This window comes from Zootoca vivipara, chromosome 1 (assembly GCF_965207765.1).
Source record: "Zootoca vivipara chromosome 1, rZooViv2.hap1.1, whole genome shotgun sequence".
NCBI classification, from domain to species: Eukaryota; Metazoa; Chordata; class Lepidosauria; order Squamata; family Lacertidae; genus Zootoca; species Zootoca vivipara.
In genome coordinates this window covers 106,102,361-106,173,754 of record NC_142582.1, presented here as the reverse complement: position 1 = coordinate 106,173,754, position 71,394 = coordinate 106,102,361, and the positions used below count along the sequence as shown (strand labels likewise).

The window sequence follows — 71,394 nt, the reverse complement described above, 5'->3', positions numbered from 1 at the left end:
ATTCGAACCGCCGACCTTCTGGTCAGCAAGCCCTAGGCTCAGTGGTTTAACCACAGCGCCAGCCATAATTCCTGCTGTTACCGGTATTAAAATGCTATTGGGGTACAGATAGGAAAAGGGACAGTGGCACATCTACTGTAGAAACCTTTGCTTTTGGAACCCCTTAGGATAGTAGTTCAAGGTTAGTGCAACATCTCACAGGTTGTAGTTTTACATGCTGGGCTGTGTGAATTTTGCTCCAAGGAACCATGATGCATGCTTCCGTCATGCCCCCATTGGTGTTTTCTTGTCCACATAGTTAAACTATGGAATTAGTTGCTGCAAGACATGGTGATTCGAGGAGTGAAAGCCACCAACTTAGATGGCTTTAGATTAGACAAATTCATGGAGGATAAAGCTGTCAATAGCTACTATTTGCTATGGCTCTATACCACTACCAGGATCAAGAGATAGCACACCTTTGAACACGTTACTGGGGAACATAGTAAGCGGGAGAGGGCCCATGTGTCCTGCTTGTGGGCATCTTATACACATCTGGTTGGCCATTGTGGAAAATAGGATGCTTCCTAGATAGTACTTTAGCCTGATCTAGCAAGGTTCTGATCTCCGAGAGTCCATTGTAGACTGCTTGCTATTGTTCTCTAGTCCCACTATACAGTATTGCAAACACCAGTCTCTTACACACCCATAGCCTTCAGCTTGCCACCAACATGGGCATAAACTTCACCCATCATTTTCCTTCTGGGGTGACCAGATGCTCTACTTTTAATCATAGCAGGCATCAGTATTCAGCATATTTGGGCAGTTGCCAGCGCCCATTGGTGCTGCCTTGGCGCCCCACCAGAGTGGATCTTTGGCTGCTTGCATATCTGATGGTAGCAACTGAGAAGCTGCCCTCCATTCAGAATGTTGCTGACAGTTGTGATTATGATTGAATGCTGTCAACATTATGCACTTAACACTGTAAAGCTGAAAGAATGAGGCAGATACAGCTGCACACAATATGAACATGAAATACTTCTTTCATAACAGGCTTGAAGAGGCATTGTCATTTTTCATTTAACTTAGGCCGCAGATGTCCTGTTCAGTGAAACAGCTCTAAACACCGGTTTTGTCTGGTGACTGTCATCTGATGATGTATCCAAATTGGATTCCTGGCTGTCTTTATTTTTCCAATCTTCTGATAGAAGATCAAAAGTAATATTTAAGAATTTGTATAACCACATCCGACTACAAAGTGATTCATGGCAAGCTCTTGTAAATCTTTTGCCACTGAAATGGGAATGAAAGAACAGATTGTTGCCAATCTGGAACGAGACTGACCTCTAACAATGCAGCTGTTGGCCAGCCCCAGATTAAGAAAGCCAAACCGAGGGCTGCCCCAAAGCAAAGGACAAGACGGTGCCCTCCCCTTCTTGCATGCCCCTCAAAATCTGCTCCGGAGAATCTCCCACCCCTCCAGTGCTGATAGGGCCTTGGGGTGGGGTGGCTGGAAGAGATAGGAGGAGAAAAGGAAGCTCCGTCACATACACTGAAATCTTCTGGTCCCTGCAGAGCTACAGTGTTGGCCACTGGGAGCAGGTGGTGCTGTGGTCTAAACCACTGAGCCTCTTGGGCTTGCCAATTGGAAGGTTGTTGGTTCAAATCCGCATGATGGGGTGAGCTCTCATTGCTCTGCTTAGCTTCTGCCAACCTAGCAGTTTGAAAGCATACCAGTGCAGGTAGGTAAATATATAGGTGCCGCTGCAGCAGGAAGGTAAACAGCATTTTTGTGCACTCTGGCTTTCATCACAGGGTTCCATTGCACCAGAAGCGCTGGCCACGTGACCCAGAAAGCTGTCTGTGGACAAACGCCGGCTCCCTAGTCCTGGAAAGCGAGGTGAGTGCCGCACCCCATAGTTGCCTTTGACTAGACTTAACCGTCCAGGGATCCTTTACCTACCTTTACCTTTACCACAAAGTTGGCCCTTTGTTTCCTGTGAACAAATAAGTTGATGTTTCAGGAAGGTGAGTTTTCTATCTGCATTGACCGAGGCTCACAAAACTGGATCACCCGCTCTTTTCATCCTTAAGCCATAAAAGGATATGAAGCGCACTCATTATTCTGGAACAGCTGACACCTCCCCTGACATTAAGCACAAAGGTTCTTCCTACTCCCAACAAATCAAAGACATCAGGGATTTCACCCCCTCTCCCTGCAGCAGCTTTTCTTCTCACATCTGCTTTGTCTGCTAAGTTTCTGACTCTTTTCTCCACGCACACACGCCACATGTGTCATTCCTTTGCCTCCTGCACCAGGGTTATTTTTGCTATAACAACTCAGGAATAAGGCAGGACAGAATGACCAATAGGACTTGATTGAATGGGGGTGGGCAAAGGGCGACCAACCCCCCTTAAATTTTGTGTTGAAGCTCTGTATCCCACAAGACCTTGGAGGGATACCACATCAGTGGCATTGTGGGAAATTGTGCTTGCTGCATTATTGTTGTCATCCTTGTTTTAGCTGATTGGTTGCATTGATCGTTTTATTTATTATCTTATTATTGTTTCAATATGAATATGGCAAACCACCCTGTGATCCTGATGGATGAAGAGCAATCTACTGATATAGTAAATACAGTAAATGACTTCATTTGGGGATAAACATGCATTTCCCCCTGCTCTCTACCTCCTCCTGCTGCTGCTGCTGCTGCTGTGTTACCCTGCATACCAGCCGTTAGCATACCTGCCAAGTCCTGGACGAAAAAATCTGGGATCAGTGCTTTGCCCTTCTATGGGCACCGGAAAATGGCGGCGTCAGCGCCGGAAGTCGCTTCTACGCATGACCGGAAACGTGAAAAAGCGACTTCCGGCGCCGCCATTTTCCGGTGCTCATAGAAGGGCAAAGCGGCACCAGAAAAATGGCTGCCGGCAGAAGCGGATTTAAGGGAGAATAACGGGATAAAAACCTATAGGGGAGACCGCTGGGAAACGGTAGGAAAAAAGGCGGTTTCCCGGCGAAAACGGGATACTTGTCAGCTATGGCTGTTAGGCAGGGAGGCTGAGCAGCCTAAACAAAGCCCTGCTGTGCTTCCAATCTCTTTGCCCATACTGACATCCTCTTCATGCTCTGAGGAGGGTCTCCTCATGAGCCATAAGGACTCTCCAGCTCTTTCTCTCCATTTCCTAGTATGATTCTATTTATTTTCTGGTGCTGCAAGTACACACAGTTGTGCACAAGTCAATCGCACATGGGGGGGGGGGGTGCGCCTCTACCACAAATCCAGGAAGGAGGATCCATATGTAGAAGGAAGCTTGCACATGCACAGATGATGCAGATATGCAACTGAATCAGCCGGACGATGCATCTTCCAGATGCCAGTGAATATAAGCATCACAATCCAGGGTTACTGGTTGCTGCATGAGACTAATTGCATGTGACTAGGGCTGGATCGGGGTCAGAGACTTTAACATGCAAAATACATCAATTCAGTAGCATGGCTAGGTAATTTTAGACCCTGGATTTAAGGGTCTTATGGGGGGGGAGGGGAATGCTCTAGGCAGCCATGTGTATTATTTCATTTGTAAAGCATACAAAATATATCTCTTCCCCACTTCCCACTGTGATTCCATGCTTTATACTACTGCTTCTGTATTCTTGATACGTTAGACAACAAACAAACAAACAAACAAGCAGTTTGCCAGCCTTGATTTCGATAAAAGGAATGAGCACGTGCAATTTTGCATGTTAAACTCACTTCAATCATAGCATCACCGGGACTGCACGGATAAGATGGAGTTTACTTCTGCTGCCCTGATGCTGAACACATTTACGTGGGGATAAGCACTGCTTGGTTGTAGAAGAGGAAAATCTATCCTTAGAGTGAAAATAATCATTAAAAAATGAGCATCTTTAACCCAGTGCATGTGTGGACAGCTGCCCCCTGGCTATATACGGTAACATGACTTTAAAAATAAGAGGAAAGAAAGGATGCTGTGGCATCCCAGTAGAAACCTGGAATGCCTGTTTGACACTGTAGTCCGTCACCAGTTGCTCTCTGGGTGATCCTGGGGTGGGTGAGGGGCCTCCCAAAGTCCATCTCTAGTTGCAGCACCATGTTCCTTTTTAAAATATGTGTGGAGCTCGAGGGGAGGGGACTTCTCTTTCTAGTTGGTCATTATGTTGATTTTGCTGGGTGACATATTTTACTGCTGAAGCCTTTTTGGGCTGCCATTTTATGGAGTCTGTTCTACAGATTTTTGCACATATTTATTATTGTTATAGATCTGGGGAGACCCCTCCCCCAAACCGTAGAAATTAATAAATGGTAGGATGTTGATGATTTGGAATATGAAGGGAGAAATACAAGCTGCAGAGGAATTCATGAGCTCGCCTGTGCAAAACAACCTGGCCAAGCAAGGGCCATTAAGAAAAAATACAGGGCCATTGAGAGCCATTGGCAATGCAAGAGAATTGTCCTTCCCCCTCACCCAGAGGTTTGAACAGAGACTGGGGAGTTGGAAGGTTGGGTGTAAGACGACAGGGAGACAGAGTTGTAGCAGTGCTTTGGGAAGGAGGAAGAATGAAGACTGGGATCCATTTTGGGCAGGCTGGCTGAAGGCTGGCTGGGAGAGATGCCTTGGACTGCAGGGCTGCACTGCTGTGGGGGACAAGCCCCACTTGAAACAACCATGCTGTAAGATCTGGACGCCCTCCATGCGGACTGAAGGGGTAAATAGGTCAATAAACCGTATTTCTTAAAGCTATGGTAGTCTCCGCCATGTCTCAGTTCTCTAAAGGAACATAGACCTTGGGTGAGTGACCGGAAGCCTCTGGGATCTTGCTAATACTTGGCAGAGAGTGGGGGTGGCACCAAACATTTGTAACATTATAGTGCATAGCTGTCAAGTTCTCCCTTTTTTAAAGGGAAATTCCCTTATGCTGAATAGGCTTCCTCGCGAGAAAAGGGAAAACTTGACAGCTATGTTATAGTGTAATATTTATTTATTTATTTATACCCCGCCCATCTGGCTGGGATTCCCAAGCCACTCTGGGCGGCTTCCAACAAAATATTAAAATACAATAATTAATCAAATATTAAAAGCTTCCCTAAACAGGGCTGCCCTCAGGTGTCTTCTAAAAGTCAGATAGTTGTTTATTTCTTTGACATTTACGGTTTTATGTTATGTGTTATGTTTTCAAGGTTTACAAGTCACTTAGATTCCTTACGTTTCAAGCGATTAATAAAGTATTATTATAATAAAGATAATAATAATTGTTGTTGTCACTGTTGTTATTACATTATTGAAGATGTTTCCTCTCGCTTGCTTCTTTGCCGATCTTCCAATGGTTTTTTCTGTTTTTGTTTTGCTTCTTTTGGCCTGGAATTTTGGAAGAACAGACAGCAAAATGAACTAGACGAGGTTATGTGCAGGGTCTCATTCAAGGATATGTTGGCACGATGCCCAGCCATCTTCCATGGCTTGGCAAGTGTCTCTGCTTTCACCGCATTGTTAAAAAGAGGCATTTGCAGCATAGGTAGGGGCGCTTCAGCTGCACAACTACATTTGCCTTGACCCAAATAATAAATTGCTTCCAAACAGGTCAGAGCTAATCAAAGGAAGGCTGCCGTGACATGTTAACATGCTCATTTAGTAGAGAGAAACTGTCGGCTGTTTAATGGTTTTATGCTTCTAACAGAGATCAGGAAATAGAATTTGTTACACTCCTAATTTTATCCATTTTCATTAGCCAGGTAGCGATTTTTCTCCCTTCTCCCCTTATACATTTCTCCCACCCAGTGTCTTTAAGTGGACCAGCATGCGACTCACCCCCTTGCTGTGTTTTCCCAGCATTATTCTCTGTGTAAGCCTAGAAATATGTTTCAAATAAAACATAAGCAATAGGCACACAAGCTCAGCTCTGGAAAGGGAACTGTATTTTTATGTGGGGCTTGGTTGCCCTTCTTTCTGTAGCTGTACTAGTGCTTCACCAGAGCAGCAACTGGGAGAAAGAATTCATGTCTTGTGGAAATAATAATGGTGTTGCATAGGAGAGGGCCTCTTACCACAGCATTCTTCTCTGAGGCAGAAACCCCTCGCCTGCCGGTCTGGACACCACAGCCACATGGATGCCATAGAGATTCCTTGGAGCCACCCTTTCCTTGCTGCTGCTATTAGCACGTTATTGAAATGTTTCTTTGTTTTATCAATGCACCGACTATCCCTTGTCACTCCTCCCTGTTCCTGTCTGTTTACCTCCCCTCTTTCCCACTCTCCATTTACATATACATAGGAGCACACGTGCATTTTTTTATATAAAAAAGAGGGGGGAGAAAAGAGAGCAAAAAACCCCCAATGCATATAAATGAATTGTGTGTTGTATGGCAGGCTCCTGAACATAGCTGTCAAGTTCTCCCTTTTTAAAGGGAAATGCCCTTACGCTGAATAGGCTTCCTCGCGAGAAAAGGGAAAACTTGACAGCTATGCTCCTGAAATGCACACCATTTGCTTCCTCCTCTGACGTGGGGTAATTGTGGAGAGATCCAAGAGCCCACCTATTAAAATATTCCAAATCTGAGCTTTTGTGATATGGACACCCTACCTGAAAATACGCTTCCAGATGGGGGTTTTATATCACAAACAGGCATTCTGTTTTATCAGTCCTGGATGTTGTCATTTCGCCATTTGCTGCTCATCATCAGCGGGCACAGCTTGAATGAACCCAGGCTGTGTTTTATTTTGCTCCTCCCCTTCATCACACACACACACACACACACACACACACACACCCTCCACTACCTTTTTACCATTCTGGGCATACACACAAGTATTTAAAACATGCGCTCACATTTTCGAAAACACCAGAAATACACAATAAGGCACAATAATGCACCAGAAATACACAATAAGGCAGAACCAACCATTACCAGTACTTAGGTATTACATTTCACAATATGCAAAAAATAAATAAATGGAGGTTTGTGCCTGGGGTGGGTGGGAGCAAGAGATGTTTTCATTTTGTTTTTTTAGTACTGGGGTTTTGCACAAAAGGGACATTGAGCTATGTAGACACACTTTAATTTTACGTGGGTGGGAGTGGGAGGAGTGTGGCAATACATATATATAAAAACCTTAAGGGTACTCCCTAGCACCCCCATGCCCATTAGCTGCACAACCATGCATTATTCCCCCTGCCCCAAATGCTGCTGCAATGACATGCGAACATGAGGCTAAGAAGGTGCAACTACATAAATGTTGTTGCGTCCCCTGTGCTGCCAGCGCCCAGTGCAGCCGAACCAGTCATGCTACCCTAAAACTGCCTCTGATGGCTGGATGCATGGAAAAAGTAGCTTCCTTTCCATGCTGGATGCCCCTTCGCTCAAAGTAGAAAGTCAAATGTGTACAGGCAAAGCTGATCACATAATGATCTTTGTTAACCATGTGGACTGGCAAGGAGCAATATAGGCTTGTATGTTCTGTAGACATCTGAAGGCAGCCCTGTATTGGGAAGCTTTTAATGTCTGGTGTTTTGTTGTGTTCTTTTATATTCTCTTGGAAACTGCCCAGAGTGGCTGGGGCAACCCAGTCAGATGGGAAGGGTACAAGTAAGTAGTAGTAGTAGTAGTAGTAGTAGTACAGTGGTACCTGGTTTGTGACCGCAATCCATTCCGTGGAGGTGTTCGCTCGCCGAAGGCACACAGCACGCTTCTGCGCACGCACAAACTGCGCAGATCGCTTCTGCACATCCGACGCTGCGGAACCCAGATGTAAACACTTCCGGGGCCACGCCGTTCGCTCGCCGAAGCGTTCGTAAACGGAGGTAGTCGTAAACCGAGGTTCCACTGTAGTACCGGTAGTATACACTCCAGCCCAGCCTCTCTGCCCAGCCCATCCTATTTCCTACATTAGAGCCATGTGTCTGTTCTCTAAGGCCATTCTTATGACTGAATTGCCACAGGGCAATTTCTCCCCCGGGCTATAAAATTATTAAATCCAGGGTTTTGTGTTGTTGTTTTTTTGCAATAAGTGTGCATTTGTTATTACTCATTCGTTCAACAGAGTCCACAGGTTGCACTTCTCTTGGGTGGATATAACATTTCCCAAACGCTAAGTGGTTTGTGATGAGGAAAATATTACCTCTTCCTTGCACACATCCTTGTACCTGTCGTATGAAATGGGGTTGTAGGAATGCCATGGGCGCTGACTGGCTAGTCCCTCTGTTTTTAGTTTAATTGTAATTTTCTTCCATAACCACTGAAGCAGCAAAGAGAGATATACTTGGAAGCCATGCACTCTTTATTTCTTTTGCTAGAGCACATATGAAGCTATGTTCTAAAGAAATGTGCATTTGCGTGTTTAATTATTGTGTATTTTAATAATGTTGTGTAATTGGCTTTTATATTTCATAAACAACTTAGATGCCTATTTTGGCATTTGACGGTATATAAATTTAACAGCAACAATAATTCCCTTGATCCCTTGACCTGTTTTAATCACTGTGCTTTAATGGGATTGTTTTCCTGCATATTTTAACTATGGGCATCTATGTTTTAATGTTTTAAGTTGATTCTTTTATTGTGTATTTTTAATTAGGATGTATTTAAATAATGTTGTGTAATTGGTTGTTATATTTTGCAAACTGCTTAGAAGTCTGTTTGGGCATTTAATGGTCTATACTAAACAACTACTTCTACGACTCCTAATGTGAGGATTTCCCTCTGTTCCATCCAGTCTCTGAATCGTTTCAATGTAGCTGAGACATTGCACTAATATTGCCTGACTGGATTGAGGCTTGAAAGTGTTCCAGCGGGGGCCATTTTGTCTGATTGCACAGAAAGACCCCAAGAATAGGACTTGGGTGATTTTATTTTCTGAGATACAGGAGTTACAATGCTGTAGCTTCACTGAGTGCCTAGCATTGCACTCAGTAAGTTTTACACACTCTCTCTCTCCTGGGCATTTTAGGTCAGGTGACCAGAGCGAACAATTTGCTTGAGACTGCCTGCCAAATTGCTCAATATCAGTGCGTTCACAGTGTCCTTAAAAACCTGTTTCAATGCAGGAAGGGTAATTCAGTCTCAGGTATAACTAGTTCAAGTCAATCTGATCTCAAAGCAATGACGACAAGAGCGAGACCTGGTGTCCAGACTCTGAGGAGCTAAGCAGGCGCACACCTTCCCAATAAGGCGGCCATAAGCAAAACACAAAGGTGGCTACGGAAGCATCAAATTCCTAATCCTTGGAGACAGAATAAGCGACTTCCTATAATATTATTGGCACTGTTCTTTTAAGGAACTGATCCAAACTAAAGAGGACTTTCTGTGCAATGGGGCACAGGAGCTCTAAAAAAGACAAGGAAAGGGGAGGGGTGGGCAGAATAACATGTGATGGGGAATATATGAATTCAGATGTCAAACACGGTGTCCTCTGCCAGGGAAGCCCCAAGACTGAAGCCAGTGGAAAACACCATATTCGTTGCCAGGCAACAAGTCATGTTTTCTGATTACGAGGGAATTGAGGAAGAAACGGAGGTAGGTGTTGTCTGGGAAGGAAGCAGGAATTTGGTTTGGAGGAGAAGCAATACTTAAGGACTTGAGGCAGCAAGGACAGTGTGGATTCCCTAGGAGCTCAGTTGAGGTCCTGGAAAGTGAGTGGGGAGGAAGAGGAGGAAAGATGGGAGCTGTTTATTTTATGTATTTGGTCATTCACTCATGAAGGCTAGCAGCACCAACCCTGCCATGTGGGAATTCCTTGCAGACAACCGCAGTGCCTGGAGGCAGATACAGTAGTCAGGTTGTGCATCCACAGCAGTGACCAGAGGAGGAATGACCACTGGGAGGAGCACAGAGAGAAGTGCTGCGGTGCATCTACAGCAGCATGACGCTTTCATCTGCCTCACCTGCAACAAAAGATGTCTCTCCTGTATCGGTCTGAAGATGCTCCTTGAAATGAAGGAGGCAAGGCCAGAGAAATAGCTCATGAAGAGATATGATGGGCACTCTCCTCTGAGGACATGTAATGGTACTGCAACTCTACATTGAGAGTTATGGACAGATCTATTCAGAGCTAGGACGCGGGTGGTGCTGTGGTCTAAACCACTGTGCCTAGGGCTTGCTGATCAGAAGGTCAGCGGTTCGAATCCCCGCGATGGGGTGAGCTCCTGTTTCTTGGTCCCTGCTCCTGTCCACCTAGCAGTTCGAAAGCACATCAAGTGCAAGAAGATAAATAGGTACCACTCCAGTGGGAAGGTAAGCGGCGTTTCCGTGCGCTGCTCTGGTTCGCCAGAAGTGGCTTAGTCATGGTCGCCACATGACCCGGAAGCTGTACGCTGGCTCCCTCGGCCTATAGACCCCAGAGTTGTCTGCAACTGGACATAACAGTCAGGGGCCCCTTTACCTTTATTCACAGCTGGTGTAGTTACCCCACAGAGGCTGACGCTGATTAGGGTGCAAGGCCAGACCATCGCATCTCAAGAGACACAGCAGACATCCTTCTGGGCTTATATTGAATGAATTTACCTATCACAGTGCACAGTTTGGGAATGACTTGATTAGATGCACCTAAACCAGTGCCCCAGAGACTCTTCTTCCCCCTTGCACCCTGTGTAAAATCAGACACATGCTCAACCGCGTGTTCAGTACAGACGCAGAGCAGCTATGGTCACTGCTCAAAAGCTAAAAGAGCTTCCAGGCAGGAGCATAATACAGGTTGCAGAAGGCAAAGCAATAGAAAACCTCTGAAAGGCCTTTGTTTGTTTTTATCATCAGACTCTGCTCTCCATGGGCAGACCAGGAAGCTGCGTCCTGCCCTAAGATGCCTTCCTATGCCTCCCTGCCACAAACCTCTCTAGTCATGTGTGCCTCCATTTTATCAAGTTGCCGGGTAACCACATCACAAATGCATTGCCAATGCATAGGAGGGTTTCTTCTGAGAGGGATGACAGACTGCTATTTTTTTAAAAGTTCCACATGTTGGGATCCTCAGAGAGATAAATATTTCAGCTCCTTTTAGCAGAGACTGCTAGGTGGAAAGCCTGCAGGCTTATATATACACCCTAATATCCTCTTGTATGGCACGAACTTCCTCCATTGCTGTATTACCTCACTGTGCCAAAATGCTGATTGCATTTGGAAAGGATATTACCAGGTTCAGTTTATTTTTTTCACTTTGTTTTTTACTGCAAACCTCTAGCGCTATTTCCTGCAGTATGGTGGGGGGGGGGGTTAGGGAAGGTTAGCCCCAAATTCTGAATGTTTGCCAGCGAAACCAAATCTTGTTGCTGTTTACAGTAAAACAGCTGTTCTCAGCTTCTCCTACTCCCCGCTCTCTTTCTGCCTGTGATACAGGGATATAGGAGTTCTTCCATACTTAATACTGCATCGTCATAGTAACCACAGAACTGAAATCAGAAGCAGACAGTCTCCTAAATTGCACCTTGCACATACAGTGCCTTTGACTGCTAAAATAGCTCACGCTTCTGATTCTCCCTTGCCATTCTTGCAGCCTAACTGGACACTTGAAAGGCAAGCAGTTCCAAAATCAAGGCAAAGAAAAGGGAGAAGAACAATAATAATATATTGTATGATATGAGATGGTTCACAGAATATGGTTCAGAATGAAAAAATAAGGGAAATACTGGACAAGCCCCTCCTCAATATTCTGTTGTATTTTCAGAAGTGCAGGAAAGGCTTGTCAATATGCATGAAAAGACATGTCTAGCATGAGACATTTGGTAATTTTTATCTGACTTGCCTGGTTGGCTCTGTAATATGTACATGATCTGCCAAACACCACCACCAGCAGAAAGCATTTCTAGAGCTGTCTCTAGGTGCAGCGTGCAGATGTACAAGGCTGGCACACTCAAGAGTAGTGCATGGAGCCAACTCGTAGAGCGGGGAGCAGTGCTCTTCCTTCCACAACTAGGCTGCTTCCACTGCCCTGCCAGGTGTACAGGATCTTTGCCTCCAGGCTGATAATTCCAAGGCAGACACTCCCCTGCTTTCCCTACAAGCAACAATGAACTGGTTCTCCCTCCAGTCTTGAATGCACAGGCTACCCTCAAGAAAAGTCACACCAGGAAGCTTGGGAGAGATTGAGCTTGGAGAGGCACACAAAAATTCCTTGGCGAAGGTGGTCAAAGGCCTAGTGGCTGTTGATTTTACTGCTGGATTGTTAATAATGCTGTATATGAGTGTCCCCTAGTTTGTCTTGCATTTCTTCTGCATAGCTGCCAAGTTATCCCTTTTTTTAAGGGATTTTCCCTTATGCTGAATAGGCTTCCTCGCGAGAAAAGGGAAAACTTGGCAGCTATGTTCTTCTGTTGGTGTGGGCTTGTTGTTTTTGTAGAAGTCTTTTAGACAGTGTAGACCTTTGTCTTGCCAGATTTTTATCTGGAGGTTTAGTGCCGCGTTTTGGAATTGTGGGTGACAGGCCAGAGGGGTTAGTGGGCATGGGGACAGCTTGCCTACTTTCCCCTTCCATGCTTTAAAATTACCTATTTTAACTGAATGAGTAAATGAATGTGATGCAGCTGCACCAGAGACCTTGTAACAACCTGTGTTCACCCGGAGAAATTACTTTACTAGTATTATGTCAGCATTTTCGAGTCAGCTGCTGCAGCATCACACATTCTTTGAAGAATAATGTTTAGGAGTTAAAAGCAAAAACTGTGAAACACTTCCTTCTCATGCCTGGGAAGCAGCCCGGTGGTGGTGGTGGGGTGTGTGCTATGCTGTTTACAAGGTGATCCCATCAAATGATGCAGTAAGTTGTTGGGAAGAGAATGTCAAAAAGCTGTATTGCTCCAGTAATGCTTAAAACTGTGGCGCCGAACCAAAATGGCCTTGGAAGAGTTGAAGTGCCTCAGATCAACCAGTCAACAAACATAGGAGGGAGTGGGCAGGGGAAGGGAGCAAAAACAGAAGAAACAAAGGAACTTGTAAGAGCCAGATGTATCCAGGAAATCTTCCTAAATTCAGATACAAAGGAGAATGGAACAATTCCAGCAGGTTGATTCCATACATGGAATAATAACTTATTTTTGCAAACTACAAAAATGCATAGCAAATACCAGAGTCCTTTTGTTTTGTTTTCAGCCGGTGGTTCGCACATGATAAAGGAGTATTCCTGCCTTCACGCTGTAAGCAATTTGCTACAATACTGGGTGAAGGAATGCACCTCAATCATTGTTTCCCTAACTTCAAAACCTTACTAGGAATCTGTGACACAACCGTGGACTTTTGAGCAATCGCCCTGATTTGTTTTCACAGATGTTGCACAGAGGTTATGCAATGTCGCCATCAAGTGCTTGTTATCCTCCTGCGGAGTTTTTTTGTATTAGAAGAGTTATTCTAATTAATGCAGATGGAGTCCAGAGAGAAAATAAACAGATAATACCTTGATGAGAGAATTTTAACAAAACAGAGTACAGTATACATTGAGGAGAAATAAACAGAGAGGCCGTGTATTTTACAGCATGTCTTGTACAGAGAGCAGGGAGACACAGAGATTCCGATACAGAGGAAAGGCACCTTCTGAATAACACAGCCAATCAGAGCTCAAGTTCTCAGCAAGCATCATGCCACTGACTAGTTACTAGGCAACACCTACACACAGAGAGAAAGACACACATGGTTGGCTGATTAACTGTCAGTAGAATTAACCCAAAGGTTACTGACCAAATGATCCCTGCTGTACTCCTTCCAACATTTTGTCACTTTTCTTACTGTCAAAGTCTAAATTTGGAAGTGGATTTGTTGCACAAGAACACTATGTTAGTCTTTCTGATTATTGTGATGCACCCACTTTCTTTGTCGTGGGTTATGAAGGTGCCCTCTTATCACACAAAGCTCATATACAAATGTGTGAGAGAGCTGCACAAAAGTGAAAAGTGTAATGCCCTTTAATTCTGCTTTTCTGCATGTTGGACAAAACATATCCTAGCTCTCTCACTCACATGTATATAGAGATCATGGGAAGAAAGAAAATACCGTAGTTTTAAAGCAATACTTTCCCCTGCTCACAAAACAGCTAGAATAATAATCCAGCGACCACCTGGGAAAGGTTTCAGTCACTGTCAACAACGCACTGTAATTGTCGACATGCCATTGCCTTTTAAGCCTATCTTTTTCCTTCTCCTTTTGTTCTCTCCTGAGCTGCAACGAGAGAATATTTATGGGAACATTTCGAAGTCCGTGTTTATCTCACTATCTCCTTTCCAGGTGAGTGGAGCAAAGCAAGTTCACCTTAGCTGATTTTTATTCAAAATTGTCGCCAAACTCTTAAAAGAATAGAAAATATATAAAATAAAAGGAGAGTCCTCCGCCCTGATTTTTTGGAATAGTTTTTGAATAATCAGGAAATTCCAGTGAGACAGATTGTATAGAGCAGGCCAGGATTACCATGGCAACTGTAAGCAAGAGCCCAGAGAGTCAGGTAACAAAATTACAGTTGACTACAAGCAGCTTCACAAAATCTGGGCTGCCTTTGTTTTTTGTTTTTTAACCTTTGCAGTTGTGAAGAAATACTGTATCTCCTTCGACTCAGTATAGTGGCATGAAGAGGACACTTTGACAGTGATGCTTCCTTTTGCGGTATAGAGATACTGTAGATTTCTAAATTATTGCAGTTAGTCTTAATCTTCATATAACAAATAGGAGTCTCCAGTAAAAAATAATAATACAGCTATTTCATACCCTTGAACATTATTATTTTGAACTTAACTAAAGGGGCAATCCTATGGCAAGATCCACCAAGATGAGTAGTTTAGGATGCAGCAGGTCTCTGGCTCATCCTGCAGATTCCTGGCTTGAATTCCTATACCAATGATATAGAAAATTTTGCCACATTGTAACTAAGCTAGGTTTTACCGCCTGTGCAATTTTCCTGACTGATGTATGGAAAAGCACATGAACCTGGCCTTTGATGGGTTTGTAAGTAAACAAATATGTGGTCTCCTTTCTATACCCACCCCCAACACTGGCAACCTAGAAAAGAACACCATATTAAAGGCTTATTTCCCCTCTGCTGGGTTTAGGCAGAGCAGTAGCTTGGATCTGGTATAACTCTATACTGGATTAATTTATTTACACAAACTTACAGGAGCTTCCTGTGCATACAATTTCTCCTTAAAACCGATTTCAAGTAATACACAGTATAACCTGCACATGCATGAATTATCTCTCCCTCTCTCCCCATCATAGCTGCCAAGTTCTCCCTTTTTTTAAGGGAAATTCCCTTATGCTGAATAGGCTTCCTTGCAAGAAAAGGGAAAACTTGGCAGCTATGCTCCCCATGTGTGTGTCCATTGCAGTTTCAGTTATTTGAAGCTATTGCATTTCAATTTTCCATTCTCCTTTCTGATTTATCACCAAACTTTTTTTCCAGCAGTACTTTTACACTGAAAATAAGAAATTTTAAGGGACTTGTTAAAAAGCAATTGAGAAGGAACTTGGCAGTCGTATAAACACATACCTAATAAATTGAGGTAAAAACTGCAGTAGATTGGGCATAAAGTGGTTACTGGATGCTCATAGCTTGCACGTATTTTACAGGCAAAAGCTCTCCTTTACACAGAAGCACACCAGTCAGAAATGCTTTGTTCATCTTTATTTTGTTCTCATCAGGATCAGCTCCCCAAATCTCAAATGCAATGTACTGTATAGGGAACAGTCCTCAGTTTCAAGGTTTGAAAGACGTCTGGCAAAACAGATGCGGAAATTACTTCTCTACGTGTGTTCATCACGGTATAGACAGATTATATATATATACTAGTGTATTTCAGCCCGTTCAATAACGGGCGCTAGAAGATATGTGAGAGGAGCAGCGGGGCTGCGGCTTTCCCTCTCTCTCTCTCTAGAAAGAAATGCTTTTAATGATAAGACATAATGTTTAACTTGTGTACTAAGGGCAGCGGAGGTGCAGCCTTAGAACAGTTTGGACAGGAGGGTTCAGTGACTGCAGTTAGACGATTACATTAGCAATGCCTGATCACTTAATTCAGAATACATGGATAGAATCATAGAGCTGGGAGGGACTCCCAGGGTCATCTAGTCCAACCCCCTGCAATGCAGGATTCTTTTTGGCCAACGTGGGGCTCGAATCCTTGACTCCCTGAGATTAATGAGTCTCATGCTTTAGTGAACTGATGGTGCACAGGGGAAGAATAAGAATACTTCAGATGGCACTGCCTAGAAAACACCAATTCTCACATTCTAGGAGAAGAGAGTCGGCGCCCTGCCCTCACCCGGGAGTGCTGCTATCACCGATGCACCTGTGACTAAGCCCAAAAGCGCAGATATATCGTGTGGGACCCTCCCCCGGAAGACACAATATGAAATATTGGCGGGGGGGATGAGGGAAAGAGGGGGGCCAGCTGCGTCCCCCTTCTTGACGGGGCAGCGTCACTCTCCACGATCGCGTGAAAGGCTGTGTGACAGGGAGGAAACGACACCCTTTCATCCTCCCCACCCACCCCGTGAAAGCCAAGAAAGAAAGAAAAAGTTTCAGGAAGATCCAGCCTTTTCCTGTCCCTATAAAGTTGTCTCATCATCTGCCCAATAAAAGACCTAAGTGCCATAACAGGATCAGGGGCCAACCTGGCAGGACACTGGGGGAAGAAGGCGAAAGGCTGTAGCAAGTAAACAGGGCTGGTGAAGAAATCTCAGCCTTTTACCAGGGGACGCTGTGGCTTTAAACCACTCCAAGAAGGGTTTCCTCAAACGTCCCCTCCCTGCTCGGTTGCCTCGCTCACCCGTGCTCCGGTGTCTGATTAAATGAGAAGGAAGTGTGGGAGTGAAGCTCTCCCTTTAAGAGGCAGCCTGCAATGACAATTTCAACAATTTGTGGTTGCAGGCTGCCTCTTAAAGGGAGAGCTTCGCAGCCTCCACTCCCAAACTTCCTTCTCGTTTAATCAGACCCCAGAGTGCAGGGGGGGGGGAGAGGAAAATAGGATCGCTGAAAAGGGGGGGGGAGGAAGAAAGAAGGACAGGGCGGGGGAGGTTCAAGGAGGTGAGAAAGCGAGCGAGGCAACGGAGAAGGGAGTGGAAATTACAATGGCAATTTCAACATTGCAGGATGGCATTCCACAGCTCTCACTCTTCCCCTCTTGTTCACATCGGCAGACTGAGGATGCCGGCGCTAGAACATCCCGGGGTTGCCGGCTCTGTCGGTTGGGGGGGGAGGGAGAAGCAATCCGATCCTCTGCTTCTCCCTGCCCCCACCTGACAGAGCCAAATGCCGGCTCTGTCGGGTGGAGGGAGGGAGAAGCAATCCTATAGGGACAGCGGGGTTTACTGCTGTGTAAGCGGACAGAGAATTGTACTGTTGGCAAAAGACGTGCTTCTTCTCTCCCGCCCGCTCCTTCAAGGCGCCCCTTGGAAGGAACTTCCTCGCTTGGAGCAGCAGTTGGCGGCCAGGGAAACGGTAGGTGGGGGGGGGAGAGAGCGCGTGCGTGTGCGCGTTCTGTCTCTCCGTCCAATCCCTGTGTCTCTGGGGTACATGCGCAGTACCCCAGGGACACACGGGACACAGGGACTGGACGCAGGGACACTTGCATATTATTATATAGGATATATATATATATACCGTGTTTCTCATATTTTAAGGCATCCCTAAAAAATAAGGCATGGCAGGATTTTCATGACCTGGCGAAATATAAGGCATACCCCGAAAATAAGACGTAGCAGTACCGGGTTGTGGTGGGAGCAGGTCTGTGCAAAATACGGTACCGTAAGAAGAAAAGGAAGATGCCTCCTCGGAACCGGATGCCGCTGCCACGTGGAGCTCCGTCCGAGTGGGAGCCAGCAAGAGCTGCAGCACGCACAGCAAGAGCTGCAGCAGGAGCCTCAGTGCGAAGCCTGGCTACGGTAGAGCCTCAGCGCGCGGCGCCGGGACCCTGCTAGACACGCAGCTCAAGCCGCGCAAAGCCCGGCAGCCGGCAGGAGCCGCGGCGGGCAAAGAACAAAGGATCGGGACCCTGCTAAGCAAAGCCCCGGCAGCCGGCAGGAGCCTTAGCGGGCAGCGCGCGAAGCCCGGGAGCTGGCTGGAGCTGCAGCTCAAAGCGCGCTCCTGATAAGCCCCGGCAGCCGGCAGGAGCCTTAGCGGGCAGCGCGCGAAGCCCAGGAGCTGGCTGGAGCCGCAGCTCAAAGCGCACTATCGGTAAGCCCCAGCAGCCAGCAGGAGCCTTAGCGGGCAGCGCGCGAAGCCCGGGAGCTGGCTGGAGCCGCAGCTCAAAGCGCACTATCGGTAAGCCCCGGCAGCCAGCAGGAGCCTTAGCGGGCAGCGCGCGAAGCCCGGGAGCTGGCTGGAGCCGCAGCTCAAAGCGCACTATCGGTAAGCCCCGGCAGCCAGCAGGAGCCTTAGCAGGCAGCGCGCGAAGCCCGGGAGCTGGCTGGAGCCTCAGCTCAATAAGACATCCCTTGAAAATAAGCCATGTTGTGTTTTTTTGAGAAAAAAATAAATATAAGACATGACTTATAATATGAGAAACACGGGTATATATATATATATATGGTACTATCATATATATATATATATATATATATATATATATATATATATATATATGATAGTACCACTAAAAGCCTGGTCTTGGTTAGTGAAGGCCTAGGGTGGACTGATCCCCTTATAATTTGCAATTTGCTCACTTGAGTTAGGAATCCAACATTGTAAACTCAGATGAACACTCTACTGATATGAGATTTTGAAGTATAGTACTGTATATTTGAATTGTAACTATCTTTACATTTGAACTGCCTAAAGCGGACAGCCACTGTTCCCCCTGTACAGCCCCTGAAATGTTAAAAGGATTGTGTTTCCTGCTTGGCAGGGGGTTGGACTGGATGGCCCTTGTGGTCTCTTCCAACTCTATGATTCTATGATTCTATGTGTGGTGCCATTTTCTAGAACTCGTGGACATCCATTAAGCTGAATTTTGGAGGATTTGGGGCAGGTAGAAAACTCTGATATTTACAAATGGCCGATTCAGCATACCAGTACCGTTATACTCTTGTTGAAATCCTATCAGTAGCCCATCTCTGTTTAGAGACAGAGGCAGTGAAAGTGGTGATGGCCAACGTTGCTATATCAAGGGGTTCAAGACCACTTCCAAAGTGTTTGCTATATTGCAAGTGGCATTCAATTCCATGCTGGTCAATTCCACAAAGTTGAACTGGGGCTTCTGCACAACATGTTGTTGTTGTTGTTTAGTCGTTTAGTCGTGTCCGACTCTTCGTGACCCCTTCGTGACCTGCACAACATAACTGCTTTCAAAAAATAAAAATTAAGAATAGATTTTTTTGCCGTAAGAAAAGTGACATGGGAAATGCACTGGAAAGTACGGAGCAACAAATGATCAATGCGTTTTTGCAAAACCTCCCTGCCAGCAAATTAAGAGTGAATCCTCAGTGGGTGCCACAAAACCTCCAGGCACACTTTGGGCGAGCAAATCAGGATGAACCCTGAATAAGCATGTCTTATGGAAGCGACTCAAGTGCTGAGATTTAAACCTCCTACAGCTGGCTCTTAAGAGGCATTGCTCAAGAAACGCCCCCGTTTCCTTCTGCACACCCTCACAGAAAGCCAAGCCAAACCCTTCCCAAAGAGGCAAGCTTGCATGTCGAGTTAATTTTGCTGGAGTGGCGCCTCAAGCCCCTTCCAAGTGCACTTCCTTCCTGCAATTCATGGGTTAATCTTTTCAAAAAGAGCATTTTTCATTTTACCATCTCAGGAAGGAGGAAGGAGAAGAGAGAGCTGAGTGGGGGAGGGGGAGGACTGGGGAAGGGAAGAGAGAAAAACCCTGCAGAGCTGAGAGGCTGCAGATCACAAGGCCATTCTGATAGCCTCCCGTTGCCATGGCAACGGCAACCGCATTTATCAGTTCCTTATGAGAGCAGGCACAGCAAATCTGCATTGCACATGGCAGCCTTCCAGCCTTTCAAATGAAAGAGCACTTTGAACCGCTGCCAAGTGGGGAAGGAAAGGAGCTGTCAGGCCTGCTTAATGCCAGCGCATTGAACTGGGGAGCCTCTCATCTTCCCAGAATCCTTCAGGGCTGCGGTGGGCAGCCTGCCAAGCCCTTAGCGGAAGCGAGAGGGGAGAGCAGCCAGGGCTCAGCCAGGCCCATTCACTGCGGAAGGGCGCTCACACATTCCCCACATGTGCCATGCCACAAAGGCAGACTGCACAATGAAAGCCAGAAGCGCCGCCGTGCCACCTTCCTCCTTTCTCTCACTGCTGCTGGGGGGGACACACTAGGAAATGAACTTTTAGTAGCTGCCTGCACAGTGTGGCTTGTTGTGTGTGTAGAGCAGGTCTGGCCCAAGACATTTTGGCACCTAAGTCAAACCACCAAATAGTGCCCACCCCACAGAAGGGGTGAGTGAAGATCGACATCAGTAACAAGCAAGGAATAATGCCCCTGTGGATCCTGCTGCCTGAGGCAGTTGCCTCACCTGAACTCATGGGTGGGGCAGTTGTCATGTAGAGAATCTGCATGGCGCATGCTAACCATGTCTGGAAGGCAGGTCCTGTAATTGGGGGGACTGGTTGTGGAAGTTCAGCGCCAGCACACTCACGAGCCCTGAAGCTAGGCGCTCGATGGAACCAGCTCCAGTGTGCTTCACCAGGACTAGAAGCTTGGAAGGAGAGGGGAATGATGCTCTCGGCTTTCTCAAGGGGGTGTTGTTATACATACAGCCTGGTGGTGTGGCTGCAAATTAGCTGGGGAAGGAGAAAATTTTACCTCGCATTTCACAATCTTGCTAGATTGCCTGAGATGCGCTGCCTGCTTCTGCAAGGTGAAGATGACAGTACTGGTGGTTGGACGAGTTCGAGATCGTTGTAAGAACTTAAGTTACAGCACAATCCTGAATGTACCTCCTAAGAAGCAAAACCCATTGAGTTCAATTGGCATTTCTCCTAGGTAAGCGTGTGTGGAAAGTAGTTTGTTTGCTTCAAACTTTTATAGCCTACCTTTCCATTCTCAAATCTTTGATGTGTCTTACATCGCAGTCAAAACAGTTCCATAATTCAATTACACTGCAGCCAGAAGAAGAAAGCTCAGCAACAGCAAAATTGACAGCAACCTGAAGATCCAAATTCCCATTAAAGGTGCAATCCTTAGGCAGTAATCCGATATATGCCTACGTGGCAGTAAGTCCTTTTGAACAGAGTGCATCTATGTTCTGAGTAAGCCTAGGACTGGGCTGTAAAGAGTGTGGATGTCTCTGGCGAGCATATTCTACCACCAACGTGCCACAATAGGAGAAGCACTGCGGCAGCTGCTCATCTGACTTCTGATGTCAGGGGCATCTAGAACAGGGACCCAACAGCGACTGCCGGCAAATGGGAACACTCCTACAAGAGAATGCATGTCAACAGTTTTGAACACGCTTTACGCGCTGAATAAATGCTTAGCATTATTCATGTCCAAAACCCTGGACTGCGCTTGCATGGTGGGAAATGCTCCTAAATGCATGCTAGGCAAGCGTATGTTCTGTGACTGGGGAAGAGTGTACGAGATAGGGAAGCACAGCAATGAGACTGGGCAATGGAAGATTTCCGCGAATAGAAATCCATTACATGCATTAAATCAGTGTCCCCCACCTTCAATTCCTCCATCAGCCCCCAGCCAGCATAGTTAATGGTTGGGGTAATGGGAGTTTCGGTCAAAAACATCTGGAGGGCACCACGTTGTGGAAGGCTGCATCAAAAGGATTAATGAATCTCCGCCCATGAGAACTAGAAACTTTCCCTTTAAAAGTGAAACCTGATATTTCCTGGATTTTAATCAGGCAAAGTCATGTATGAATATATGTGTGCAATGTCCGGGTTTGGATGGCAGCGTAAGAGGAGCCGGTAATACAACACAAAATCAAATGTTCCGGCTACCTGTGAGTCTGAAATGTAGAAGTCACCTGTGAAAAATATGACCCTCCTGTGACAACACACATGGCTGAACATCAGTTTGTCATGCAGGACAAGGGAGATCAGAAAAGTAAACCGGGTCACCTATTCTAAACAAATGGCCAGGAACCGCCAGCGGATTAACAGGGTCGTGGTACGGCAGTGTGCCTGATATAACTGGATTTTCTCCCCCTGACCTCGTTCTGCGTTTTGCTGACATTGTGAGAATCTCTGGAACACGCTGGTGATGAATGCCGCAGTGGGGGGAAAAGGCTCTTGAGTGGGTTTCTTAAGTTCTCAATGAACAGCTTTCATGGGAACTTTACATTGTTTTGCATTACTCAAAGCGCAAGGGCTTTTACTGGCAATGGAAACAAATTGGCACAATTCTCCGGCTCCCCCCGCCTCTTTCTTTCTTTCTCTTTTTTAAATCTTCATGATCAAGGGAGGAACTCCATTTTCCAGTGCTAGTCATAAGCATTTAGCACAAACAGAATGAAAATTGACGCTCAGGCGCTTGGAAGGAGTTCAGGAAAGCGACGTCTGGCATTCATTCCAAAGTGGAGGTTTGGTTCAGTCCCAGCCCCATTAAAGTCAGCGGACTGTTTTCATTTCTCTTCAGCCCACCGTTCAAGAGCTGTTTTCACTACTCTTTACTAAAGAATGTATTCCCAAGCATAAAATCATCAATACACATCCATGTCCAAATATTCTTCTTGCTCTAAATCTATCACCTATCTATTGTACAGTGCACAAACACACAGAGGAATTAGTTAAAGATAAACTTGTAGCTGTAATGCTAATATTTTAAGATTATTATTTTTTTCATTTCCTGGCAGCTCAATATTATGGGTGTTTCTTGGGGACATCCTCTTTTTAGGATGTCAGCCTACGTTTACATTCCTCAGTTCCCTTTCTTAAAACAACACTGATCCGGAAATCAAATACAGAAACAACTCCGGGAATAAATCATATATTTCCGAATGTTTGGAGTCAAAACAGCAAGAGACAGAGAAGGGGGTTGGAAATGAAATAATAGCATTGGGCCAGCCCATTGATGAAGAAGCTGATATGGTTTAAATAAAGAAACAAAGAAAAGGATGATCCAAATTGATGAAGATATTCAACTGCTGGCCATTAGCCATGGTAGGTTAACGAATGCAGCCTCCCCCAGGCCAGTGTCTTCCAGAAGTTTTGGACTATAACTCCCATCAGCATGGAAGCTGTAGATAAAAACATCTGGAGAGTGTCAAGTTGGGGGAGGCTGGTTTAATAAAACCTCCAAGTTTAGAGGCAGTATACCTCAGAGTATCAGATAGTGTGGATAAGCAAAATGGATGAGCCAGCATCAGCACTACTGTCATAGTTGTGATACTGTGATTTTTTTCACTGGCACCAGGTGACCATATCTGGAGACAGTGTCAGACCAGACAAAACAAAACCCCACCCAGAGAGTTTCCTAAAAATTCCGTTAATTGGCAGGCTCAATGCAAAAGCCCATTTCATCTCTTTCATGGGGCATTTTGCTACTGGGTAAGAAGAGGTTTTTTATAGCAAACTAGATCGAAGCTTGACCCACATGCAACAGAGAGTGATGTAGCACCTTCAAGACCAGGGGTCCCCAAACTAAGGGGTACCCAAACTAAGGGGTACCCAGGGGTCCCCAAACTAAGGCCCGGGGGCTGGATGCGGCCCAATCACCTTCTAAATCTGGCCCGCGGACAGTCCGGGAATCAGCATGTTTTTACATGAGTAGAATGTGTTCTTTTATTTAAAATGCATCTCTTGGTTATTTGTGGGGCATAGGAATTCATTCATACATTTTTTTCAAAATATAGTCCGGCCCTCCACAAGGTCTGAGGGACAGTGGACCGGCCCCCTGCAGAAAAAGTTTGCTGACCCCTGTTCAAGACTAAACAGATTATGGCCAAAGCTTCCATGGCTTGAGTCCTCCATGAAGAAACATTGGAAAACTATATCAGAAGCAGATTTATTTGTTTTCCTGGAGGTGAGAACTCCAGGTGAGCATTCCTTAGACTGAGGATGAGGAACTTGTGGCTTCATTTATTCATTACATTAATTTCCCATCTTCCTCCAAGGAGCTTTGTTGTGATGGGGCTAAAATGGGGGCAAAGAACACTATTTTAGCCCCATCACAACCCCGTGAGGTAGGTTGGGCTGAGCTGCTTGGTGCAAGATCAGCCAGTGAGCTTCACGGTGGAGTGGGGATTTGATTCTGTGTCTCCACACACCTAGCCCAATGCTCATCAGTCTCATGAGTCATGACCAATGGTAAATGGGAAGATCGGGAGTCGGGACTGCAGTCCGACAAGGTCTGGAGGAACACAGGTTTCCCAACCCTTTCTTAAATCCTCCCACCTGGGAGACCTACGCCTTCCAAAGTGTTCAGGGGAGCAGTTATGGAGCAATGCCATGTTATTATCACAACAACCTTGAAAGGTCAGGCTGAGGTCACTCAGTGAGCTGCCCGGAAGAACAGGCAAGATAAGGCTTATCTCTCTCCCAGGAACGCCAACAGAAGCAGAGTCCGAGTCAGCCATGAGATGTACGTCTTAGGCGCAGTCTCCAAACGTGCTATGAAGGGCGACTCAATTGCGTCTGCAATTGTTCCTGAACAAGGCCTAATAGTCCACAGCAGGGGGTTATGCCGGAGCCCTTAGATTTCAAGGAAACCTGACACAATTTGCTTACAACTAAGTCTCCCTTAATGCAAGTCAATTAAACCCTAGCAGTTCAGTTTGGTTGCAAGACCCCGGAATAGAAAGGGGTTCACCTCCGTTATCCTGATCAATTCCCCCAATATCTTGCGAACAGAGAAATATCTTGATTCCGAATTCGCCCTGCTCACCCTAGGTAACCACACCATCCTTTCCAAACATCCTTACGCCCCACCCTCCGCCAGCTCTTCCTTCTAAATCAGGGGTAGGCAACCTCAGGCCCGTGGGCCGGATGCGGCCCAATCGCCTCCTCAATCCAGCCCACGGACGGTCCGGGAATCAGCGTGTTTTTACATGAGTAGAGTGTGTGCTTTTATTTAAAATGCATCTCTGGGTTTTTGTGGGGGCTGCCTGGTGTTTTTACATGAGTAGAGTGTGTGCTTTTAAAATGCATCTCTGGGTTATTTGTGGGGCATGGGAACATAGCTGTCAACCCTCCCATTTTTTGCAGGAAACCCCCTTATTTCAATCCGTTTCCCGCTGGCAGCCCGGATTGTAAAATATCCTGTGAATTTCCCAGATTTTAAAGGAAGCAGCTCCTCTCCCTCCCTGCCGGCCAAGGAGGCTCCACTTGCCCCCCCCCCGGCAAGCGAGCAGCCAGCTGCCGCCCGGTAAAACGCCTCACTCGGTGGCTGGCTGCTCGTTCACTTGCCAAGTGCTGCCGGAAATTGCCCAGGCATGCGCAGAACCGATTTTCAGTGCTGCTCTGCCCATGTCTGGGCACCAGAAATCGCTTATGCGCATCTCCGGGCATGTGCAGAAGCAATTTCTGGTGCCCAGACATGTGGACATGGGCAGAGCTGGCACTGGAAATTGCTTCTGCGCATGCCTGGGCATGCGTAGAGGCGATTTCCGGCAGCACTCAGCAAGTGATCCCTTATTTTTAAATCCTAAAGTTGACAGCTATGCATAGGAATTCGTTCATTTCCCCCCCCCCAAAAAAAATATAGTCCAGCCCACCACATGGTCTGCTGACCCCTGTCCTAAAGCAAGCAAGCGTTCATAATGAGGAATATACCACTTAATCATACGATGGGTGTGTGTGTATCAGCGAATCTATTATTTTAGGCTGTTGGAGGTAATGAATATAACTCTATTTTCAAGTTCGCTGAACACATTCGATCCTCCTTTTCCCTTTTGCACCTTGGCTTTCTCTTAGAAATCATTCCCCTCGCTCCAAAGTTACCCGTTTCATTCCCACTTAAAAACAAAAACCGATGAGGAAAGCCCTTTTCTTCATTCCAGATTTTTCTTCACCTTGGGTGTAGGCCAAAGCTAAGCGGCTGCCCCTATTTCGCTCAGCAACTCCTCGTTCTGATCGCCCATCTTGCGACGATCTGGCAACGCCAGCTAATAACGTGCGGCGAATTTTGCACCATCACGAGGGTTGCGAACGAGAGTCCCTCGGCGGGAATAGCCTTGGGGAAGAAAAATTACCGATTGTGTTGATTTAGTCGTGTTGATTGTTTACGCTCCCAGGAGGAGAGCTGAAAGCAGTCTGTGAAAGCGCGGCGGGCGGGCAGGCAGGCAGGAGGAGCAGCAGCTGGGGAGGGGAGGCCAAGGAAGGAAGGAAGGGAAGAGCAGGCCGCGATCTCGCTCCCTCTCTCTCTGAGTACGAAACAGAAAAATTGCTCTGTCCAACCTGCGGAGGCCGCGAAGCAGAAGGGCCACACACTCGGGCCCTCTTTTATGGACGGAGCCAAGAGCTCAGCGCCGCCAGCAGGAGCCCTTTGCACATGCAAACAGACAGCTGAATCGCAAGCCGGAAATCGAAAATGAGCCTGCCACCTTAAGCGTGCTTGCTTGCTGCTTGACAGGTGATTGCATGTTTTAAAAAAGCAAAGCAGCCCACTAGGACTGGCTTCAAAGGAAATATGGTTAGGAGTAGAACGCCCAAAAGATCGTTATGTCTCGCTCCGAAATCTAACATCTGAGACAAATCCACGCTGCCTATTAGTATTTTTAACCAGCTCGGTCACACTGGCCCGTGAATGACCGGCTCCACTCCACAGAGTTGTCGTGAAGTTGAATGTCATGTTTGAAATCCTAATAATGAGAGTAGCAGTAACCGTGCTCATGGGTGCTCCACAGATTGTTGGGCTACATCTCCTATAATCCCCTGGGGGCACCAGGTTAAGGAAGGCTGTCCTAAGGGGTCCTGCGGCACAGAGCTAACAATGAGAGATGTGTGTGTTGAGGGAGAATCCTAATTTGTTCATCATTTGTGCCATTTCTTTGGCGCTATTAAATGAGTGGCAGTGTCAGTATCCGGCATCAGCTGGTACGAGGTGTAGAAAACGAAAGCAACTGCTGAGGCCTTTCTTGTATTTTTTTTTAAAGCGGCAATAATGCATAAGGTTTAAAGGGGAGAGGTGGGTGTCGGGGAAGGGAATAAATAAGTCTTGGGTTTTTTTGTTTTTTTTAAAAAAACTTGTGAAGGTAAAGAAAACGTCACCTGAGCGAAGGGAACAAAGGGAGGAAAGCATCGGAGCCACTTAAACAGAAAAGAGAACATGAAGACCATTTTAAAAAGAGAAGTTTAAAATCTGAAAGGGACCCAATACTTGAGCGGTTATCTTTTTTTTTTAAGCGATACAAAACACCGTCTGTGCAGTTTACAGGGAACACCTCTGATGAAACGAAATTTTAAAAACACAGAATGGCGTCATAATTGTTATGCGGATAACTCGGGTGTTTTGACAGACACCTCCTGGCAGCGGAGGGGAGAACTTTTCTTCTGACACCAATCTGGAACTGGTTCCTACTCCTAAGCATTTGTGGAATTCAGGAACACATTTCCCTGGCCCTCCACGACATACTCTCCTCTTTTCTCCACCCTCCCCGCGCCTAGCTTGAAAAACAAAACCAGCTGCTTTGGCAGAGGGTCTCTATTTACAGCCATAGGCTTGCACGGAAATTGCCCTCTACCTACAGTATTTGTCTCCATCGAAAGGGCTGTGCGACACCCCCCCCCCCCAGGATCTGGCGTGGGTGTGGGTTTATTATTATCATTAGTTTCCACATAGGGAGAGGTGTCCGTCTGTTACAGCAAAACAAGGCAGGATGGTAGCATCAAGATTCAAGACTAACACCCCCGATGATGGCGCGGCGTTTTGTGGACTATGTTTCCTTAGTTCTAACCTCAGTTGTCAGATGCATACACTCACCTGGCTTGGCTATAGATTTCGAGAGCGGGATAGGGTTGGCTGGGGGAGATTTGTTTTAAAAGACCCCATTAGATGGAAATACACCTTTTTTGGAGACAGCCAACAGAGAGCCTCTGCTCTACGGCGTAATGATCTCTGCAGCCAGGAAAAGATGTGAAACCTGGGTGTGGGTGTGTTCATAAGGAACAACAGGGTGGAGAGCATCTTTTCGCTCTGAAATTTACGACGATGCGGAGAATCTGGAGCCAATATACCGAGCAAAGACAGCCGTCCTGTTTTCCCCTCCTCCCCTTTTTTTAAAATATTTTCCTTAAGACGCATTTAATACTGAAGTGCATTTGTTTTATGACTCCTTAATGGAGTACTGTATTGTGCTTTCTACTTCCTCGAGTCACTAATTGCTTTGGAAAGGTGGCAGCTGGTTTGGGTTGAAGCAGACAACTCAACCTCGCCAAAACAACCACCACCTCCCGCCGCCCGCGCACTCTTCCATCCCCTCCCAGATCCATATTTCATCCGTGATCGTCATATTCCCGTTAGTTGCTGCTAACCAACGCGGGAATGAACGGGAGCTTTGGAGAGGCTCGTAAGGAGTCCCCCTTCCTCCACCGTGGGGAAAGAGCTGGCGGGGGCAGTTTGCTTTCTAGAGATGATCGATTCCTGCAAAGCTGGATCTTCTCCGGCCAGGCGACGTGGGGTCTGCGGGCGAGCTGGAGCCCTAAACCCGAGACTCAAAGGGCTGAATCGCTATGTAGTCCGCTCCTCCTGCTGCCTTAGCTCGTTCGCTCCTCTCTCCCCCTGTTCATCCTCTACCCCCACTCTATTCTCCTTTAATCCCACCCCCACACCTCGATTTTCTTTGTGTGTTATAAACCCATTCGGGCAGGTGCGTGGCCCCATTGTTAATAACTATTAATTTCATTTATTTATTTAAATCCCCAGATTACACAAGTGCTAAATAAGCAACATGAGCGTAGCCATGATTTATGTTATAAGCAGGACAGGCTTTACGTTGGGGGCGGGGCCAAACCGAGTCATCTGCGACGCAATTGGTCAGTTTGTTAGGTAATTTCTTTTACTTGATTGTTTTTTTGGGGGGGGTGCTGCCCCCCCGCCTTAGCCCATGATAAAGACCCGGGAACGGAGGGCTTTCCTTTTTCCCTTTAAAACGTGCACATCCTAGAGGCCGGACACTGCTACAGTGCCAGCAGCGGCTAGAGGACGCAGAAAGACTCCTCTTAAGCAGACGTGACCGCAGCTCCTTCGTTTTTCCTCTTTAATCTTCGGTGGTGGTTGTTGTTTAGTCGTTTAGTCGTGTCCGACTCTTCGTGACCCCATGGACCATAGCACGCCAGGTAGTTGCTGGTAAACCGATAACCCCTCCCCACTTCCACAACCCTCCTCCTGTAAAGAAAGGTGGCGTGGAGAGGTGTGGCCTCGCTTTTTTGTTGGTTTCTTTTTTGCCTGTTACACCAGCTGTGCTTGCTTTGTGCCAGCTCCTCCCCCTTCAGAAGGTTCGAAGGTTTGCTCTGCCTGGTGTGGGGGCACGGTTTTTTTTTTTAAAAAAAGCAGCGAGGTGAAGAGACTTAAGCCCTCCAACAAGACGCACTACCTGTGACCTGGAAGCATCTCCCCTTAACCCAAATATGTATTAATGATGGATGTGACACTGCACTTTGGTGAACAAATGCTTTGTACATGTTCAAGGGCATTCTCATTCCATCATCACCATTATTTCCAAAGCACCCCCCCCAAATAGGGGGGTATTGCCAAGGAAGATAGAGGGTCTCCAGTGTAGGTGCCGGCAGCATGCTCCCAAAGTTGGAAATCAAGCTTGATAAGTCATTGAGTAAAAACAAATACTGTAGGCACCTTCAAGTACATGGGAAGGCAATTTTGCCCTCTCACAATGAAATACAGCCCCACTCTCTTAAGTCACCCAGTTGAAAGTGCTTATCTGAAACTATTCTGATATTCTTCCGCCACTCCTAATTGATATGAACGCAGACTTTATGGCTTCAAAACCAAGCCAACTTTTTCTCCCTCCTGCTTCACACTTTGCTTGGCCTGTTGAAGAGTTGTGGAGAACTGGAAAGCTTGCTTGCTGTTTTGTAGCCTTTTTGGTTGGCCTCATGAAGGTATGCTGGATTTCGACTTGGGCTTTGCTCATGCTGCACTGGGGAGCCAAGCAACCTGATATACTACCAGGGAGGTAAGGGTTACCCCCTCCCCCAGGGGCTCTACTTGGCAAGTGAGGGGTCAGGGTGCTTTTAATCCAGAGGGTGCCTCACCATGAAGCCGTCTGGCAATGGAAATCAGAAAGGCAAGCAACATAGCTGCCAAGATTTCACTTTTCTCGCGAGGAAGCCTATTCAGCATAAGGGGAAATCCCTGTAAAAAAGGGATAACTTGGCAGCTATGGCAAGCAAGAGAGTGCTGCGGCAGAAGAGTGGTCCCTTCCAAGAACTGCCAAGCAGAAAGAGGAAGTCTCAGGCCGGAACCACAGTTAGGTATCTTTCCCTCATGGTCCCACTGAGCCTCTACACAGAAATATCAATGGACAGAGAGCCCACAGGTCAAAGGAAAGGGAAAGCGCAGCAGGAAACCTGCAACCACACCGAAGTCCTTCAGGCAGAAACCAATTTCGTCTGACTTGAGAACAGGACTCAGCTGGCGCAGGTCCAGTTTTGCTTCCATCCAGCTGGGCTGAGAGGCTGGCTGGCTGGCACCCTGGATGTTAAGCTTTTCTTGGACAATCCAGTGAAAGGCGGCCAGACGCTCCCTGGACTCTTGTCCAAGGTCACGCTCGGAGAATCCAGGCAGAATTCCTTCAGTCCAGAAGATCCCACTCCACTGTGGTGGCAAAAAGGCAGCCTTGGAAACACTTTGTCGGTGGTCCAAAACAATGCTTTCATCCACTTTCTTTAGAACACACTGATTCTGACCTTGTGTCAAGTGATTCCCACTGCGTTTGACAGAATTCTGAGATGTGCATTAGAAACCAGGCCCTTAAATACAAAGCCCAAAGGAGATTCCAGCCTTGTAAAAGGCTAGAAAAGGCTCTTGGGGAAGACCTCTGCGAGGATTTTGCCATGATGACCATGTCAGTGACACGTTACAATGACCCAATCTCTATTCCAGCTGATTTCATCCTGTCTTCCTGTTGCCTACTTCCCCCTCTAGCAGATTTTTCCATGGCTGGGCCTACTTTTTGCCTTTCCCATACTGCAGTATTAAAGGCCATGCAACTTATTGAGATGGCAATGGTACCCAGAAGGGAATGAAACGGGCTATAGTGGTGATGTTCCCAAAATAAAGCCTTTACTTTGGAAGGCATCTGGATGGAGAAGCGCTGGCGCCTAGTGTCTATCCCACAGCTTCCATCACTGGATGCTCACCCACGTTAAATGGTTGACCTTTGAGTTAGCGGTTTAGGTTGCAGGACCAACATTGGAGGGTTGAAACTCGAGATGACCATGCAATCCTATGCATCTTTTATTCAGAAGCGAGTCCCCTGCAGTCCCATGGGACTTACTATTGGTAAGTGAGTAAGTCCCTTTAAACACAGTGGGGTTTATTCATGAGTAAATGTGAAAAGAATCACGCTATAACAACGCAGCCCCTTTATACATCACCTTGGAAGCAATGCCCATTAAGTTCAATGGGACTTTCTTCCAGGGACTTATATAGGACTGCAGCCTAAATCTTGACTGCAAGCATGTAATAGACAGTGGTGCTAATTTTAGCAGGCCATTTCCTCAAGATCCCAAATGAGGATTGGTGAATCCTTGAGATACACACAGGGATTGGTGACTGAAAGCTTAATGAAACTGAGGAATGAATGTGTGTTCTGGTCCTCCTTGGTGACACTTGTAAACCCAGAAGCAGGTTGCCCTCATGATTCTGGATTGAGATGAAGCAGAAGGGCGTGGCCCTATGCATGCATGAGCACTTTGAATAAAAACAAAGGCTCTTTCAGTGTTTCTTTCCCCACCTCTCTTCCCCCCTCAGCAAAGAGCTAAGTAAATATTATTCCAAGGCAAGGGTTAGCCATCCCAACCCAGCTCATAATATCCTACGGTTTCTCCGCGGATAGCACCCTTTCTTCTCCCCGAGGAATGTTGACTCACCCCCAGGCAGCTCATTACTCTGCAAAGGCAGGAGTGCGAGTGGGTGACTCAACACGGATCGCAGCCTGCCCAGGGACGCCTGGCAGGCAAGCCTCTTTGCAACCCGAGTCCTGGCAGGGAAAGTTTACGAGGATTGTTCTTTGGGAGAATTGTTCTTTGGGGCGTGTGGAGAGCAGCTCCAGGCTCTGCAGGCATGGAAAGCGGCGAGCTGCGGGGAGTGGAAGCCGGGGTCACAGTCACCCCTTTGCCTTACTTGAGGGAAAGGGGCTTGGGTATGCAGAGTCAGCAAGGGTGGGAACTTCAAAGCAAAAGGGCGGCCCAGTATCTTAGGTCTTTGCGGTGGGGGTGGGTGGGTGAGGGAGAAGTAGCATCAGAGAGACGCTCACCTGCTTTGGCCCAGTGGAGAGCCTTCCAGTTCCTTGCAATCCCAGACTGTGGAAGGCAGGAAAATGGGCACACAATGCTCCCTGCCTTCCTGATTTTACAGATAGATCTCACGGATGTTCTGCACTCAGGAAAACATCTCCTTGAAACGGAGCTGCATTAGAGAGCACAGCCTTAATAATAGGTGGCTGCAGCACTGGCAAAAAGTGTGTGTGTGTGTGATTACAAGAAGATCCAAAGAGGGAGAAACATTCCGACTGAATACTTTTTGAAAATGATGCTCTATCCCTAGTAAGGGAGCAAGCAAGCTCACTCCTCATGTAAGTTATAAACAAGGCAGAGCAGCCTCAGGGTACCAAAGGAAATGTCTCCAAATCCTCCTACATATTCGCCTTCCATTTTGACAGCAGCGAATTGTGCCGTTGCCAGAGCCTTGAAGGAGCACTTAGCGCCGCCCAGAGCTGAAAGGAAAACAAAACAGGGCAAAACCACATCACCAAAAAAAAAAAAAAACCCACCACCCCCACAACACTACACGTTCGTGCAGGCAAGAAAACTCAGCCAGGGAGGCGCAATCGTATTCTCCTCCATGTGCTTTCCTGGCCGCGTTTTTCCTTTGGGGGAAGTTGCCTTGAAGGAGACGGGAAGAAGAGCAGGGCGGAGGAGGGGGAAGAGTCAGTGTTTAATTTTCCAAACATAGCCTTCGGTGTGCGTGTGTGTGAGTGTTTCCTTGGTTTCCAAGGGGCATCTCGCCTCGCTTCAGCGGTTGTACACACACGGGGAGGAGGGAGGGAATGGGCAGGGTGCCGAGCATGCGCAATTTCCACGCAAAAAGTGGGCTCCCTGTCCGTAGACACAGAGGAAGTGCGGGGCGGGAGGGGAGAAGACGCGGGAGGGAGCTGCCCAGCCAGCCAGCGAGTGCTACGAAAGGGGAACTGCAAAGGCTAAAGGGGGGGGGCGAGCGAGCGGCGGTGACGTGAACGCCCCACCCAGGTGGCATCCGAGCTGGGGGGAGGGGAGCGCGGGAGCGGAGCGAGCGAGAGGCCAATGGAGCGCCGCGCCAGGAGGAGGGGCAGATCCGCACTTGGAACTCGCGGCAGCGGCGGCAGCGGCAGCCCAGAGTGACACTCCAGCTTCCCCCTCGATTCGAATTCCGAGCGGCGCTCGAGGATGTGAATGGAGGAGCTGGCGGCGCCGCCGCCGCTGCTACTCGCGAGGATGCCGCCGCCGCCGCCAACCTGAGGCGCGCGCGCCCGCCCGCCTGCCAAAACAGCGCCCCGCCACCGCCAGACCGCCGAGGCGCTCGCTCTGGGGGCCCTTCGTTCCTACCCCACTCTGCCCACCCGTCCTTCCTTCCTTCCCCAAAAACCTCCTCCACCCACCTTGCCGCGCTGCCGTGAGAGGAAGCGGCCGCCGCGCTCGGGTCAGCAGCAGCAGCAGGTAGCGGAGCTCCGCTTGTCCTGTGCCCCCGCCCCGCGCTCAGCTTCCCTTCTCGGCGACGTCTCTTCTCGCCCACCCCTTTCCTCCACGCCGCCAACAGCGCGAAAGAAGAAGAGGAGGAGCAGCAGCAGCAGCAGCAGCAGGAACAGCTTAGACACCGAAGAAGCGGTAGAAGCAGCTGCTGGAGGGAGGAAGGAAGGCGGGAGGGAGGGAGGGGGAGCCAACCCCTCCCCGCGCCTCACGCCCCTCGCTCGAGGAGACTCGGAAGCGCTTCCCGCCAGGCCAGGTAAAAGGAAGGCGAGAAGGAAGGAACGGAGCAAGCAGGGAAGGTCCCCCCCCCGCCTCTCGCTCGCTGCCCCCCGCCCCTTCCAAAGAGCGGGAAAGCGGGAGCCGGTTCCACCCCCAGCGCAGGGTGGCCGGAGCAGGTTAGCGGCTGAGGCAGCGCCCGCGCACCGGACAGAGACCGAAGCCACCCTCCTCGTCCTCCAGCAGCCATGTCGGCGGCGCAGGTGTCGTCGTCCCGGCGGCAGTCGTGCTACCTGTGCGACCTGCCGCGCATGCCGTGGGCCATGATCTGGGACTTCAGCGAGCCCGTGTGCCGGGGCTGCGTCAACTACGAGGGCGCCGACCGCATTGAGTTCGTCATCGAGACCGCGCGGCAGCTCAAGCGGGCGCACGGCTGTTTCCAGGACGGGCGATCGCCGGGGCCGCCGCCGCCCGTGGGCGTCAAAGCCGTGGCGCTGTCGGCCAAGGAAGCGGCGGCGGCGGCAGCAGCAGCAGCAGCAGCTGCCGTGCAGCAGCAGCAGATGAACCATGTGGATGCTGCCTCCTCGAAAGCGCCGTCGGGCCTGGAGCGCTACGGACTGAGCGAGCCGCGCAACCGCTTCGAGTACCCGCCGCCGCCGCCACCGGGCAGCCACGGAGGCCGCATGCCCAACGGCCTGGGCGGCCCCAACGGCTTCCCCAAAGCGCCAGACGACGGGCCGCCAGAGCTGAACCGCCAGAGCCCCAACTCCTCGTCATCGTCTTCGTCGTCGTCGTCGCGGCGAGCGGCACACGGCGGATTGGTGAGCGGCCTCCCTCCAGGAGGCGGCGGCGGCGCCCAGCTCAACGTGCCACCCAACCTGCTGCCGCAGACGCTGCTCAACGGGCCGGCCTCGTCCGGGGTGGCTCTGCCTCCTCCGCGGGGCCCTCCGGCTTCTTCGTCGTCGTCCTCGTCTTCTTCGTCGTCCTCGACGTCCTCCTCGGGCGACCCGTGCGGGAAGCGCCCCGGCTCGGTGTCGAGCAGTGGCGACCAGGAGCGGGAGCTGAAGGAGAAGCAGCGCAACGCCGAGGCGCTGGCCGAGCTGAGCGAGAGCCTCCGCAACCGCGCCGAGGAGTGGGCCAGCAAGCCCAAGCTGGTGCGCGACACGCTGCTGACGCTGGCCGGCTGCACGCCCTACGAGGTGCGCTTCAAGAAGGACCACGCGCTGCTGGGCCGCGTCTTCGCCTTCGACGCCGTGTCCAAGCCCGGCCTGGACTACGAGCTGAAGCTCTTCATCGAGTACCCCAGCGGCTCGGGCACAGTCTTCTCCTCCGCCTCGGGCGTGGCCAAGCAGATGTACCAGGACTGCATGAAGGACTTCGGCCGCGGCCTGTCGTCGGGCTTTAAGTACCTTGAGTACGAGAAGAAGCACGGCTCCGGAGACTGGCGTCTGCTGGGCGACCTGCTGCCCGAATCCGTGCGCTTCTTCAAGGAGATGGTGGGCGCTGACATGTTGCCGCAGCCCTACCTCGACGCCTCGTGCCCGATCCTGCCCACCGCCCTCGTTAGCCTGCCCAGGACCCCCACCTCCTCCTCCTCTTCCTCCGGCGGCGGGGCGGGCGGGCCAGCCTCCAGCCGCGGGCCCGGAGCGGGAGGCGGAGGCGGAGGCGGCCTGCGCAAGAGGAAGGCCTCTCCGGAGCCTTCGGACTCTGCTTCGGAAGGCGGCCTGAAGCTGAGCGAGGAGCAGCAGCGGCAGCAGTGGATGGCCAGCCAGAGCGAGGCGCTCAAGCTCACCATGTCGGCGGGGGGCTTCGGCGGGGTGCCTCCGCCGCCGCCCCCTCCGCCGCTGGGCCCTCACTCCAACCGGACCACCCCGCCCGAGTCGGCCCCGCAGAACGGCCAGTCGCCCATGGCGGCGCTCATGTCGGTGGCCGACACGCTGGGCAACGCGCACTCGCCCAAAGACGGCAGCTCGGTGCACTCGACCACGTCGACGCGGAGGAACAGCAGCAGCCCCGTGTCGCCCGCCTCGGTGCCCGGCCAGCGCCGCAGCCTGGCGTCGCGCAACGGGGACATGAACCTGCAGGTGGCTCCCCCGCCGCCCAGCGCCCACCCGGGCATGGACCAAGTGCACCCGCAAAACATTCCCGACTCGCCCATGGCCAACAGCGGACCCCTGTGCTGCACCATCTGCCACGAACGCTTGGAGGACACGCACTTCGTGCAGTGCCCCTCGGTGCCCAGCCACAAGTTCTGCTTCCCGTGTTCCCGGGAGAGCATCAAGGCGCAGGGGGCCACGGGCGAAGTCTATTGTCCCAGCGGCGAGAAATGCCCCTTAGTCGGTTCCAACGTGCCTTGGGCATTTATGCAGGGCGAGATCGCGACCATTTTAGCGGGGGACGTGAAAGTGAAAAAGGAGAGAGACCCTTAAAAAACAAAACAATCCAAACAGCCAAGGCGACTCCCTTCAGACGCCTGAAGATGGAGAATTGTGAATATTGAGAAACAACCCGCGGGACAATACTGCAAAAAGTTTAGTCTTATGTATAGACCTTATTTTCGTCGTATGTTTCTATATTTTGAAACAAAGGTATGTACCCTTCTTCATTTGAAGGATAGAGCTGTTCTTTTTTCGTTTTGTTTTTGTTAAAACAGAATATAATATTGTTTGGTTACCACATAATACCTGTTTCTCATTTCTTTGGCAGTGTGTTGGCTAGGTACACAGTTAAATAGCCCTTAGCAATTACCTGCTGCTGGTGTGTATTTTTGTAAATGTATGCACTTCTCTAAAATAAGAAAATTGAAAAAAAAACTTTTCTTTTTGCCAAGGCCAGTGTTGATGCCTAAAAAAATGCTACAAAAATGGTGACAGCTTATGTTTTAAAAGCCCAGAGTGTTAGTCTTTTACTTTTACTTTCCATCTTTTATTGTTTGTTTGTTTGTTTTTAATTTCTCTTTGTTCGTTTGCAAAATGGTGGGAGTGGTATAGGGGTGGGATTTTTTTTTGCAACTTTGTAAAGAAAAAAAATGTTTCAGTTTGTTTCTATTGACCTGAACATTTTCGATCTTCATGTTGTTTTTGTTTTTGCTTTATTGATGCACGAAAGCTTTTGAACACTAGAGCAAAATTGCTGTACATGGAAAACTTGCTCTGTTTGTCCTTTATACATTTCTGTAGTTAACAGAACACTGTAATGTGCCTTGGAGCTTAGTAAATTGTAATAAATTCAATTGATATTAATAGTTTCTGAGTAAGTTTTTCTTTTCCCAGTAGTTGGACAATAGGGAGGCCAAAATATGTTGCCCCTTTTGATTGCCTCACTATTCCGCTTCAAGCCTGCGTTTTATTCTGTGTCATTTGTACATACACAACTAGAGATTTACCTAATGAGGCTATCTCACATATCTAGCCATTGGCACTGTGCCTGCTTACATTTCACCTTTTAATATTGACAGAACAGTTGCTGACTAAGCATTTCCTATTCACCATTCTTGCCTTTCATTTTCCCTTCCCAGCTGCAAGGATTTTCTGTTCCACAAGAGACATCTTTTGTGTGAGGAATGCAATGGAATTAAATACTAATACTACATTCTCATGCATGTTTACTCAGAGGTCAGTCCCACTGAGTGCAGTGCGGCTTACTTCCTGATAAGTGTGTATAGGATTATAGCATGAATTGGTTTCAAGCCTTTTTCATTAAAAAGAATAACACAACAGTATCTAATAACATTACAGTACTAAAATGGTAGTCCTATGCACAGTATCTAAGAGTAAGTCTCAGTGAATTTAGTCAACTATTGCTGAGTAAACATACATAGGGTGATGGCAGTGGTGATCGTGGATGTTATTATTTTCATGTATATATCATACTTAATAAAAACCAGAAAGCTTTTAGGCACTAGCTAATTAGGTTGTGCAGAGAAGGGGTCAGGAAAGGTCTCCACTGTATTTTGGCATTGATGATACACACCAACCTAAGTACAAGGAGGATTGGTGATATGCCAGATTTATGTAGCATGTATTTTAGTTGTATGTAACTTGACAGCTTGAAAATAGTTATTAATCAAATAAATTCTTATCTGTGTTTGGTAAGCAATAGGGGATGTAAGTTGCTTCCTCTCCCTCCACCCCATTGGAGAGCTTTTGTTGACTTCAGTAAATGAAACTGCATTCCTCCTGGCAATGGACAAATGCATTCATTCTTGCTAAGTTTGTGAAAGTAACATTTGCATTTTCAGGAGATCTGGATTGGTAGAATGCCTATTGGGTGACCAGATCAACAGGCAGAGTAAACACACACAGGCCCCTCTGACTGGCTGGAAAATGCAAACAAACCTCGCCTGAACTTTGCCTTTTTTCAGTGAAGCAAACTAGAGGAAAGGTACATAACAATCCTCACACCGAAACATCAACAATGTTTTGGGGGCCCCAGTCCATTGTGCCATAGGTTGCCAGCAGCTAGTAGCATTTGCACTTTTGGTACACTGAAAAACAGATGTGAAAAGACATTTTAATACAGCCCTCTTGGCCTTGTGAGTTTGTATTTGGTTACTGCTAGTACTACAGTTTTGGTTTCTGTTCCTGTCAGTAGTGATAAATGAAGTTCTAAGGTTCAGGACTTTACTGTGTACCTAGATTACCAGAGCTGAGCCTCTCTTTGTAGTGTTTTTCTTTGCCTGTTTAGGATTCACCTCTGGTTACTACTATGTTAATTTTTTTTAATAAAAAAGATTAACTTTCCTTTTACTTTTTCTGCAAAGGATTATATTGATGCTATGAATCTCATAACCTACTGAAGTCTTTTTAAATTGGAATAAACATGTACAAAATAATCCTAAATTTTGTTCTGTTAAAAAAATAAAAAGTTTTTTAAAATGTGTGATTAGCATACGGGAATATATATGGATTGAAATTATTTAAGGGACCAATGAGCAATATATATGTAAGGCTGTAAAAATAAATACAGGTATTTATTAGGAAGTAAGCTTCCATGAATACGTGCTTCTTCTTTCTGAGTAAACAGGAATAGGATTGTGCTGTATGTTTATCCTAATCCTAGAATTTTTAAATGGACAAGTCATCATAGAAATATTAGGATCAGTCAGCAATATGTCATCAGAAATATAGCAAGTTCCTCCCCTCCCCATGGTGGATTTATTGTATCCAAATATTCCCCAGAGACTTCTTTTTAATTTGCAGGGTTTCTCCCCCTTTATTCATTTTTTTCAATGTAGTCTGATTCCTTCCCCCTCCCCCTCCTATTTCTGTTGACAAGGAGACTGTCAAGAGACAGTGGGCATGTGTGAAAAACAAGCTTGCTGTGAATTGTAATACTGTAGTTAATTAAAGTTAACCATAGCTAGAGGGCATTTGTTGTATGGAGGTCTTCAGCCATGTGACCTTTCATTTTACTCTGACCCATTAAGCAGCTACCGTGTTTCTCATATTATAAGACATGTCTTATATTTATTTTTTCCTCAAAAAAACACACTATGGCTTATTTTCAAGGGATGTCTTATTTTTTTCCTCCTCCTCCTGCCGCGGCCGGCATTGCTGCTGCGCCTATCACTATGTCTTATTTTCGGGGTATGGCTTATATTCCTTGAATGCTTAAAATCCTGCTATGGCTTATTTTATGGGTATGTCTTAAAATATGAGAAACAGGGTAGTCTGGGCATATGAGCCAGCTTTCTTTGATCCTCACTGCAGAAGCTTTTAAAAAGTCATCTACTGCTGACAAGCCATAATCTTTTCTTTTTGGTGGAGAAGGGTGTGTGTGTGTGTATGTCAGTTACTGGAATTCCTTCATTTCCCCTGCAGTGCAATTCTTTGCTTGGGGGTGGTAACTAAACATTTTGAAAATACAGCTTTCCGAGAGTAGCTTATTCCTTGCTATGTCCTAAAGCAGCTGGGGGATTTTCCGGAACAAGGCAGAACATGCCTATCAGGGGAGACATTTTTTAAAATGTTCAGAAATTCCTTAGCTGAGAAGCTATGGAAAACACACCAGATATCTGCAGTAAAGAGGGATGGGCTAATTTTGAGGTGGTGGTGCTGAATCAGGAGGTGTGGTCCTAGTTATTCTGGCTACAACAAGCGGAAACAGCAAAGCAGTGCCCTGCATGGAAATATGGCTCAAGTGTCACTCAGATCCTATAAAGCCCAGTCGTTGTGCTTCAGGTTTCTGGATTTAATGCTCTTTGCACCGAGAGCCAATCTGCAACGGTGTCAGAGGAGCTGCATGTCTCCTTGAGTTTTCTTCTCCAATTAGCCTGTTCTTTGTTTTTAAGGGGAGGAGGCATGTTGTTTCCTGAGAGCAGCAGTGTGCTTTAATAGCGGGTTAGCAAGTCTCCTCTCCTGGTTCTGGCCATTTTCTTCCTGCTGATGTGTTTCTCTTTCTCACCCCACCCCCCCGGAAAAAAATCCATTCATAACAGGGTTGCTTGTATTGTGCGCCGGCAGGCCTGTCCGTGCCAAAGTGACACATCCTGTTGATTTGCATTAGAGGACTAGAGTGTCACTGTTATGCTGACTCTTACAAAGTTAGTATTGAAAGCAGCGCAGCTTCCCCCTTGGCGTCGAGCCATTATTCTCCATTTACAGCGTGTAACTTCTATCAAAGCCACATATCTCCTCATATCGGTTACAAGAGCCGAAGAAGGCCAGTGATTACTCTTTGCATGTCTCTTAAAGAAAACCACCTCTGGATTAACGGTTGGGTGGAAATAGGGTTGCAGCCCAGGATGGATGGCGATGGTGGCATTTAAGAGCACGTGGGGAGAGGCGCATCTGTTTGTAGTCAAATACGAAAACAGTTCCAGGCAAGAGCATTTCCCTGGTGTGCATTTTTTTGAAGGCAAAAATATTGTGCGTGTTTGTAGCAAGGTGGCTTGGTTCGAGGCGAATAGTATGGGATGAATTGCCCTTTACACGTGTGTGAGGGGGAGTGAGTGTTAGAATGCCTGTTACACTCGCTTTCTTAGTCCTCCAAACCCCCTTCTTCTCGTTCGTTTTTAGGTGAGACATCCACGATTTTTTTCAGAAGCCCCTCGGAGTTTTAGCTGGACGGTTCAACCAATGGGAGGAGTATAAACAAAAATGCGGGTGGGGGAGGGGGGAGAATCACAAACAGCCACTGGCTAAGCTCTCTGGGGCCATATTATCAGCCAGGACGGCCTGTTTCCCGTTCTGTGTATGTTTGAGTGGTTACACACTGGCACAACTCGGCTCTTTCCAGCTTTTGGTGGTCGTCTGAAAAGCCAAGGCAAATCGCGCATGTCCCCAGACTTAGCTGGCGCCGAGTGGGCAAGGCGGTATTCTTGCTTAAGGTCTGCGACCCTTTTCGGAGGAAACTAGTTTCGCGTCTGTCAGCTTTGCCTCTGAAACCCCGCGCAACCCCTTTGCCCCTCACCCAGGCGCGGACGTCTGCTGTTCACCCCCAGCTGCTGTCCTCCATTTTGGGAGAGAAAGTCCGCTGCAACACAAAACACATTCCTGGGTGATCTTTGGATGGCTTTTCTCTAACTGCAGATTCTCCCTTCGCTCTCTCTTCCCGCCCTTCCTTCCCAGAGCGATGATGACTCTGCCCAGCTGTTCAACATTTTCCCCTCCTCCGCCTGCCTGCCTGCCCCATGCCTAGAGCTGCTGAGGCTGGTTTGTTTTCAGGCTAAAAAAAGAAAAGCAGCTTTAACTGTGGCGTGTGAGGGAGGGAGAGAGGGCGAGCTCCGGCTTGAAACACCGCTCGGGTTGCAGCTTTCGCAGGGAGCTCCGCCTTTGGCTGCTCTGCAGAACCAAACCCTGGGAGAATCAGCCCTGGAATGCCGCGGCCTCTGAACACAGAAGGGAATTAACTCCACTTGACTGGGCCTCGGACTAGACAGTCACGTGTCTCTCTCTCCCCCCCCCCTCTCCACACTCCCCCCCCCCAACATTGAGAAGAGCTCCGAATGGGGACACGCAACGCGCCTGCGCGGCTTCGAGGAGCCCGGGCAGAATTCCCCGCTGTCATCCTTTTCTTTCCCCGCTCCGGCCCCGCCAGCCAGGCTGCAGTGATGATACAGTTCCGCCATTGTTCCAGTGATATGAGGGGGCGTGGCGTTGTCGTGACAAGATTTGTTAACCGAGGCTGAACAAACACGTCAGGATTATTAATCTCGGGTCTGAAAGGCTCTTCCATGTGGGGCGGGGAGAAGGAGCTCTACGGTATCTCTGCGTGAACCATTGTTAATATTACTTTCCCCCTTCACCCTAAGGTTCCAAATATCGTAGTTTTATAAAGCTACAATGGAATCACAAAAAAACCCCAACTAGCGTGGCTCCTTACAACACACGTCTCAGGTGTCAAAAGCCAGGGTAGTGGTGCCAGGAAAAGCCTTTCTGCGCCATTTCTCAGCAGAAAAATAGCCTCAACAGCTTCTCCATCCATTACTTTAGAAAAAGTGTTAAACTCTGTTGTTCATCCAAGGCTGGATAAAGATGGTTGGGGGCCTTGCGCTGTCCCCCCCCCCAAAAGGTTACCCTTTCCCACAAACTCCAACGAAAGGAATGCATGAAACAGAAAATTCATATCGAATTAAAGTTTATTCATTTATTGTACGTATGAGTATACCGCAGCACACGTAGATGGAGAGGCAAAGCAGTGAGCTGGCAGACAGCAAGAGGGCTTCTTGCAGAAACAGGCCCTGGTGCAATTGCATCATTATAGTCCAGCTTTGGCTGCATCAAGTGCTTCCAGGAAAACCTGCACTTGCAAGACTTGTGTTTTCACCACTTGGGACCTTAACGTTGACAGTCTAGGGGGTCTGAAGTGTCGCACTTAGTCGTTAACGTCCAGTTCAAATTCAGGGTACAACTCCTTGGTGGTCACCCCTCGGATTACCGCCAGCCTGCCCAACAGCATCTGCCCGGCGTCTTTTATCTCATTGTATTCATGGAGCAGAGAAATGTGGGTTTCTAATTCCTCCGGGCTGTATCCTTCAGCTGTCAGCTGCGCTATTTCCTGATCCAGGGCGAGGTCTTTGCGTTTCAGCTCTTCGATCTCACGCTGCAAGGCGTCCTCGTCACTGGCGGGCTGACAGGTCGTCGGAGAGGAGGGGACAGGAGACTTGAACCTTGCACTGCAGGCTCTCGGGGTCCCCACGGGCGTCCTCCTCAAGAAGGGTCTGGCCGAGGGCCTCCCCCTGACTCCTGGACTCTTCTCCCATTCCCTAGCCAAGGGGCTGCGATCTCCTGGTTTATCCAGCGCGCCTTGGAAAGTGCGGGAAGGAAAAGCTCCAAAAGAAGCCGCGTTCCCTTGCAAGGGAGAGGGTGGAGGAAGCGGCGGCAGCGGCAGCGCAGGGTTAGCGCTTCACCTCGGCTTCAACTCGTAACCTCCCACCCGCGCAGCGCTCCCTTCCGCCCCGCCCCGTTACTACAGCTACGCTAGTTCCGATGGAATGACTCAGGGTAGGCAGAGCGGGAATGGGCGGGAGAAGGAGCCGCCGCGGTGCACCATGGGAGGGTTTTCTCTCCACGGCTGTGTGGGGCGGCTGGACCCATGTTGCCTGCTTTGCTAGAGCTTAGCTTTGTTCCACGTCGAGGCATCTCTCCCGCCCTCCCCCCCATCCACTTCTCTGTGTGGCTTACAACAGTCTAAAACCGCAGTGCCTTAAAATGCAGAGATGTAAAATAAAAACAATTAAATGCACAATATTTTAAAATATACATAATGAAGGCAGAGTCTGCAGGGCTTTAGAAAAGACTAGTCACACGGTTGCCCAAAGGCATTCTGCTGCCTGAGGAGGAACAGCAATTCCACACCCCAAAATTCGGGAAGGCTTAAAACTATATTGTGCCGCCTGAGGTAGAAAATGCTATAAGCAGCTCTCTCCCTCAATAATAACAACAATACAGTGGTATCTCGGGCTAAAAACGTTCTTAACCTGAAAAGGTCCGTTCTTAACCTGAAACTGTTCTTAACCTGAGGTACCACTTTAGCTAATGGGGCCTCCTGCTGCCGCCACGCCACTGCCATGCAATTTCTGTTCTCATCCTGAAGCAAAGTTCTTAACCCAAGGTACTATTTCTGGGTTAGCAGAGTCTGTAACCTGAAGCGTCTAACCCGAGGTACCACTAAGAGCTAACAATTTGTTGTCATTTCATGATAACCCCAAATCGGTTGCCTGAATACTCAATGGTGGGGTTGACCCTGCTACATACAAAAAAAAAAAACCCTCCAGGAGACAAGCCCTTGTTTTTCAAGCTGTGCGTGATTTGGGTGTGCAAAGCACCAAGGGGGTAGAATTTGCCACGAGCCCTTGCTGTGCGTACACGCAGGCTGTGCATTATTTGCTGTCAAGTAAGGTTAGTGAAACCATCCTCATGAGACGGCTTCGTAATACCTGAGGGACAAGCACCAGTGAAGTCATCTCCCTGCTAAATTGTTGTAGGCGAAGCCCCTGTCACTACCAATATGCAGAGAACAATTTTCTGATAAGAAGTGCAGTCCTGTGCATGTTTTCTCAAAAGTAAATCCTACTATATTCAACAGAGTTTACTCCCAGAAATACGTGCTTAGAATTGCAGCCTCAGTAATTTACCCATGTGCTCAAAACATTTAGAAGCACATTTTTAGTTCTTAACTGTCAGAAATATTAAATATGTAGTTCCAATGCTTAGATCAGGGAAGGGGAAACTGTGGTCCTAAGTAAGCCTGGCACAGGTTACAATTTGGCCCAGAGGCTGTTTCCCCAAAACCATGCTTCCCTGCCCCACATCTGACATTGGGTGCGGAACTAGTAGGGCTATGGCTGTCAATGCACAATCAAGAGCAGGGGTCCCCAAACTAGGGGCCGGATGTGGCCCAATCACCTTCTAAATCCGGCCCCCAGAAGGTCCGGGAATCAGCATGTTTTTACATAAGTAGAATGTGTCCTTTGATTTAAAAGCATCTCTGGGTTATTTGTGGGGCCTGCCTGGTGTTTTTACATGAGTAGAATGTGTCCTTTTATTTAAAATGCGTCTCTGGGTTATTTGTGGGGCATAGGAATTCGTTCACATTTTTTTCCAAAATATAGTTCGCCCCCCCCCCAAGGTCTGAGGGACAGTGGACCGGTCCCCTGCTGAAAGTTTGCTGACCCCTGATCAAGAGCCTTAAACAGTAACAGTAGGTGGGAGGTGGGCATTCAGGCATTTAATCCTCTCATCTAGTTGTAGTTTATCCTATTTTTGTGCATGGTATAGAAAAGAATCCTATCCCTAGTCTGCTGCTTGTAGTAACAATAATCTACCGTAACACTTCTGAGTGAAGGCTGAGAGTTGTTCCTGTGCTCTCTGAACTCCACTGTAGCAGATGGTTTTGTTTTGTTTATCAAGTGAAAGGGGAGCAGCTTGAAAACAGCATTCTGTAGTAGTCTGCATAACACAAAAAGAAGAATGATCATGTGTGGACTGGTACTGTACATCATTGTTGAATGAACAGGACAGAGAAATGACTGCCTCTGCAGCTGTGTGTATGGAAGTAGGGGAAGGTAAGGTAGAAGAGGTCATGTGATGATGATGATAATGATAATGTATGAAATGAAAGTGTGTACTCCCCCCCATGTTATTTGGCACAAAGCTTTATTCAGCTGGTCCAGGGTTGAATAAGTTAACTTGAATGTAGTACTTGTGCAAATACAGAACTACCATTTGAGAGCATCCTTTGCAGTACCGGAGCTGTTCCTTGTGCAGTACATTCTTCCACAACTAGTTGTCAATTCTGTATTGTGCCACATTTGTTAGGATCACCAGGAATTGGGAAAAAGGGATATGTTTCAAATGATGAACCCTGGAATAAAGCTCTGCAAGTCTGAATAGGAACTCAACGGAACCCAGTTTTAAGTAAGTGCACTTTGGATTGCGGCCCAAGTTACTAACCACTGCAGAGATGGAGCTTAGGGTTCATGTAATATTTTACAAAATGTTTACATGTATGCACAGTTACATGTGTAGGTTGCATGTTATTTCCTACACAAAAGGGTACATTTTCTATGAGTTTGTAAAACAGAAACAACATACAGCTTTAGCATTTCGTACATACAGAGTTGGGCTGTTGTTTGGGGGAGAAAAACTGATTATAAACTGCTAATTTCAATATACTTTTCATTCATTGGTTGGTGGTCTTTAACATTCTCCTGTTCACTCCAGAACTCTGCAGGACCAGGCAGCTCTTCCTTTTCATTTCCATTTGCTTTTAATATGCCTAGACCCCTAGGTAAATATGTCACAATAACACAGGGAAGAGGTCAAAGTATTGAATATGTATGAAAATAAACAGACATCCCTTAACACCTTCTAGCCAGGAATAAGTCAAAACATTTGTTTTCAATATTTTCATGATTTATTCAGTACTGATAAGGTGCTGTCTGCTGTGCATACAAAAACCACAGCTGCTTCTTTGAAGAACTTGCAGTGTGAATCTCAAGAGTTCAGTGACTCACTCTGGCTACCCTGGAGCAAGCAATGTTGGCACAACCTGACACTCCTAATATTTGGCAGGAACATTTTATAATGGGGTTCCAGCTGACAGGCAATTTAGTGAGATCAGTAGAATGCTGCTGCTGGTACATTGAAACAAACTACCCAGAACTTCACCTGTGTTGCACTGAGGTATCAGAAAGCCTTTCCTTGAGATACCAAACAAGTGACTGGATGTCACTTTCCATGCCCTTATTTTCTTTCATCCATAGACCTTAAAAGAATAATACTCACGGTTTTTCAAATCTTTCCCAGTTTTTATGGTTGCATTAAAAAAAGAGAGCAAATTGCACATGTTTTACGGGTTAGTACTTGAAGCCCCTTTATAGAAGAAGGCTCTATCATTTTGAAAGACTCCATCTTCTGTGTCCTTCATCTTTTGTGTGATGATGCACAATTCACAGTTAAGTCTAAACATGTGTAGGAGGCCAGTTAGAGAAGTGTAGATGCAGTGTGGTGCTGCACACCAATGTGCTCCATGTGCTCCTTGCAGTGGAGGACTTACTTCTGCATCCCATTCATTAAGCAAACAGAACCCTACAGAAGTACAATATATTTGACTGACACAGATTTCTGTCATGTTCAGACAATCCAGGGCAAGGACAGTGCCCGCTGCAAATGGAACCCATACTTTTCAGTGTTTGTTTTAATGCTGGCTTTCTCTTTGGCCAACTTGCTAAAGCTTTCTCCTTCAATTTTCTTCAGTTGTGAAATGTGGATATATCTGGTTTCGCCACAGGATTGGGAGGCTTAATTATATCTCTATGAAATGTGTTGAGTCATTGAAGGCTGTTCTTAATGCTGTTGCCAAAATTGAAAGTAATATATTTTTGGTATGGAGCAATTTTTTTTTAACCTCACACCAATTATGGTTAACTTCTTTAGCTTAGGTGGGTGGAATCCTCTCAGGAGTTAACCTTCCACGCAGTAATGGGTGTCTTTATAGGGCGTGTGCAGCTTCCTAGGCTGAAAGAATTGGCAGTTCTCTTTGAACAGGAAAGAACAACCTAAAGAAAGCCTTGGCAGCCTCCATTTTTGTACTGAGAGGGGCACCTGCTGGTTTATGTGATAGGAACATGACCCATAAAGCTGTTAATCTTCCCAAGGTTTATTAACATGATCAGTTAACCTGGGTTAATGGCCTTGTAATTTCTGATTTGTTTACATATTCAATGGGTGGATTAGAGACTGAAATGAATAGAAAGAGAGGAAAGGAACCTCAGTAAAACTAGAGTCTCTGGATTAACTCCTCTTTCATTACTGGCTAAGGAATTTTTTTAAAAAAAAGTGTTTTAGTCTGTAGTAAGCATCAGCGTTTCCGTGCACTGCTCTGGTTCGCCAGAAGCGGCTTAGTCATGCTGGCCACATGACCCGGAAGCTGTATGCCAGCTCCCTTGGCCAGTAAAGCAAGATGAGCGCCGCAACCCAAGAGTTGTCCGCGACTGGACTTAACGGCATAGCTGCCAAGTTCTCCCTTTTTTTAAGGGAAATCCCCTTATGCTGAATAGGCTTCCTCGTGAGAAAAGGGAAAACTTGGCAGCTATGCTTAACGGTCAGGGGTCCCTTTACCCTTTAAGCATATGTGGGGGCACAGAGTTTCCTGAAAATCCATGTGGATGGAAGCTGTAGTCTCAGAGAAATCTGAGAAAACTAATAATAATAATAATAATTTATTATTTGTACCCCGCCCATCGCTGAATCTCCTCAGCCACTCTGGGCAGCTCCCAATCGAATATTAAAACAATACAGCATTAAAAATTAAAAACTTCCCTAAACAGGGCTGCCTTCAGATGTCTTTTAAAAATAGGATAGCTGCTTATTTCCTTGACATCTGTTGGAAGGGCGTTCCACAGGGCGGGTGCCACTACCAAGAAGGCCCTCTGTCTGGTTCCGTGTAACCTCACTTCTCGCAATGAGGGAACCACCAGAAGGCCCTCAGCGCTGGATCTCAGTGTCCAATGTGGGGGTTTTCTGACAACACTACTTACTCTTTCACACACACAGCTTGAAATTTGCACTCAGTGCTGACTTTAGTTGAATATGTACTTCCTTCCTTCCTTCCTTCCTTCCTTCCTTCCAGTCCTTCTGCCTGAAGGAGCCCAGGGTGAGAAACAGAGTCACAATTTAAAACAAAAGCAAAGCAACAACAGTCACCACCCATCCAGTGATCTTGGGGTTGCCAGGAGCAGTATTCCTCAACCACCAAATTCCTGGATAAATAGGAATGTTTTGAATTTTTTTGAGAAAGTTAATAATGATGAAGACAGGTGCACCTCACCAGGGAAGGCATTCCAGAAACCAGGGAACAACTACTGAAAGGTTCTTTCTACTGAACATATTGGGATGGTCATTTCTGACAATAGTAAATCACCTAAATAAAAAAATTCCTTCAGTAGCACCTTAAAGACCAACTAAGTTTTAATTTTGGTATGAGCTTTCGTGTGCATGCACACTTCATCAGATACGAAAGCTCATACCAAAATTAAAACTTAGTTGGTCTTTAAGGTGCTACTGAAGGAATTTTTTAATTTTGTTTCAACTCAGACCAACACGGCTACCTACCTGTAAGTAAATCACCTGTTTAAGGAATGCAGTTCCCTACCCCTCTAAAGAAAAGTGACTCTTTAACAGTGTTTCAAATATGGTCCCTACTTTCAAATCTAGCCATGGTAATGATGTGAACATTCCCAGAAGGTGCTGAAAGAGAAGTACCACTCGTCATGAGAATCATCCATGGAGATTCTGTTTGTGTGGGCCATTCATAGTCCTGCAAAATGTAGTTTTGTTTTTGTTTTTGCTGGCTCTGAGTTTTCTACAGGGACATGGATTGCCAAAGCTGAACTTTTATTGCATTCCATTTTCTGGACTGGGCTTTAGCTTTTATGCAAACTTGGCTGCTCCTTTGCAGACCCCCTTCTCCTATGGGCAATACTGAGTATTTTCAAGTGGTGATGTAGGTGTTCTGTGCCTCAGGAGAAGCTAGGGGTTATTTATTTTGATTTCTGGCAAGGTTATTTATTTACTATTTTTGTTATCTTTTTAGATACTGTGTTCCCAAAGCTTATGCATAAAGCCCTATGGCAAAGAATAGCAAATGAATGGAAATACATTAAAATTAGTTTTTAAAGCCCATTTATAAGGAGCAACACTAAGAGCCTGGATGGAAAGTTCCAGTGTGTGTGTGTGTGTGTGTGTGTGTGTGTGTGTGTGTGTGTGTCTTAGGCAAGATGCCCTTAGTAAGAATGGGGAATAAATTTGTTTCAGTTAACCGAATTCACACTTCCCAGAACAATATGTGAACTGAAACACAGCCATCCTTCTAAATTAGCATTTCTCTGAATTTTAAATCCCAGTTCTCTAGGCAAATATTCTGTACAAAAATGCATATACTGGGTAAAAGTTTGCATATAAATACAGGCAACTATCAATTTGTGCACGTTTGATGCACACACAGTGCTTGAGGACTTTAAAAAATAAAATTTACAAACAGACATGGAAAATATGGAGAACTGAAGAATGGAAAAATGAGAAACTGAAAGTAATCAAAATTGACAGATTTGCTCAGTTGATCCCTCCTCCCTTTATATCTCTGGGCTCAGTCCCTGCATCAGCACTCACTTTTCCAGACAGTATAGCAGAAGCTCACATTGTTAATGCACACTTTTTATCTGTTATAGTCAGCAATACTTGAATTCTGAGAAGAAAATTAGGGAGGTCTTCAATGAAACCAACAAGCCCAACTCCAAATTTAGCAGAATCACCACCCGCTTCCAGCCTTCTAAAAACAATACCTAAGTGTCCTGTGACAAAAGGCAAGGCGTCGTAACTCCCAATGATTTTTAGCACAGAGGGCTCAGTTTGAGAGTGTCAACCTAGCGCCTTCATATCAGCAAAGGCAAGCCCTCCTTCCCTTTGTGAAAGGTCATGGTGTTTAATGTTGAAAATGTAAATCATCCCAAAACTGCTGCTGCTGTAGTTGATGTTCCTGTCTGTACTTGTCAGTCGGAGAAACCTGACCTATTTTTGAAAAGATTTCAGAGTGACATTAGGCTGTGTCAGAGAGTGGAGACTGAGTGAGGAGGGAAGTAATTTATTTCAATAAGAGGCAAATTTTTCAGTGGCTCCAAATTATTGTCACTAGTTTAAGTCCACAAAAAAAGAATGAAAAGTTTTCAGAGCGGCTGGCTATTTGGTAGGTGCAGTGATACCACTAGGGCTAGATGAATAGGCGCTGGTCTGGGGTTCCACACAGAACCCAACCTGTGGGGTGAAGTAGGATGAGACTGCCCCTTACCTTAAACATACAAGATATCCAAGAGTTGCTGTGCATCTCAAATCTGATAAAAGCAGAGGAGCAGACCAGGCAGGGTTTTCTACCCCGTTCTTCTGGCCGGATGGCTATCCTGTATATGCCCCAGATTCTGAAGTGGGTAGTTTCTGCCCTGTTTGGTGAGATCATAGCAATGCAGACTTTAAGACTCCATGGTCCTCAGTAATAATCCTATTATTAAATGAAAGTTTAGAGGTATGAATGAATCAGTTATATAAATGGCACCTGGCTGAAGTGTGACTAAATAATGGATGGTGTAGACAGGGCAAGCCAGAATTGTTCAGAGCTGCTCCTCACTTGTTTGCTTCTGCAGAGCAATCCACATTTGGGTATGACATCATATTGACAAATACAGGGAGGTTTTAACATGGCGGTTGCTTGTGCTCAGATATCCCACCCACAATCTGAAGTCATTCATTTCCCATGATTCTACACAGCAGCGCAGCAGTTTCCTGAGAACTGCTGATTAATCAGAGAACAGAGCCACTCTGTCCTATTGCTGGCTCCTGACCCCCTTCTCCTTCTCTGAAAGACAAACTAGACATGATGCAGGAAGTTTGTGAACAGGATATGGTGCTTTAAACAAAGCAAAAACAAAAAGCAACCCACTAATTATTAGCAGTCATGCGGGGAGGGACATTTGCTTTGGATCTATAGCGCTTTCTTGATTGAAATCTCCCAACCAGCAGTGTTGGTATATGTATATGTCATTTCAGTTGGGATGGTGAACTGATTGTGAAATGGATTAAGCCTTCTTCCCTGCAATGTTTATTTGTGAAATCAGGTGTTAGCTCATAAAGTAGGGCCTCCTAGGTCTTAGATCATGACATTGATCTTCATGACATTGATCCTTCCAGCTGTTTTGTTCATGTCATAGTTGTAGAGAGTTGCACTTCTGTCTTAAAGCTATGTGTCATTATTTGGAATACATATTATTAAAGACATGTAGTCCATTCTCCATAGCTTTAAAAGCCCACCCAACCCCCAGCCTCCTAAAGACTCTGTTGCTTGTCGATTTTTCAGCAATGTACCATTTCTCCATCTGTTGCAGTTAGGGATGAGCCATAGCAAAGCAATTTTATTTGCACTACCATCTCAGTGCTTAGTATCTCCTGTTCAAATGTAAAAGTTTTGGGGAAAGGTTTCTCTTACCATGCCAGTTGGAGTAGACTGGGCTAGATGAACCAGTCTGCTCAGTATCAGGGAGGCCTATGAGTTCATGTGTCCTTGGTCTGAAGACAGGAAGATTACAAACTGACAACCCATTTTTAGCCTATATGTTATGGTAAATCTCAGAACTGTTTGTTATTGCAAAGCTGCTATTTTGGACATTTACAAACCAGTCATGATAAATTTTCTTTGGTGGTATGAAGGAAACAAAAAATGAATTATTGTGATTTACTGTGGGAACTTGCTTGAGTTTCAATTTCTGGATAAATGCTAGAATTTCTTTTATTTATATTATTACATTCCAATTTGATGTTCCTTATAAGAGATATCCCACTAAGTAATACTTAAGTCAATGAAATCTTAAGGAGTTGTGTCCATTCATTTCAATGAGTCTACTCTGAGTCTGTCTTAGTTGGCTTTCACTCACTGACAGATTGGTAAAGGTGGTGGTTTTTTAAAGGTCTGCAGCAGAAGTGTCTAAACTGTAGTGCCTCTCATGTTACATTTTCTCTCTGAATGCAGAAATCTACATGCAAAAATATCAATGTACATACATACAACAATTATTTTCCCCTTTAAAATACAGGGAATTTTTTTGGAACTGGTGTGTGTGTGTTCAATCCCTACATCAGTTCATTCTTTTCCTAGTTTATTTTAAAAGGGAAACTGTCAATTTACCCCACACACCCCATTTCCCACTGATGTTTTCTGCCTGAATTCATAATGTAGCCTAAGATGCTCTCTAAGAAGTAAAAGGCATGTTAACAACCCAGTCCTATGACTCACAGTGGATGCATGTTAAGTGTTTTTCGAAGAGGAAGTGGCAACTGTTACGACATCGCAAAGCGCAACATCACTCTGACACTGCAGAAGGATTTGCTGATGAAAAAGTCATCTGATAATAACACATTTTGTTCCATGCAGGCAGGATAGTACTGAGAGAGAAACAGTCCTCCCCTTGAAGCGATTTTATTCAGGATAAAGGAGGCTTTGTTCAGAGGGATGCCCTTCTAGCCGTCCATATACCATACTGGAAACATGCTAATGAGAACACATGTCAAACAGAAGGGGAAACATTTCAAGCCTTGTGCCAATTCACTATTGGCTTAGTGTTTTCATTCACCCCAGTTCCCTGACTCAGATATAGGACGTTATTTAGCAATGCATCCCTCCCTCCCCCCAGCTCCGCCCCCCCCCATGAAGGCTTTCCCCAGAGTGCCTCCTGTCTCATCCATGACTGACAACTGCAAGGCCCACACTATTTCTGTACCAATGATAACCGAGCCAGTTGTCAAGGAAATAATTATTTCTTGATTGCCTCCATTCCCACTGAATTGAATACAGAATGCAGTTTTTCTGCCATAATGAAGGAACCGGGGGGGGGGGGGGGAAGCATTTAAAATGTGGAACGCTTTATTCCAGCTTCAAAATAATTGGCTAAAATGTTTACAGTTGAAGCACTGTATGTGCAAAAGTGAACATAATGGATATTTGGTTAATGAGTTTGCCTCTTCCATACACAGGCATTGATTTTCTGTCATTTTGTGTGTGTGTGTGTGTGTATGGAATCCATTCAGTGAAAGTTTTCCACTATAAACTACAGCCTCCATTCGTTTCGTGTTTTTATTGTTACTGAGATTTGTGATGGCACAATGATGGTTAATGTGTAACATTTGGACCCTTATTACAGCGGAATAGTAAATGAATATTGGGAAACATCAAAGAGGGATACGTTACAGGATTAGTGAACTGATTCAGTGGGTGTTTTTCTGCAAAATGTACTTTATTTATTTATTTATTTTTAAAGAAGGTCTTTGTAATGAAAAGGAGGTCTGCCACAATGAAAGATGAAAAATATTTGTTCAGACTAATAATTGGAGGATTTGCAACTATTTAATGAGACCCAAACCCCTTTCATGAGCTGCAAAAGTGTGTGAAACAGGAAGCGGAATCCTAACCGGTAACAAGACATGAAATGAGGCGGTCTGACTAACTCATTGAACTATTTTCAGTGGCAGATCACACAAAAGTGTGCTGGACTGGACATATTTAAAAGCCTGCCAGGTTACTACAAGGGGCATGATGAATTCACAGTTGGCAGCGCTGACCCTACCATTAAGCAGAGGGAGACAGCTGCCTTAGGCAGCAGATTTTTGGGTGTCATGAACAGGCAGCAAATTGATAGATGTTTAATTGCTTGTAATTATAATTAATTATTATATTTTTTTTCTGCCAGGGAGTGGAAGAGGTGCTGTCAGGATTTTCTGCCTCTAGTGCCAAAATAACTTGACTGCCCTCGGGTTCTGCACATTTTTACTTAGGGGTGGGGGGCAAGATTTTTTGCTCAAACTCGGAAACAAAATGTATTGGGCTGGCCCTGACAGTTGGTACAAATGTCATTGTGATTTCTCATGAGGAAGCATATTTGATGCAGGAATATCACTCAATTGTGTATCTCTCTGAAAAAAATACACACCCCATGTTGCTGTTTAGTTGTGTCCAACTCTTCGTGACCCCATGGACCAGAGCACGCCAGGCACTCCTGTCTTCCACTGCCTCTTACAGTTTGGTCAGACTCATGTTGGTAGCTTTGAGAACACTGTCCAACCATCTCGTCCTCTGTCATCCCCTTCCCCTTGTGCCCTCCATCTTTCCCAACATCAGGGTCTTTTCCAGGAAGTCTTCTCTTCTCATGAGGTGGCCAAAGTATTGGAGCCTCAGCTTCAGGCTCTGGTAAAGGGACTTTACCATGCCTTCAAAAATATCTCCCGCTGTCTAGATTCACAAACACGTTAAGTCCTCTCTTCTCATGAGGTGGCCAAAGTATTGGAGCCTCAGCTTCAGGCTCTGGTAAAGGGACTTTACCATGCCTTCAAAAATATCTCCCGCTGTCTAGATTCACAAACACGTTAAGTCCTCTCTTCTCATGAGGTGGCCAAAGTATTGGAGCCTCAGCTTCAGGCTCTGGTAAAGGGACTTTACCATGCCTTCAAAAATATCTCCCGCTGTCTAGATTCACAAACACGTTAAGTGTCACTGTGTAATTTAATAATGGGTATATTTATTTATTTATTCATTTATTCGTTCATTCAATTTCTATACCACTTTATATTTTTAATAAAAACCTCAAAGCGGTGTGCAGCGTATTAAAACAATAAAACAATATCCGGGCGATGTTCCTCCGGCCTCATGAGGAGCCTCTTCAGTGGGGCAGTGTGGGCCCCACCCCCTAGGCCAGGTGGAAAGGCTTGCAGGGAGCGGCCTTCATGCCTCACAGCTGTAAGTACTTGATGAATGGGTATATGTATGCATAGGAGTGTGTGTGTGTGCGCACGCGCGCACACTATCTCTCAACTTGACCTACCTTGCAAAGTTGTTGTGAGGCTCAAATGGTGTACATTGAGAGAGCTTGAGCTATATACACTGCTCTGAGCTCCTTCAAAAAAGTGGGATTTTTTTAAAAATGAAAAACTACAATATAAATATTTTTGAATATTTTCTAGACATCAGAGCTTCATGTGTACAAACATTAATAGACTCACCAGATATGAAGAGTGACAATCTCATCTCCTATAGCATTCACAAGGTTTCACATTTGCAATTTCATACACACCCATTCATCAAGTCTTTCTTTATTTACTCAGAGGCACATAATATGTTCAGTAATCTAGACAGCGGAGGATATTTTTGAAGACAGGGTAAGATGACTATAAACACACCCACTGATTAAAAGAAGCCAAGAAAATCTCAGTAGGAAATGAATCTGATCATTAATGTGGAACAATTTTCATTGAGGAAGAAAAAGAAAGAAAAGAAAAGAAAAGAAAAGAAAAGAAAAGAAAAGGAAAGAAAGAAAGAAAGAAAGAAAGAAAGAAAGAAAGAAAGAAAGAAAGAAAGAAAGAAAGAAAGAGGGACATAAGCGGATGGATAATTTAAGTCTTGGTTGATTAACAAAGGAACAGAGAAAGGAAACAGCCTTAAAAGAATTACGCGGAGACATGGATGTGGATGAGACAGTTAATGTTTGCCTCTGAAGGATTATGCTGTATCAAGGACTGTAAATTAAAGTATTTTAAGATTTATATTTGTGTAGCTGAAAGGAAATTTTAGGTCAGAGGATTTGGAGTTGTGTATAAAGTGTTGGCAAGAAATGATAAATTTGTGTGAATAAGATGACATGAATAATATAGGACCGTGTGGAAAAAATACGTATGTGAGTGTGAGGGGGATCTCTTTGTGACTCCGTACGAGCTTGAATGCTGTCTGAGTGGGAGAGAAAGAAATGCCTTTGTTTCTAGACTCCTTGGTTCACTGAAAATAGCTCCTGGAAATGCCATTTCAGATTAGAGAGAGATGGCTGGAGAAGGGGAGATTTCATTACCTTCCTCTTTTATGTGATGTTTTCGAGATGGTAATGTAAGAGGAGAGTTATAAATAGATCCAATCACAGCTGCAGCATCCTAGAGTGCATGTTAATACCAGAGATATTTGGGGTGTTTCACTGTGTGCAGTAAAACCAAATGAGAAATGATGGCCGCCAAACAGCAGCCAGGAGGCAGAGACCACCTGACTTTCTTGATTTACCAGGCTGGAGTGTGAGGGCAATAGGAACAGAACAGGAACAGAAATCTATAAACTGCTGCATTTTCCAATGTCTTCATTAATTTTTTAAAAAATGAGAACGTTTGAAGGAAAATTTGAATTTTGCTGTTTTGAATGTGAAATGTTAGAACTGAAAATTCAAAAAAAGGAATAGCGTAATATAAATTTCTAGAGGGAGTCTGTGGTATAAAAAACAAGAAGTCTGGTACCGGTAGCACCTTAATCTCTCCTCTCTCTCTCTCTCTCTCTCTCTCTCTCTCTCACACACACACACACACACACACAGAGAGTGATGCTGTAATAAAAGTCCTTATCCTTTAAGAGCCATTTAGCATCATTCATTTAGGATTGTAGGATTTTATATTGTTTTAATTTTAGTAGCCTACAGATATGAAATCTCATAAACTATCAGATGCCAAATAGCAAATACTAATTACTCTTCTTTATTTATCAAATGCTGTAAAGATCACTGCATGACTTGCAAATGCTATGATTAAAAATGCTATTGCATGGCAAGTATAAAAATAAAATAAATTTAGATACGCCACTGGTTTGAAAAACCTTTTCCTGGGGAATCCTGGTTTCTTTAGGGTCAGATTACATCCTCCTACATACGACTAGGAATGTATGGATCCCTAATAGGAGATATCAGCCGAGGGATTTGTCAGCAGGCCTGGTGAATCTCCAAGCTTTGCAGTACAAAAAGAGAGAAAAGCTTTTAGAAAAAACTCTAAGGGGAGGGCACAAGAACATCCTAATAATAGCTGAACATGTTCAGTGGGCATGAGCACCCAACTGCTGGTGGGAGGGGGCAAATAAGCCAGAACACTGGACCAGACAGAAATTATGGTGGAGAAGGACATGACAGAGTGCATTAATACCTGGAACTGTGAACAGAAGCACTCCGCACTGCAGCATTTTGTTGCAGGTTCCAGTTGTGTTGCTTTACATGTGTCTGAATGCCATTATTACTTTACTTTCATTATTATTAATAATTAAAAGTAGCTGCAGCATCCCCCCCCAATCTATATCCGGACTGTGGGGTGCATGAGTGGGAAGTGGGTGCAATCCTTTCCCCTTGCACCATTTTCCCTTCTAAAATTCCCCTGAATATAGCACCCAATAGCTTTAGGCTGGGGGATTTTCAGTGTGGGGAATAAAGGGTCAAACCTCCCCATTGTGGTTCGTAGTGTGCCCCAGGCTGCCTTCTCTCTCTCTCTCTCTCTCTTTTAAAAAGTAACATAGAAGGAATCCCAAGCATGGAATTTGAAGACACAGTTAAAAGTGCAATTTGATCCGCCTTAGGCTTCCTCTGTGTATAGATCAGCTAAGAGGCAGCTTGATCACTGGTTATGTTACTGATTTCCTTCCACACTGAGCAAGTGGCGGGGGGGACGGGGACGCTGGGTGTTTCTAGGGCACACTCTCAATTCACAGCGGGCTCTGGCGGTGCCCGACACTGCTCCATGTTAACTTAGTGGGCAAATGCCCAGGAATCCTCTGCAATGCGCAGCGTTCCAGGAGTGGGATGCAGAAGTTTCTTGGCAATGTGGGGAGTCTTCCCTGAAGGTCAGCACTGGCGTCAACACTGGCATCCTTGGGCAGCTGCCAGTGCCTTCTTAGTTCTCTCATGCCACCACCCTGCCCCCCCCTGGCCTTAACACTCCTAGCAGCTCTCAGGTCATGCTTTTAATTCCTTACATTGCCCCTGTGTGCTGGCATCCTTAGGGGACATTGAGGACAATTAGAAAGGGCGGCAGGTCCCAATCCAGCACTGCTTGGAGCAATGCCACTGCAGTCAGGTAAGCCTTGCAGGGCCCCCACTGAAAGAGGAGGGGACCCGCTAGAGGACATGTAAGATCTGTTTGACTGTGGAACGGACTCCCTCAGGAGCTCTCATTTGTTGGAAGGCTTTTAAAGCAAAGGTTGGATAGCCATATGCCATGGATGCTTTGGTTGAGATTCCTGCATTGAAGAGGGTTGGACTAGATGGCTCTATAGTTGTATGATTCTATGTAGCCCAAGACCACCTCAGCCCTGGCCTTGGCCCTACTGAAAGAAAAAAGCATGCAGAGGTGGTTTTAGGGTAGCATGACCAGTTCAGCCACACTGGTGCCGGCGCCACAACAATTGTGCAGAATGCAGCGTGAGAGGCAGGGGTGTGTGTGCCAAATTTTACTGTCACATAAGGCTCACTGAAATTTTAGAACCCAAAGTCTGCCACTGAATTGTGCATGTTGAATGGTGGTGGGGAATCACTGTGATATTCATACCTTTGCATGTCAATTACTGTGTGCCATTGCATGCCCCCTTCCAAATACTGGCATGGGGACCAATGATCAGGTATCAAACATTGATACCACAGACATCCATACAAATATCCAGTAAGTGTTGGGTATGTGAGCACTCAGACAAGCTGAAGATTATTCTACATCAGCATTTGCACAGGAGAATTTTGAAGAGAATTTTTGGGAGCAAGCATGTTTGTACTCCACAGCTAACACACACACACACACACACACACAGCATGCTAGCCTGGCTTGCTCTATGTCATGGGAATTCGTCCTGCACCTTCACATACTTGTGTCTCGAAGTTGAAGCTGTTCACAATCCGCCTCCAGAGTCTGAACTGAGCACAGGGGGGGGGGGAGGAGCAGAGGTCACAAGAAAAAGGCTTCTGCGTGCGAAGCTTCAGAGGCAGCCAGTGATGTATTTTTAGCTGCTCTAGATTCCCTCTGCTGTCACGGCTGGGATGTGATGCTCATTTTATTGCCACAGGGATATGCCTAGAATATCAGGCTGCCTGAGAAACAGCCTATGCAGCAGAACCAGGGCTTGATTTAGCATTTGTGGTGCTGATCGCCCACATCCACCGTTGAGGAAGGTGAGGGGGAAATAGTCCTCCCTGTGCAGTTCCTGCGGGAGGCAGAGTGGCAGAAGCTGTGACTCCCTGAGAAATATGGTTCTGCAGGAGCAGTGCTTCTGAACCACACCTTAATCTCAAGCTGGCTGTGCTTGGTCTGTCTAGGAAGACAAAGTGAGTTTTTTAAAATTATGCAATCAATACATTTTCTAATCGGTTTTGTGGCACATGGTTCGGTGTTCTTTACTGCAAAATAAAATGAAGTAATGCAAGGTCCCTGAACAAAGGATGCTATTATCTTAAAGGGCTTCTTCACAATTTACAATTAGCTCTATGCATTTATTACACAGCTAAGCATATTTACTCAGAGGCAATTGCCCCCCCCCCAACACATATTCAGTGGAAATGATTTCCAGGTGTCATGGAGGGTTCAGAAGAAAAATCAGGAAGCTAGAAAAGAACTTTATTTTCTCCTTTAAACAAGAACAGAGCAACAACATCCAGATACAGTGGACACTCCAGTTGCGAATGTGATCCGTGTGGGAGGCACATTTAACCTGCACCTGCGCGTCTACGCATGCGCGGGTCGCAATTCAGCGCTTCTGCACATGCACAAAGCACGATTTTGCGCTTCTGCGCATGCACACACTCCGAAACCCAGAAGTAACCTGTTCCGGTAATTCTGGGTTTGGCGCGGAGCGCAACCCGAAAAGACGCAACCTGAAGCATCTGTAACTCGAGGTATGACTGTACAACCAAGTTAAGTGCTGCCTAGTGACTTAATTACATAATGATACTATCCACAGGCCAGACAAATGCACAAAGCAGAGTTTTTCAACCTTTGGGGGTCCAGGGGGTCCCTTGACCAACTACATTCTTTCTGGGGCACCCCTGTGCAGTTCAGGAAGCCAGTTATGTCACCCTTTGGGCCTCCAGAGCTGGCAGCCCCTCACCCCTTTTCGAACACCCTCCCTTGTGGAGTGTTCCCTCAGCCTCCTTTCTTCTCTTCTCTCCTTGAGTCCTTCGGGCAGCTGCCCCCCCCACCCCAAAGAGAGGTGCCTCCACACACTGCCCCACAGGGCCTAGGAAGCACCCCCTGGCCTGCCCCAGAGGCACCATTCGTCTGGGGAGCTTGTAGCCAGGGCTGCAGCAACAAACAGCTGTGCAAGCCTTTGGGAGGCAGAGACACAAGAAGGCATCAGATAAGGGAAGGAAGGAAATAGGGACAGAGACCAGTGTTGCCCACGGCACCCCTGACCACCATTCAAGGCACCCCAGGGTGCCACAGCACACTGATTGAAAACCACTGGTGTAAAGGATACTTTTGGAGGCAGCAATACTTCTGAATACCAGTTTCTGGAAGCTACAGGAGGAGAGAGTCCTCTTGCGCTCTGATCCCCTATTTTATTTATAAAATACTTTGTGTTGCGGCAGGCTGTATAAAATGTCTCTGCAACCACGGGCTAACACTTTGCATGCTTAGGTGCACATGTTAGGTCAGGCATCCCCAAACTCGGCCCTCCAGATGTTTTGGGACTACAACTCCCATCATCCCTAGCTAACAGGCTCGGTGGTCAGGGATGATGGGAGTTGTAGTCCCAAAACATCTGGAGGGCCGAGTTTGGGGGTGCCTGTGTTAGGTGCATGCATGGGGAATATCGGGGATCACCTCTCAGTGGTAGAGCACCTCCTTTCCGTGCAGAAGGTCCCAGGTTCAGTTCTTGACATCTCCAGCTAACGGATCAGGCAGCTGCTACCTGGTAGCAGGTGATGGGAAAGGCTTCACTCTCTGCTCGAGATCTTGGTAAGTCACTGCCCACTCAAGGTGTCAGTACTGTACTGGGCTCAATGAACAAGACTGCCTGACAGTCTGTTCCCTCAAGTTGTTTTTTTAGAGGTTTTAGCGAAACTATATACCTGAAACTATTTATTGTTGTCTTGTCTGGTCCCATAGAATACGAGTTATCAGAAAATAAAAGATGATGGCTTTGACTTAGGTTTCGTGGCATGCAATGGAGTGTGGCACATGACTTGGGACCATAAATGGGGGGGGCACACACCCCTGTCCACCTCTAGGGTCTCAGCCAGCACTTTCAATGGGGTCTGCATGAGAACTGTGATGCCCACACAGAAGCATGTGCAAGTCCTAACCCAGCAATGAATATTTGCCTGTTTCCACAAGAGCATCACATGGAATGGGACATATCTTCCTTATAGGGCCAACTCTACTTGTTTCACATTTTCTGCACATTTCTGAAACTGGATATGTAGCCATCAGGTTGTTGTTGTTGTTGTTGTTTTGCTATCTGTCAAAAGTATAATTTACAAACATTCATATGACTGCAGAAAAGAAGTACTGTATAGTATACCGGTATCTCCTATTTTTTAAAAATTCCATTTGCATTCTGTCTAAAACCATAACAGGTTGGAGTTCAGATTACGCCTGGCGTGTGGAAAAGACAGTTACTGAATGGATCGTGTCTATTGCACACCTGCTTGTCCCTTAGATTAGCCTATCCAAACAAGGGCTGAGTCACAGTGGCAGGAAGCAGTGATATAGGAAATTTGCTAGGATATTATTTCTTCAGAAGATTTCAGTCACAGTGGATTTCATTCTCCTGGGACGTCAAAGCTGCATTCAGTTCTCAGGAGAGAAATAAACCCCAGCAGGCAATAAGGCAACGAGACATTCTGCTTGCCTTCCAAGTGCATGAGAGAAAGTAGTTATCAAACAGCAAGGGAAATGTGTGGCAATCTTTAGGAATCTTGCAAGACCCGGTAAACAGAATCTTCATATCGCAGCACAATCTCTGAGAGAAAGCACACTCTCATCTGTCAGTAGAAAAATAATGATAATAATAATAATGGAGGGATGGCAAGCTACCTATGAGGACAGGCACTATGCTTACACAATGAAGAAACTGACTTTGCGGTAAAATTTTATTAAAATCTCTCCTGATTATCCCCCCCCCCATATTTGCAGCTCCCACTACTCATATTTAGTCAGTGTCATTGATACAATGCACTGGGCACCAAACACAAAACATTTATTTTATAATGCATCTACTTTAAAAATCTCCTCCCTCCAAAGATTTTGTTCTTTGATTTTATTTTGATAAAGTAGTTTTGCACATGTTTTGAATTCCATAGAATTAACTTCTGAGTAGGATCAGGTAGCTACAGTATTGCAAGTGAACATACAGAGTTGCATATGAATCCTTATTCTCTTCCTCTTTCTTTTCTTTCTCCTCTGTTTTTCTTTTCTGTTTGGATTATAAATTGCCTAGGCAGGAAGCAGTTTCTTTTTCCTTTTTGTAAAAAGAAACTCGGCACATTTTTGGTTCTATAAATAAAATGAAATGCCAAAAATACTGAAATCCCCACATTAGTTTATGATCTATGTTTGTTGCAGCTAGTCAGAGGGTGCTTCCAGATGGGGGGGTTACATTTTTTTAATATTGTTATTATTACTACCTGATTTTCCTATGTGTTTTTTGGTGGGCAAGTTAGATTTCATACATTTCTATTTTTCCCCAGTGGTAATCTTCATTGCTATTCTCCTGCTTGTCATCCAGCAACAGTGGATGAAATGTATCAGGTTTTTTTTTTGCTTTTTCATTTCTCCTTTTAATCATGCCTCCCCCAGCCTCCATTTGTTTTTCTGTTCTGGACATGCATAGAGGTATTTCTCTATCTGTGCTTGCACATCTTTAGGGGGGGGAAATCCTCAGGAGGTGTGAAAGAGCAAACATTAGTTAGCTCTCTCCAGCCAGGGACTGTATCATGTTTCACAATGAGCAAAATGGAAGCTTTGGGGGTTGGATGAGGATATTCATATTCCTTTATTTTCGCTTTTGCTTTTTAATACTGGTCTTCTGTGCAAGGCTCACAAGAGTGCTAAAGACCTCTATCATCATCATCATCATCATGATTTTTTTTAAGACCACTGTACATACTGTACTGCATTTACCGTCTCCCAGGTAATGTTTCACAGTTACGGTGCAGAGATCTCGAGAGAACACCTCTTCCAATCTGGTCATACCTTTAGCATGCAGCAGTTACTGGAAATATTGATTGATTGAGATGTATATCCCATCCTTCATCACATATGATGTTAGGATGGGTTAACAATACAGACAACAGCACAATAAAATAGGAGCTATGGTTACAAGAGTAAAAACAATAAATTGCAATACAATGGAAGCACAGAGCAAAACACTGATAAATGTCTACTGGTTCAGGCCATACACATCATTCAGCTCCAGCTGAAGGACTTTCTTTTCTGCCAGTGTTTCTGAACAGATAAGTCCTTCTGCTGGAGCTGAAAGATGGGCAACAGCGGCACCAGACAAACGTCAGTGGGGTAGGAGCTCCACAACAAGGGTGACGTTATTAGGAAGACCCTCTGGCAAGTTATAGATCATCTGACCTCCTGTGTTGATGGAATGACCACAGGTGCCTCCACAGCAGATCGCAAAGAACACGAACTCTTTCAGGTAACGTGGCCATTTAGGGCTTTAGACATCAAAACTAACACAATGAATTGACAAATAGATGACCCTCACTTTGGTACTGGGGATCAATGGAAACAAAATGGGCAAGTTGTTCTCAGCTGAGGAGCAAAGGGAAGTAGGGGTCTCGGTGTGCTACTCAGCCGCCCAGAGTGGCTGGGGTAACCCAGTCAGATGGGGGACATATAAATAATAAATTATTGTTATTATTACTCCTACTGCTACCACTACTAGAAACCACATTCTGAATGCCACCACAGACTTGATAAACTGTCCCCTGCAAAACAGCATCAGCAAGTTTCCATATTAGCAACAACCACACATATATGACAAGTTAATTTCACTCAGCAGCTCTTCTGCAGTAAGAGAAAATGTGGATTAAATGTAAAAAGTATGGGCTGCTGTTTGATGACAATGCTGCAATGCCAATACTGCAAAAAAAGAAAAAGAAAAAAAACACAACACAACACTTGCATACATGAGTACTTCCGATTCCACAATAAACTCCTATTTCAAGGCACTAACTGCTTCTAGCCCTCGGTATTGGTTTAAGGATCCATTCTGATGATGTTGTAATTCAGGCTGCTTGCAGCCAGCAGGTTCCCACAATGCTGGTTGTGCAATTAGGTGAGACACCACTGGAAACAAACCAGGAATGTGGGAAGCAAATTAGGAATGCACAAAGCAGTACCTGGGGGAAAAGAGGTGCAACATCACAGGCTGTTTTGCATGCAGGATTTGTTCAGGCTATGCCACCTGCGCTTCCCTTGCTATATTTATACAATGCAGCAAGCCTCCAGTACAATATATGCTATATATGCTATGTGCAGTATAGGAAGGCTGCAATGTGAGATCAACATATAACACATAAGAGGGAGAATAGAGCACTTGCATTGCAGGCAGAAGGTCCCAGGTTCAGTGTCCTGTATCTCCAGGTATGGCTGGGAAAGGGTTCTGCCTGAAGCTGTGGAGAGCCACTACCAGTCAGTAAACAATTCTGAGCTAGATGGACCCAATAACATGATAAAGGCAACTTCATATGTAGTGGTTGGGTCCCCTTATCTGACATCTGCATCTGGAAAATCCCCAGTCTACTCTGGAAGCGACTCCAGATTTCTGTCCCCTCATTTTAACACAAAGTAAAACACTTCAGGAACTGTGTTGTGGAGCAAAAGCAGGCAGTGGGGTTGAAACTGAATAGATCCTGTCTGGATCAACTGGCAGCTTTTGCAGTGGATTTCCACATGGTGCGGGCATGGAAACATTACACATCAGGAAAACACAGCAATTTCTGAAGGGGAAACATAAAGAGTTTGAGAATCCCTGGCTTAACTGGATCAAAATAATACAAAAGATGTCTTCTTTACATGTGCACCAGACTCTCAACAATATATCTCACCCTTCCTTTTCATCTTTATCCAAGTCAATTAAGCATCTTATGAAACAGAAGGCTTTGAGTGGATTGGAGCTTGTTCTTGCCTTGCAAGGGAAAATGGAAAGTGGGGATTCCTTTTTTTCTCCTCTCAGCTGGGCTGGGCAGCAGCATCCTTTTGTGAGCGTCAATGATGTCATCTGTAGCCTGGCTTCCTCTTTCTGCCTCCCCTCCCTTCCCAAGTCCTTTAAGGTGGGGGAGGGAGAAAAGTCATTAAGCACTACAGTAAAAGCTGATTCAGGCCACTGGGGTTTAGTCCTCTCAGAAAATGTGTTGGGGAGGGATGATGGAGGAGAGATTGCAGAGTCTGCTCACTGCTGACCTGCTGAATTATGACTTTAATGCAGTCACTTTAATAACCCGACCACCAGATGCAATTTATGGCAGAGCAGGCGCCCAGGCAGTTTCCTTTCTCTGATTACTGGCCCCCTCCCCCAGCCCATTACTTCTCCCTGCTTGCTCTGCTAATGGAAAAAATGTTATGTGTCTGTGTGTGATTTTTCTTTCTCTCCCTCCCTCCCAAAGCAAGACTTGTTTTCAGGAACTGCTGGGAAATGAGAACCTAACGCAGCCGAACAAAAAAATGCCTCCTTCTTCCCTCTTCTTTTCTAAGGCTCCAACCAGGAAATCTGTAATGGAGTCTTATCCTTGTTCATTCTGCTTCTGGCGCCTTTAAAATCTCGCGTAAGGAAAGACTGGGGCAAACTGAGCAGTGGCCTAACTGAAGAGGTGTGGCACATGCTAAAAATGAATGGTTTTTGCAATGCATGGCCCAGTGTTTCTGCAATTCCTCAGTGATGTCATGATGACATGATATCAGGACTGGTGAGAGTCATTGCCGTGTAGAGACAAATCTACTCAAATATGTTTACAATGGGACATTTACATACAGTACTACAGAAATGGGCTGGATAGATACTAAATGTGTTGTGTTTTAATATTAAAGTTTGTTTGTTTGATAAAATCTATACACCAATTGATTAGAAAAAAACAACCTTCAAAGCGTTTTACAAAAAGATAAAACAAGAAAATCGAGAAAAGTTCACAACCTTTCTTTAAAACATACAAAAATTAAATTACTGAAACATACCTCAACTTTCTAAGTTTCTGGGTAAAAAGGTAAAGGTAAAGGGACCCCTGACCATTAGGTCCAGTTGTGACCGACTCTGGGGTTGCGGCGCTCATCTCGCTTTATTGGCCGAGGGAGCCGGTGTACAGCTTCCAGGTCATGTGTCCAGCTGCGTCCCTCAAGTTTCTGGGTAGGCTTGCCTAAACAATGCTTTTAGCAGGTGCTGAAAAGAGTACAGTGAAAGCGTCTGCGTAATCTCAATTGGCAGGGAGTTCCAAAGTGCAGGTACTGCCTAAATGATCAAGTTCTTGCAAATGCAGAATGGGTTTGATTGAATCTTTATTTGTGTCAGCCATCAGCCATAGCAATAAAACAACAATACGATACAAAAAGAATAGAAATAAAAAGTCAAATATATAAAATACATTTTAGGGTTTTGAATCAATAGTCAAATAGTAATCTTATTCTGATTGCTCCAGCTAAAAACCTGGCAACCTTTGCTGTCACCTGCTCATCTTGATCTGCCAAGAGAAAGGACACTGTGGCAGTGGTTAGGGAGAATGGATATTATGTGGTAGAATCAATTCCACCGATGTTTCAGTTGTTGCAGCACCATCCCAGGACTGCCCAGAGTTGTTTAACAATCAATCCATCATCCCAGGGAACTCTGGGAATTCTAATTCTGGGAGGAGAACAGGGGACTCCTAACAACTGTCAGCACCCTTAACAAACTGCAGCTCCCAGAATTCTTTGGGTGAGAGGGGGAAAGCCATGACTGTTACCATAGTGCATTAAATGTATGGCATGAATGTGGCCACAGGCTTAAAAGCAGTAGCACAGTTAAGTATTTTCAGACTCTAGATAAAATGAGTTCCCTCTTTCGATCACTTTGCTTACTTTAAAATATGGCCACATTTTGCTGCCTGAGGCAATGGACAAGATGGTGCCACCCTCCATTTACAGAAGCTAATTGGCAGTCGAACCTGACTTCGGCGCTGGCAATGTGGCACTGTGCTCCGGAGTAGCAGGCTAGCTTAGGATATATGAGAGGTCTGTGGCATGCATAGCTCTGAACTCCAACAGAGAGGAATGGCTGGGAGGGCTCAGGAGAAATGGGAGGAGGGGGAAAGGGTCTGTCTCTCAAGCATATCCCGCAAGTATCCTAGGGGGAAAAAAGGACATCCCTTTTTCTCGTGTGAGAGCACAGCGGCCATTTTGGGTGCTGTGATCTTACACGATTTTGACCTTGCCTCCCCAAAAGGTGTTTTTTCAGGGCCACAATCGTGCATGATCCTGAAAAAGTGCATCTTTTGGGCTCCATGACTCACACAGGTGGGAAGATTTGCATCCTGGTTTTCTGAACTCAATATGTTGGATGGTATTCTCTAGGTGATTGCCTTACTCATCCCAATGGTAGACTCGGTCCTGCCTGCTGCATTGTGGAGCCACCTGCTCATTCTGCTGAGTAGGGCACTACTGGTAGGCATCTACTCCAAATTCCTGCCCTGACAACACCGCTACTTAAAAGAGGCGTTCCCTCCTGTGTGACAGAGGAGGAACACCTCTAAAATGGCGCCTGCTGAGACTCAGAAGTACTGTGTCCCCCCCCCCTTTCTTTAGAAAGCTATTGTTTCTGACATGTGGATTTATGCAGATTGGACCAATGGACCAAAATTCATCTGATTTAATCAGTCAAGACTTCTCCAACCTAATGACAGCCCTAAGAAAGCTGGAGAATGTCCCCAGTTTTGTCTTCTGAACTTTGGGTCTCTCTTTTCTCTTTTCTCATCTAATGTCAGCTTCCCTCTGCTTCATTAGGTAATTTGTATAACTATATTCTAACCCATTAACCTCCATTTGCTGCCAGAGGGTGGGGGGTGGGGGGCGGAAATCACAAATGTGTCACACTCTGATCAATACATTCAATCTCTTTCTCATACAGAGATGGAAGAAGCTAATAAAGAAAAAGAAAGATTAAGTGCATACTTTTTAAATTACATCCATTGTTCGCTAAAGAAAAGTTTAATGGGGAAAAACAATCCAGGTCTTTGCGCTCTCTCTCTCTCTCTCTCTCTCTCTCTCTCTCTCTCTCTCTCTCTCTCTCTCTGTGTGTGTGTGTGTGTGTCTCCGGGATAAGAACAAATGTGTTACATTTTACTCCTCCCCACCCTGCAAGTGTAGATTGTTCCTTCTGCACGATGAACAATGGCATCTTTCAAAAAGCTTCCAAAAATGACATTTTCGGAGCAGTCTTTTACAGCCAGCATTAAATATTTACTAGTGGGTGAGATCCCTCCTGTTACAGCAAATACAATTTTCCAATGACCTGGATTGTGAACCCGGGTGGATAAATGTAGCAAATTCCTCTAATAATATCCTGCTTCTTTTGCTGTTCAGAAAACACTTTCCCCCAAGCCTTGAAATTTGCCGTGTTATTGCACAACACTGAGCACAGCTCACCCAGTAAGGAGATGTAGGATACAAGGTCAGCTACTGTTTGTTAGAGATAGCCATAAATTAAGTTTCGCTTTCTGCAGGAATTTGAGCTGACGTTGAGAATTAATTGACCTTCTTACGATGTATTCTGTATCAAAATAACTATCTTGATCACTATGGTATTATTTTCTCTCAGAGAGAGGGGGGGGGAGGGAGGCATTAAGCCAGCTCATCACAGTGGTAGCAATAGCCTTTAAATTTGCGGGGGGGGGGGCTTGCAGCCCTTGGCATCATTTCATGCGGTGTGGATTTCAGAGATTCTGTGTTTAGAAGTCGCAGCAACACCATACATTGCAGTTCTAGTCTAGTGCTTTAATGGCCATGGTTTCCCGCAAAGAATCCTGGGAACTCCAGTTTGTGAAAGGTGCTGACCTCCCAGAGCTATAGTTCCCAGCAGTCATATATAAGCTACAGCTCTCAGGATTCTCCGTGACGGTTTAAGCGGTGTAAGAATGCTTTAAATGCATGTGAGGATGTGACTGAGACCAAGAATAATAGAACTGTAGCGTTGGAAAGGGACCCTGAGGATCATTCCAGTGCAACTCTCTGCAATGCAAGAATGGACAGCTCTCCCATACGGGGATCGAAGGAGCACTATACAATTCTACAAGGCTTACTGTATTTATGTATACCTCACCTTTCCTCCAAGCCAAGGTGTTCAAGGTGAAGTACATGGGTTTCTTTTAAACCCTTCAAACAACCCTTTGAGTTGGTTAGACTGAGATAGAGTGATTGGCACAAGGTCACCCAGTGAGCTCTGTGACTGAGTGGGGGGATTTGAACCCGGTCTCTCGGGTCCTAGACCGACACTCTAACCACTACACCACACTGGCTATATAGGCAGAGGACCACTCTGTGCTGGCATCCTTATTATTGCTAATTAAATTTCTATATCGCCCATCAGAGGATCACAAGGTGGTTTACAACATAAAAACACAAAAATACACAGCATAGTAACAAGCACAGACAGTATGTATGGGGAGGGTATTCCGCAAACATGACAGATGCCGACATTGTAATCCTTTTGGTACCAAGTCAAAACAAATTTGTTTCCTTAGGGCTCATCCAGACTTCCTTTTATGCTGTGTTTCTAGGCACAGGTCCATGCTTTAAAGCTCTGTGCCTGACTGGGTCCCCCCCCCTCCTACATTTTATCACTGAATTGGAGCAAACAGCAATTGGGTTTCCTGCAGACTGCGGTTTGCTCTGATTCAATGGTGAAACACAGTCCTGATCCCACAGCCTCTTCTTCTAGCTAATGGTTGCACTTCTGATTTGTTCATCTGCGGAACAACTCCCTATTCTTATTTTCCCACCTCCCCTTTTACAGATTCATGCATCTCATGTTAATGCCATGTCAGAACAATGATGCTGTATAAACTGATGCAGTGGTCTCCAATTCTGCAAGGGTTTCTCTCCCTAAGCCTCCTGCCCCCCCCCCCATTAAAAAAACCTCTTGCTTGCAACATAAATGGTTGTGTGTGTATTTTTATTATTATTATTAAAAAAAACATACCTCTTACATCAGAGGTGGGGAGCTGGAAGTGGAATAAACTTATGAGCTGTGAAAGCCTGTGATTCAGAAAATTCCGCCTGCAATATTCCCCTCAGCTGTTGCCATAGGTAACCAGCCTCTGCAAAACACTATTTACCCTGGAATGCAAGGAGACTTGGAACTCAACAGGGACATTCATTCCAGTTAACCCCTTCCTAGCAAAAAATAAAAACACACCACACTGTGGTTTCAGCAAGAACAAAAGAAACCATTTAAAGCCATCATCTTTTATTGGCCTGGCAGGAGTTCCTGTGTCTTTACCAGTTATGTGACAGACAGAGACTTAACGAGGTGCCCCCTTCTTCAATTCCTGGGAGAATTTTGTTGAATTCTGGTATGCTGTGCAGGCTCAAGAGCCTTGTCCGCCAAAGGATGGCCATCCTAGTCTTACTGTACATTTCATCATACTGCTCCGAATGTCCCCGCAAATCTTTGCTGTAGCGTTACCAACTGACCACAAAACAGCTGCCCAGCTGGCTCATCATGAGTTCTTCTACCTTACCTTGCTATGCAGAAAGGAGCAGGTAGACCCTCTCACAGCATGGAGATAAATACAATCACTAATTGCTGCAGATCAATCTGTTGTTAAATAATTAGCTGTAAGGGCAGAATCAAACAGTGGCCACTCTACCTTGTTGTACATGTGCTGTTATAAAAATGAATGTGGTGGAGAATTAGACTCTTGCTGCCCTGATCCTCCATCTATAGCCACACTATGTCTGCCAATTTGCTATCTTTCCTCTCTTTTTGCTTTTGGCTGTGTGGCCAATACATTGATCTGAGTTGTTGGGGGTTTTTTTTTTTTGCACGGGCACTGGGAGTGCTAGATACAGAGAGGTGCTAGTACCCGGAAACTCCAGAGGTGGTCCAATAAATGTA

At 46.0% G+C, this 71,394-nt stretch overlaps 2 protein-coding genes and 1 long non-coding RNA gene across 3 annotated transcripts; 1 reads left to right on the top strand and 2 right to left on the bottom strand.

Moving 5' to 3' along the window:
* Positions 1 to 5,304: 5,304 nt before the first annotated feature.
* Positions 5,305 to 6,304, bottom strand: LOC148687702 (uncharacterized). The gene is made up of 2 exons (XR_015950666.1): positions 6,048 to 6,304; positions 5,305 to 5,361 (listed from the first exon to the last, which is right to left on the bottom strand). It is a non-coding gene; the product is annotated as an uncharacterized LOC148687702 (long non-coding RNA).
* A 26,668-nt stretch (positions 6,305 to 32,972) lies between these two features.
* Positions 32,973 to 38,871, top strand: IRF2BPL (interferon regulatory factor 2 binding protein like). The gene has a single exon (XM_035108114.3). The coding sequence runs from the start codon at positions 34,239 to 34,241 to the stop codon at positions 36,417 to 36,419; it is 2,181 nt and encodes a 726-aa protein (XP_034964005.1). The 5' UTR covers positions 32,973 to 34,238; the 3' UTR covers positions 36,420 to 38,871.
* A 3,682-nt stretch (positions 38,872 to 42,553) lies between these two features.
* Positions 42,554 to 46,675, bottom strand: SWI5 (SWI5 homologous recombination repair protein). Its single transcript, XM_060282988.2, has 2 exons — positions 46,605 to 46,675; positions 42,554 to 43,336 (listed from the first exon to the last, which is right to left on the bottom strand). Exons 1-2 carry the CDS (start codon positions 46,673 to 46,675, stop codon positions 42,808 to 42,810), a joined length of 600 nt encoding a protein of 199 aa, XP_060138971.1. The 3' UTR covers positions 42,554 to 42,807.
* Positions 46,676 to 71,394: the final 24,719 nt, after the last annotated feature.

What these genes read in the sequence shown, in the direction of transcription:
- IRF2BPL (XM_035108114.3), top strand. Translation starts at nt 34,239, where the DNA reads ATGTCGGCGGCGCAGGTGTCGTCGTCCCGGCGGCAGTCGTGCTACCTG.
- SWI5 (XM_060282988.2), bottom strand. Translation starts at nt 46,675, where the DNA reads ATGGAAAGTGACATCCAGTCACTTGTTTGGTATCTCAAGGAAAGGCTT. An exon ending in GATACCTCAGTGCAACACAG is followed by an intron (nt 43,337 to 46,604) that starts GTGAAGTTCTGG and finishes GCCGAGGTGAAG; the next exon opens with CGCTAACCCTGCGCTGCCGC.